This window comes from Daktulosphaira vitifoliae, unplaced genomic scaffold (genome assembly GCF_025091365.1).
Source record: "Daktulosphaira vitifoliae isolate Bord-2020 unplaced genomic scaffold, ASM2509136v1 Scaffold_1, whole genome shotgun sequence".
Taxonomy (NCBI): domain Eukaryota; kingdom Metazoa; phylum Arthropoda; class Insecta; order Hemiptera; family Phylloxeridae; genus Daktulosphaira; species Daktulosphaira vitifoliae.
In genome coordinates this window covers 2693693-2761306 of record NW_026099572.1, presented here as the reverse complement: position 1 = coordinate 2761306, position 67614 = coordinate 2693693, and the positions used below count along the sequence as shown (strand labels likewise).

Sequence of the window (67614 nt, the reverse complement as noted above, 5' to 3'; positions counted from 1 at the left end):
AAAAAAAAAAAAAAAAAAAAAAAAAAAAAAAAAAACACATCATAGTAAAATTAATACCTTCTCATCTTCGCATCGAAAATTGATAAAAAAATTGATAAAATCGTGTGGAAGTTAAATTGAATTTCATTAAGGTATTTTATTAAGAGACGAATTCCTTTTCACCAAACGGGTTTTAGGTTTTTTAAATAAATATTAAAATGGTTCCACTTCTTTTAAGAATTTCTGAAAATTGTTTAAGTTAGATTTTCTGTTAAGAACCAGTTTTAAAGATATTTTGATAAACTACTTACGACCATAACTTTTTGAAAAAATTTGACAATATGTCTTGTAAATATGCTGTTGGAGTAAGATAAAAAAAACTATCCTCGAGTAAAAATTGATTTTGGTTTCTATATTTTAATTATTTTCTATTTCAATTATTTTAGTATAATACATATTTATTATTACACTTATTTGAAGCTTACTCCTTAAATAATTAAAAAAAAATTTTTTTTGTATAATAAAGATATACATTTTTGAGAGTTTTTCATATATTTATTTTATAATCATATGTGTATATTAAGAGAAGACCTTTATCAAAAGGTCTCAAAGTCAGTTTGTGTTGTCTATTAGTAATGATCAATACGGCCCGCTCGCACAAATAGGTAAAAATAGTATTAGTTACTAGTAAAATTGTAAGTGCGAGTGAATAGAAGACAGTTCTATTTTCTCTCTCTATAAAAAAAATGTTTTTAACATTTCATTAATCTGTTTCTATGAATCATTTAAAATACTTATAAGTTGGAAGTTGGATCATGAATAGAAACTGTAATTTTTGTGCACTCACAATAATGTAGTCATAGTGGTAAAACTGAAAATGTCAATGTACTTTTCTAGTGCATTTTGTAGAACCCCATTAGAGAATATTGTATATAGATACCTAAAAGCGGATTTAAGCTGGTTCATATTCGACTGATGTAAAGCTTTTAGCTTATAGTTTGTGCAACACCCATGTACCAATACAAGTTTATCGGACTTTTTGTAAAGCCTCTTAATTCATGCTCGATGAACTCTTCATGTACATACACCAGTCAATTTTTCTTTTATGCGTGTAAATATGTATGTGTTTATATATATATATATATAAACATATACCAACCGATTTCTGGGTTTTGACCCTCCAGGGACTGACGGTGTTCCCCGTATGTATATCGGTAGCAGCTGCCATTGTTCCCGCATTACTCCTGAGGGCACACAACGCTTCCCTTCGTTCCGCGCATGCTGCTTTATTGTTATTATAACGATACTTTATTGTGTTTAAATATTTGGGTTAGGATTCTATTAAAACCATATAGAATGATGGGGCGGGTTGTTCTGCCAAACTCGTTAAAACTTCGATTAATATTTATTATCAAAGCTAACCCATTACAAATAATGTTTACACAATTTTTAACAAATTTGAAGAGGTATAACAACTATATAATTGGATGGATTTGGTAATCGTTAGCAAAACTTACAAACATACAGGGTGATTGTTTTACTATGACTGAAACAATATATTTAAAAGTATAAAATGTGATATATTTCATTTTAGAAGCTAATAGTATTTTACGTATTAAAATTTCCAAAAAAAAAAATTGTCTCAATCCCATTGTCTTACCCTCCATCTTCAAATTTTACCAATTTGAGTTTTTTTAATGAAATATATATTTTTATCTAGATTATAAATAAGAAAATAACTGATCAATAGCAACTTGTGAGTTAGTATTTAAAAAAAAATTAGTTTTTTTTATATCTGGGCAGAAGAAGTAGTGCGGTTCATAAAAACCTAGAGATAAAATTAACAAATCCACACTTAATTTCCAGTCATTATATTAAATTGTTATTAATTTCCAAAAAACTGGTTCAAAAGTTATTGTTGATAGGTCATTTTCTTAAATAGTTAGTACTTTTTTTTAAAGTAAGCTGGTTAAAAATAAATATTTTCGTTTATAAAAGTAAATTTGATACAATTTTAAGGGAGGATGAAGGACCAAGTTTTTTTAGATAACAGAACCTAGGGCACTATTAACTAATAAAAAGAAAAAATACATTATAGTTTATACTTTTAAAGACATTGCATATGTCATAGTTCAATAATAACCTGTAAAGGATGAGTTGATTCACAGAGTGTTTTTTTAAATACAATCCATACAATATTTTAGTGATATCACAAAAATGTAATTTTTAATCTTAGAATATAAAATTAAACTATCTTTTTAGTTTTTAAAATTACACTAAATATAGATTAAAGCCATCCCATAAAATTTATTAGTTGATTTATTTATTGCATTTAATTGCCATTTTGAAACATTTGTAATTGGTATTTTAATATCTATGGAAGATGTTGATTTGTGCATTATAATATTGTGGTATCATAAATATTTCGTCATTATATCTTAAAAAAAAATAAAATATCTTAATTGCTTTCAATGATATTGTATCAAGTATTGGTAGGTAAATTTTCAAATGAGTGCTTGATAAAATACACAATACTTTATAGTGTATAAAATGGTGTATAGAAATATGAAATAAAAATAAATAAATCAAGGTGGTGTCTTTAATTGTAAGTAAAAAGTTTATATTACTATATATTTCTATATTACTAAAAACGCTCAAAGTACTATATAGAACTTTACATATCGATAAAAATAAAATATTTTTATATTTTATTATATTTTAGATACTGATAATTTTCTATTTATAGCTTTAAAAAAGATTTATATTTTGATCTGGAGATCTTTTTATTCAAATCAGTCTTTGGAAACAGTGCACTACTTGAAGCTGCGTTACCGTAATGCGTGGTATTTTTATTGCATATTTACTGGGTGTTCACTTTTTATTAACTTAAAGATACCTTTTTATTTATTGATATCATTAAAAGTTATATTGCAACCCTTTTATTACAACATGTATACTGATTACACCATTTAATGTCAATTTTGCTAAACTTAATATCTTAGAAAAAACTGCAAAACATTATGGAATATAAATAATTTCAGTATTGTTGTTCATGGTAAGAAAATTAAAAAATTTAAAAGATTAAAATCTCCTTATACTTATTGATCGAACAATACTCAAAATAAATAAAATAAAACTACTAAAATAACTCACAGAAACGACGAATTGTATGTGTTCCCTGGCCTCACGCTAAACTTAAAAAAATACTTAAAACTAGTACAACAATAAGATGTATAAATTTACTAATCAACATTACAGCTCGAATCACGAAATTACATTAATTATACGAATAAAAATTAAGAACTCTCGCTAAATATCTGTTCTTAAAGTAGCTAAAAAAATAAACAAAATACAGAAAATTAAGAAAATAAACGATAACTGCTTAAAATTGGTTAATAATAAAATAAAATTTCTAAGTATTTCGTTTCAAAAAAAAAATCATAAGGCAGTTTTATTCTACCCTTCTCTCCATATGCATCTAATGTAAAATTGACATAAAATTACTACTGCTGTTGTAATAACTATAGTGGTACATATAGATTTTTGTTTGGTATACAGAGTGGCCAACCACTCACTGACAACTTAAATAACTTTTGATCCAGTTAATATTTTTAGCTGATTTTTTTTTTTTAATAATAGTTATACGTTAGGTCTATAGCTATACCTCAATAATTAATTTTTTTACATTTTATTAAAAATATTAATTATTTTTAAATTTTAAATAAAATGTAAAAAAAAAATCTAAGATAGCTATTTTTTAAAGTAGAATTTAAGAAAATTTTAGTAAAAAAATATCTTATTAATATTCAGTAGTAAATATTCTGTAGCGTTTTAAAGTTTGTGAAAATTTGAATTTTCATGTATTATTTTACGGTATTAAACAATGAAATACGTATTGAGAAAAGGACAGAAGAAAACGCTATCTTTTCAATATACTTTTGAATGAGAGTGATAAGTAATAATTGTCTTATTTAATTTCTTATCATGGTATTAATGCCAAGTTTGTAATGTATACACATTATCATCATATGTATACACAGTAATCATGAAAAGATGATTTCATGAAAGTTATTTAACTTGTCAGTGAGTGGTGGGCCATTCTGTATATTAAGAAATCATTTTCGTTCTGAGGGAAATTATACTCTTTTTAATAAAATCTGTTATTATTTATTATCTTATGAACACAAAATACTAAATAATGGAATGACTGTTTTTGAGATAAATCGGTAACCGGTTTCAAGCCTTGTAAAAAACATTAGTTACTCTGTCAAACACACATTGAACTTAAAACCAACCATAAAAACTAAGTAAAATTGTTTATATTAATACTGCGTTGCCAGTAATTTCGCGATTAGTTTTGATATATTATTATTTGATATATTTTGCGATATTTTTGTCATGCAAATGATAAGAGGACAACCTCAGCAATATATAAAAAAATTTTAATAAAATTGAAAAAATAATGAAAATAGTGGAATTAATAATTGTAGATCAACTATTATTAATTTAATAGCACAACAAAAGATAATATTAATCAATAAACATCAAGATTACTATGATATAAACGTTACAAGTAGTTATAAATCAAATTTTTTCAAATTTGATTTATTAATATATGGTTTCTTGTCTGCTTCAACTTATTTAATAGTATTCCTCTAATAAACCCCGGTGGCATCGGCTATTAATGTCCAGTCATATATAAATATATGATGTAATGAGCCTTCGTAATAACTAGGGGAGGTAATTTAATATTATGATTATTTAAATATTATATAGTCATAACGTTTTATTTATACACTTATCGGGATACATTTTTGTTTCTTCTCATCCTAAATTTGTGTTATTAAATATCTGTTAACCAGTGGCGGATTGAAGAATACAATTTTGATCACCAAATTGATACGAAGGGACTTGGTCTCGTGGGCTTATTCTTAAAACTTAATCTTTATTGAATCAACTAGGAGGTCTAAGGTCTTAAACCACAAATGAATCATTGAAAAATTGGTAAAATTTTCGCATACTAGTTAAAAATAGACTCTCATAATATAGGTTTTTAAAATTTTTTTAGTCCCCGAATTTTTTATTATATTTACGCCAATGCAAAAAACATATATTTGATAGGTACTAGAATCAACAAAATACAATAATTTTTTTATTAAATTTAGTGCAAAAAGTAGTGCAATAATTTTAAAGGAATGTACGAAAAAGGGTCCCTAAATTTTTAAAAAAGAAATAATTAATGTAGTGAATTTTTTTTTTACATGTATTGGAATCGGTAGCTCAATACTTTGAAAGTAGCAATTTCTAATCACTGATTTTAATAGATCTTTTGGCAGCAAAGCCAGACCTATATACGTCCCGTGACGGTACTTTTAGATGAGCCCTCCCTCCTCGGAAAGTATCACTACCATAAAAAATATATCCAGGAAAAAAAAAAAAAACCCAGAAAAACTGTATGTCACTAATAATTGATAGGTTAGTAAAATTCTCGTGACCCCTGGTGATGTTTGTTTTCCTTGCTTACCCTTAATCTTAGCCCGTTTTGCAGTGCTGTGTAGTTGAATTTTGCTCACTAATTTGCTGTAAAACTTGAAAATAACACATCTTTTTTTTTGGAAGGGGCCATCATTATTTTTGATTGCATGACGCCTATTTTTTTGAATTAGAGAACTTTTTCTTAGTTATTAATTAATCAAATAATGGCTACTTCATAATTTTGGGAGGAGAGCATTGCTTTTATGGTCCTCTTGTATTCATGCCTGTATATAATCAAGCTAACGTGCCTATCTCTCTAACATCTAATAATATGAAAACATAGCTTCATTAACCCTTTTAGTTTATATTTTGAAAAATATTTGTAATGCTGCATAAATTTCCTTTGATCGCTGCTGTATTCACGCAAAATCCAATTTGCTTATTTAATACAATAATGATTTTAAGAGGAAGCTACTTTCGATTATAAGTTATGGTAGCCAGAATGTCTATTAGGAAGCGTTAGATATTGGTATGACGTTTTAACAAAAGGGGTAACATGTGTTTGAAAAATCATAACGATAAAAACGAAAAATCAACAGATTACTATGACGTTGATGATGTCGCGCTCCCTTTTTGGCGGCGCTACATTGTAAAGGGATATTACATCATATACACAGTATATATTGTTTATTGTTATGAACAACAACGACTACGGGCGTTAACAATATTAGAGCACCGCGGAAGCGAATCGGCACAAGAGTGTTGTAGATATGGGGGAGACGGAGGGCTCTCGAGGGAAAACACCATGGACGGTAAAGAGGAGAGTGGGACACCTGTTTGTTGTAGTCCATTTAGTGCATATAGTAAATAGCAAGACCCTTGGTTTTAGATCCCTAATGTACAAATAATCCGAAGGGACCAAAAAATATAATTTTGATTTGATATACCATCTGTATGTATGCAACATGAAGTCGTAGTTATTAACGTGGATAAGAAGCGGGGTAATTGTGAAAACATATCGTCCAGATTAAATGGTTTACAAGAGAGTAGTTTTAAGTTGAAAGTGATCTTAGTTACACAAAAATAGACTTCAATTTCAAAAATGTAAAATTATTTGTCCATAGAGCAGTATTCAATAAAAAAAAATAGTAACTGTATTAAATTTATAAGGCCTAATAGTGAATGTGATTTATTTATTTTTTAATTATAATTCCACATGAAGTACAGTTGGAGATTGAATTTAGTCTTTTTTTTCCTCACCTTTATCCCAACTACTTGGGGTCGGTCATTCAATTAGAGAATAAATATAGTAATGCATTAATATTTCTTTGGAACATTATTTCGTATTATAATACTGTTATTATGTTGGAATGATGTTAGGTTTCAAGCTATTTGTTTGAAATAGCTTATAGATTTATAATAAATAATAATAATATGTTTTGTTTAACACATTGAATATTGAGTTAAACAAAATAAACATTACATTTGAAATATAATAACTAGTTATTTTAAAAATGTTGTTGGTTTTCTTTAATACAATTAAATCTAAGTAAAAAGATATTAAATTACATTTATGACTCTTAAAGCGCGTCGCTGATGATACAGCGGTAGAACGTACACTGCTTTTATTTATTCACAGTAAGGATTTTGCCCAATATATATTTATTTAAATCACGTGCAGAGTGTTCCATCGTAATTTATTAATTTGATTTTATAAACTAATGTTATAATTAGTAAATTGCGGTGGGAAACCCTATATAATCTATTTTTATAAATAAATCTTTTTTTTTAGATATAGAATAGACATAATGCATTTTATAAACAAACAATTTTTTTATATGTAGTTATAAATAAAACTTATAAACATTTTTTTCTTTTACTCTTATCTTGAACTTCGATGGGGAGAGGACATAATACTTGACATGCTCTTTTGAATGTACCATGGTTTGTCTTAACAGTTGTTACCTTAGCAACACTATCCTTTCCTGGAAACCACCCCGTAGTGCGATCCAGTCTTCATTCCAATGGTGTTAAATTAGTTTCTTTTAATAAAACCATTGCGATAACAGCTGATGTGGGACTGATTCAATTATGCCACTTGGTTTTTGATTGCAAAGTTGACAAGATCTGGATGTCTGGATCTGTAATGTCAATTAATGATCGAACGATGAGAAAGTGATCTGGTGTTAGTGCACTATGAATAGTCATTTGACAATGCCATCAAGGGTCGTGAATGTAATCACGCTTCTATGTGAACTGATACGGCGTTTAACTGCTCATAGGTAATTGACACATCATCCAATATTTTCATTAAATGTTCTTTAATTAATTTAACTGCTGACTCCCATAAACCCTCAAAGTTTGATGAACGGGCTGGTATAACATGTCATTTCATATTAAAATAAGCAAGACAATTATTTACAGCTTCTTGATGATTTTTAGATAGAAATAAATTTTTTAATTCTATCAATTTATTGTTACTCCCTACGAAATTTGTAGTGTTATATGATTATAGAAATCTTTTAAAATCACGACGACACGAAATTCAAAATGAATAGTATTTGATGAAAAGTGCACAAAAACACATATTGTAGTAAAGTTTCGGCGTAAACCATTTTTTATGTAAACAGACTTAGAAAAATCGACGACAATTGCATAAAATACTTTGTCAAGACTTGTAACTCGAGTGCTCGGTAAGTTGCCCTCAATGATTGAATTATCACCGTACTAGATTTTAAACAAAGTATGCATAGTATACACAACGTTATACATATTATAACTACGCTAACAAAATTAATGTGGAAATCTAGTAGATGTGTCCAGTTGAAGGTTAAATTTAGTTTCACACTTATTAATGAAATATTGTTACCTATTTTTTAAGAAAAAAAAACTTTTGAAGTGCTTTTAAATTGCACTGCGTAGTTTATATGAGACCTGAAAATGAAAAAAAAAAAAAAAAACAGAAAAAAAAAAAGAATAAAAGACATTTGAAGCGTAAGTTGAAAAAAGCTGCCGTCCAATTCGTAGCTGTTTATCTAAATACATTTCGCTGTATTTCTGGCTACACAACTTTTTTATCTGCTTTCCTTGAAATTTTTATTAGATATCCTCATTACAGGTATTTACTGATGAAATTTTGATGAATCCGAGATTTTCCAGTGCCGTCGCCACAGCCGAACTCGTGCATTATTTAGCGATCGACCGACTAAGAAACTTCTTTTCTTTTTCTAAGGGGGGTGTTTTACTTTTTGGGTTATGTTCTTTACTTGATTTAATTTTCAGTTTTATTGATAAAACTCAAATCAGTAAAAGTATTTAATTTTTGTTTGACTAATAATTTTAGCTTTTAAAATGTTTTGTATTCTGTTTGTCTAAACATTTTTTTATTTACAGTATACTATTTAAAATTCCATATTAAGCCTTTAATTAAATTTTGAACAATGTTTTTTAGATGTATTATGTAAAAATAATTATTTTTTAATAATACAAATCAATAGTATAAATTACAATATATATAGTTTAAAATAGAGATCGAAGCATCAGTAACGCTTTTATCTGTCAACCCAACCAACTTACGATTAATATAAGAGTATTTGACTATTAATAGATGTGAATTATTAAAGATAAAATTACTGTATGTTGGATAATACCATAGCCTCTTATTGGCTATGCTATGGCAGTAGAAACAAAATTTAAAAAAACAGCCATTTTCTCTTAACAATTATTATCAATAGCTATAAAAAAAATAAATTTAACTATATAGTATTATGAAGTTTTTTGAACTAAATAATTTTTTTCTTTATACAAATTTAAAACTAGATGATAATGTTTAATTTTTAGTAGGAATTGTTGAATTATTCTAAAAGCAATATCAATTCCTATTTCCTTAATTAACAAGTTTTATGATTTATAAGTATAAGAAATGAATAAATACTTATCATAGTAATTAAATTTAATACTGTTATGATACATTAACCTCTCATTACGATTCTTGTATGTTGAGCAATAAACTATGATATCATATAAATTATTATTTGTCAAGTAAAAATTAAGTTATATTGTTGCATATGGGTAACATCATTAATTTTATCTGTTAAGCAATAAACTATATTAGTGGCGTCTCGTGGGTGCTGGTGGTGGGATACGACGTTAAATATAATACCGCTAGTCATAAATATAAAAATTGTCAAATTAAATACAATAAAAATTAGAATAGAAAATAGAAAATAGAAGTGAAAATTATAGTAGCGATTATACTATAAGAGCAACCGATAACAACGTGCGCAGTTACTTCTAAAAATAAACTACCCAATATACAAATATTTTACCGTATGGAAGACGCTACCGGTCGTCCAAAACCCTTTTTTTTTAACACGGTCGACATAATGTGTGGACGCCCTGGAACTACCGTGAGGTATTGCTATAGCTGTAACTTGGGCGCGAACGCCCCCTGGGCACTTCCTCAACAGTCCAACGGTATCGATGCAGTCGCTGGATGAAGACCGCGTCGAGCCTGCAACCGCACTCTTCCTAGCCGACCCTGGAGTCTCCGAAACTCCTGGAACGGTAACTGTATTTTTATGATGGTGTCCTTCCATATTTGGTTTTACGGGTGTCCTTCCCTGCGTTTTACCTGCCGCCAGAGGATGTTTTCGGTGTTGTCTTCATCTAGATGGTCGCCTTACCAGGCTATCGGGCCCACCCGCCCGTTATGCAATGCCCTCGAACGCTACCGCTTATTCGTCCACTCTAAAAAAGGCTTATCTCACAGCTACCCTGCATATCTGCAGGGTTAACGAGCGGACGAGGAGCTCGCTGTCTGCGACCGCTTATTCGTCAGTCCAAATGAATGGACCGCTTACTTCGTGGCTAACCTGTATATTTGCAGGCCGTTCCTTCAGCCGCAACCTGAGGACGCGCCCGAATCCCCAAGCTAGGGAAATGTCGTCCAAAACCCAACCCAACCGATCTTTAAATGAGATCGCAGCTGAATCCAACCCGCACGCACACAATTGCAGCGCCTCGCCAATAGTATACGTTACAGAATATTGCTCGGACGACGCTGTCGGTCGTCCAAACACTGCTAGTGTACATTTTATATATACTGAGGGAAACAACTTTAATGTTCGTTGGCGACAAATGAATTATAAATATTTTGTTATTTAAAAATTTGCATTTTTAATAAAAATGTGGAATTAAGAATATACAATTAATTTTAGTAGGGCGTGCGATCGTCTAAGCTACGAGTCGCCACTGAACTATATTATATCTAAACTTTCATATGAATGATAATATTCACATAAATAATAGTATAAGTTGTCACAAATATATCTATATTGTAATGCAATAATGAATTACATTGTCCAGAACGGTGTATTAATTTTACAAAGTAACATGTAATAAATAATAAATCAATTTAAGAGATAATAATAATGTTTCCGACACCTTTTTATATAACTATAAAAATTAACAAAATAGGAATATAAAAGGGACCAAAAAAGGATTAAATATCTGGCATTATACAATAAGTGAACAGTCACAATCAAGTTTAATTCAAATAAATAAGACGACTTATATTCATTTCACTCACTGGAAACAACAAAGTACATACTAATATTAATTAAAATCATAAGGCTGAAAATTAATTATTTGTTTTGAGTACTAGTTTGAGTAGGAACAAAGAAAGATTAAATGATCACTAAAAAAAAATAGTTATCAGTAATGTTTTTACGGAGCTAAGTGGCAGAGTAAGGAGACTCCATCAAACCTATCACTGATAACCGCCTGTACTCGTGGAATTATTGATATTAAAGAATATGACATTTAATCACGATAATTTTTGTATTAATAAATAAAGATCGCTATATTTTTCTATTACTTTCATTATTCTTATGAAATCTCGTACTTATATCCCGAAAGATATTATTATTAAAAACACAAGTAGTTACACTCCCTATTATTATTTTTTTCTTTCTTTTGAGTTACTATAGTATGATATTGATATTTAAAAATTAGTATTGATATTGTTACGGAGAAATCGTAAAAATTTATTAACTTGTTTCTTTTATATTAGCTACTATATTTCTTTTAAAATAATTACATTAAAAACTTTTTTTTAGCATTTTCAAATTTTAAATATTTCTCAATTTTTTAATATTTTTTGAATTCATCCCTTATACTTTATAAGGGTGTCAACTTTTTAAATCGAAACATACATATTTAATTAGTTTTTAAAACAAAAAAAGATTTTATTAAGAAAATGCTGGTTTATAACAACTTTTGACCATTATTTCGGAATTTATAACTATTTTAAAACATAGAAAGGAATTGAGGTACAATGAAAATTGATCATTTGTGGCTAATATTATTCTAAATTAATAAAATATTAAAAATATTAATTTAAAACTAAGAAAATATAAAAAGTATTTACTCAAAGAGCCACAAAAATTACTAAAAAATCGCGGATACGTATTTCGGTAACCATTGTCAAATTTAAATACATATAGACCAGTGAGTTGTTCGTTATGTTATTTTTATCAGTATGTATTACTTTGTCGCAGTTTTTTTTCACTTTATATCTATTAATGTTAATGACTTTTGAAGTACTAATTTAAAAATTGTTATCAATCAGTCATTCTCTATATTAGATATTATTTTTAATTTTATAAGCTAGTTAAATATACAGGTGTTCAGTAAACAGGAAACAGGGCAATTGTTACAAACAATAATAACAATAGCACTCCGTTCCCACACTTATTGAACACTTTATATATATTGCCATTTAAAAAAATTTAATAAAGAAAGAAAAACCTAAGGTTTTTATAAAAAAATTTGTTTTGATTATTGAGAGTAATGGTAGATAACATTTGTGATCTTATAATGTATCGTTTAAAGAAATTGATCTGTTGAGAGCTGAAAAAAAAGCGGCGACAAATATATAAAAATCATCATAGTAAAATCCTCTAAGCTTCGCATAAAAGCTAAAATAATACTTTCGCATCTTCGTATCAGAAAAAACTGTAATACTTCTTTTGTTGTCAACATAAGATGAAAAGGTCATTGAACAATGGTGTAGCCTAAGAAGCGAAAAAGGCATCGGCTAATAAATATTCTTAATAGTATAAGACTTTGGTGATAGTAAGACCATATTATAAGTCAAATAGAAAAAGAAAAGTCTAAACAAAAATCAATGTTCAATAATAAAAAAAAACGTTAATTAACATCATTTTTCAATCATATATGTATTCGTATATTAATAAACTTTGTAAATCTTAACATGAATACAATGGAAATTGATAATGTCCAAAAGAGGATAAAAAGTTTTTTCATTTTAAATGTTTAATTATTAAATGTTCGCACTTAATAAGAAAACGTAAAGTCGAACATCTATTTTTTGACCTTCGCTATTATATTGTATTATTTCCCCGGAGTTTTGTTGTTCCAACAAACAAGAAAGAAGTGTCTTAATACCTAAATAAAAGCAATAATACCATTTGTGAATAAGGTACACAAGAGCTAGTTGATCGTACCCACGACCGATTTAATATTGATGGGTAGAAACGTACCGGACACTGTTGGTTATTACACCCAGTAGCCTCCTTTCCACGCTAGTCACATAAAACTACCGAAGTGGAAGAACTAATAGTATCGCAGGTCGAACCAAATGTCCGGTCTCTTGCGGTTTCTACTTGGCTCCGATTCTATTTGCATCCTTGATGACACACGGGTATACAAGAGACAATTCTATTGCATATTTAATTATGACACCTGCTTCGGGGTTAAAGTCTTAAATATCTAGAGTGGTGCTAATTCATCCCTTATAATGGTTATATCCGAGATCGTGCTGGAATGTCTGCTCTTCTACATAAACTCTGACGTCAACCCTTTGATGCTCTACCAAATTAGTTTCAAAATTAACGTTGAAATGGTTAATGAACAGACTACTAAATAACTCGTCCTCGAACGTGATTCATGGACTTTTATCACGATTTGCACTTAAAACTTGAGACAAAGGATTAGGGTCGTATAAGTTTTAAAATTATTGGAGATATTACCAGTTATTTATTATAATATATCCAATGTATTTCAAATATACAGGTGATTTGTTTATATGCTCTATTAATTAAAAAATGAAAATAATATCCTTAATATACATTTTTTTCCCTTGGTTTTCTTTTAGCTTCGATGCGATGTTGAGAAGGTGTTAATTTTACCATGATGTGTTTAATTTTTATTTGTTTTTTTTTTGTGTCTGTCACTACTTTTTCTCAACTCTCACTGGACCGATTTTTCAGACAAATATCTCAAAATTATACGCTACTAATTATACTTACCATTGTAAATAGTGGCCACTTCAAAAAAACCTTTTTTTAATTAAATATCTCCAAATTTATAGAAATATAAAATTTGTTTTTATACTAAATTACACAGTAAAATCATATCAGTAAAATAAAATATTTTTTAATGATTATATATCAATATATACTTTACTTAACCAAATTGTTATGCTGATTTTAAGTCTGTAATTAAATTTTTTCGATCGCTCTTTTTTGAGATTATTACTAATTAGAAAAACATGAAAAAATTAATTAAAAAAAAAAAAAATTTTATCAAGTTATTAACAATTTTTAATATGTTAAAAATAATCCGTGCAAAATTTCAATTCAAAATGACATTTTTAACTTAAAATGTATTTTAAAAAATACATTATTATTTCATCCTTACTTTTTATTCTAACTCTTAACATAGTTCAGAAAAGAATAGATATGAAATTTATTTTGTATTGTTTCTATAAGTGATTATCTACATTTAATGGCATTTTTTTAAGTTACAAAAAAGTAAGATCATTAAAATTATTTTTTCTATATATAATGTATAACGAAGTACTTGAAAAATGTCATGTTCACGAGACTTTGTTATTGTCTATCACAATTGTTCTACGTTCTTGTTTCACTTTTTAGTACGATGTACAAAATATAGTGTTCATACTAGACAGCTGTTTTTGTGTGCACAACGCTCGACCTCGTCTATTGTTGTCATGTCAGCAAGAGTATAGACGGTTTGTTTAAATATGGACAATGACCAAGAAAGGGTTTATGTCGTCGATTTATGTAAAATAGTTTTTTTAATTCAAGTAGTACACATTTGATAAAAACACTCAAAGGTTATGGATCACTAACACTATAAAAAAACTTATAATAATGAAATATAAATATGTGCCAACTATTCATTATCTTATTTTTAGATAAAATATTATTATATGATTGGTAGGAAAAACGATATTTTAAGCACACTAAATTTGATCATTTTTATAAAACCTTAGGAACTAAAATATAATGATAAACTTAATATTCAATATTATTTATAGACTTTTTTCTTATTTGTCTAATAACTGTAAATTTAAGAGTGAAAATAAATTAAAATAGAATAAATAGTATCACAAAGTATAAATTTTTGACGAAGAATTTTTATAAAATTCATAAAATAATTAATTATTTACTAATAAAAATGAATTCATTAGCCATTCTCATATTTGAAATGAAATGGGTTTACATAAAATAAAATGAATTATTAGACAAAAATATTCTAATTTCCTCTACGATTTTATTTCTCTCAAATAAATTTTAGTTTTGCTATTTCGAATTTTAAAAATTTTAAATATTTTTCTACATTTTGAAATATAATGAACATTAACATGAAATTTCAAGTTATACGATTAATTTAGAAAATTGTCTAAAAAAATGAAAATTGTGTGTTCATGGTGTTATGATTGAAAATCTCAAACTTCGTTAAAAATAAACGTATAATTTGTATTGGTCATGTTACATGATAATATTTACAGTTTATTATCAAAAAATACTATTAAAATATTAAAAAATTGAATTGATTTATGTGTTTAACATTGTTTTTTAGATTAAACCATAGGATTAGATTGTACTTCAATTTTGTATCTAGAATAAGTTAAAAACAGCTTCATTGTAGGTTATTGCATTTTTTGGCCTGTTTGTTTAATTAAAATAGCATTTTGACATTGAAACCATTTCTCGTGTTTTCAAAAATAAGATTTTTTTCTTGAGGATTATTACAATATTTTTTGAAACGTAACTTCTTCATATCCCTGAGGAGTACTGAAGTATCAGAGTACTCGTAAAAAGCTGCTAGATCCCCGTCGTCTCTTTTAATCCCTTCGGAAGAAGGGTTGAACCAGTAGTACGGGCTGTGGATTGGCCTCCGGCTCTACTACTGAATCCCTACTCGCCAATTCCGGACATCCGCTCAATAATTAACAAACTCCTGTCCTTCCTCTTGCCCGCTCATCATCTCTTAACTCGCATCGGGACTGTTTTTACGCACAGTTATGCCAAAGGGTTATATCATTCCATTATCATGGTTTTGCTTTGGTTATTACAGCCGTAATTATTATTATTACTAGTTGTTTTAATTTAAAATGAAAATTTGTGCGTCATTATTTTTCATGTTACCTTTATGTATCATTATAACGTCTGTACACAAACTATATTTTCTCTCACATCATATGCGTCGATTATATACAATATTTAAAAGTTATAATAATTAGGTTTTTGTATATTTTTTGAATTTTTATAGAACGGATAATTTTTGTCGTATGCNAGTTGTTTTAATTTAAAATGAAAATTTGTGCGTCATTATTTTTCATGTTACCTTTATGTATCATTATAACGTCTGTACACAAATTATATTTTCTCTCACACCATATGCGTCGATTATATACAATATTTAAAAGTTATATTAATTAGGTTTTTGTATATTTTTTGAATTTTTATAGAACTGATCATTTTTGTCGTATGCAAAAAAAAAAATATCAATCAATTTCATTAATGAGGTTTGATTTTGTTCTTGAATATTGTCAATATTCATAAAATGTCAATGAAAATTTTCTTTCTTTAAAAGTTACTAAAATTTACGTATCAGCTTTTGCAAAATAACCAAAAAGTATGAGAGTATAAGTGGCAATTAGAGTGAACGTGGTGTAAGTTTTTCAACGCACGTTTAAAAACTCTAATTGAGTAGATCTAAACCAATATTTATTAGTAAGCATATTTATTATAAATAATAAATGTACGAATACTTGGAAGGTATTTTTTTTCGATATCATAGACATATATGTACACTACGGCTGAGACTTGACTGTTGCTTATTATACTTTATACAATATGTGTTCAAAAATTATACTTTTGATTACAATGAATGTAATCCCTCATATATTATACATATGTATTAATTTAAAAATTTGAAACTTTAAAGCTTTATATTTTATGAACAAATAAAGGTATGTTAAGAATTCAAATGCTATTTACTATTAAAATAAAATCTCAAACACAATATTAAATAATCGTATTTAAAAAACCCAGCACAGTGGGGTCGCGGCACAGTGTGGACGTGGCATAGTTGGGTCAAGTATAGATATCTGACAGTAATTATAATCACTATCATAAGAAACGCTTCGATGCAAATCTTTAGATAGTTTTTAAATTTAAAAATTGGTGGATTATTCCAAAAGCTACATGATCTGCTATTTTCTTATTAATATCCTGAATGAAAAAGGGATTATTAAAAAATATTATTTCTAATAAAAAAATTGTGTCGATCCATACACTTTTCAATAAGTTATAGCATTATTAAGTTAAAAATGTAAAAAATAAAATCAAGAATTCTTACACTAAAATAGCATTCAGTAGCCATTTTCACCACGAAGACAAATCCAGAGGTCAAATTTTTTTTTTTCATAATGAAGTACATTACATTATCATTAATTTAAGATATATATAAAAGTGTCAGACCTTCCGGAACACTTTCAAACGTTGAGTTGAAAAAGTTAATTTTTTGTGAAAAAGTTGTCATTTTAAATCCCTTCCTATGGGAAGGTAAAGGGTTAAATTTATAAAAAAAATATACCAAATGATAGGTAAAGACATCAAGCATCTATAAAAAAAAATTATATTGGTATGTTCATTTTTGAAAAAGTTATGGCAGTTTTTAGTAAAAAAAAAATTGAAAAATTTCGAAAATTAGCGATTTTTAAATTTGTAATTTATTTGGAGATTTCCCCCATTTACAGGGAACGAGGGAAAATTAATTTTTGAGGGTAATGTCTTCGACTAGATACAATTTGTGATATTTTGACGTATCGTTGAAAGAAATCGGTTTAGTGAGGGTTGAGAAAAAGTGGTAACACACACAAAAAAAAAAAAAACATCATAGTAAAACCAATACCTTCTCAGCTTCGCATCGAAGCTAAAATGACCAAAAACTATGGTAAAAACTAAACTTAATTTTTAGATGAACACGTGATAAAAGTACTACAATGTGTAATTATTATTATTATTTTTTAAATGACTTAATTATTTTTTGTATATTAAAAATCATTGCATGGTAGTAAGGTAATTTTGTGATAGAGTATTTAATTTCATTATTGTTCAATTTTAAGTTGCAATTACTAAAACTCATTATAAAATATTATAAGAATTCCAATAATATAATTGTAATATGTATTTTGATTATTTATAATAATAGTAAAGAAGTACTATAAATACAAAATTCGCTAATCGTGGTGTATATGTATACATACAATTTTTCAATATTGCACAATAAAATAACACTATTAACAAATTTTTAGCTAATATTATAATATTAAAAAAATATTTCCTTTTATTAGGTGAAATATTAATAAATTATATTTTTGAAATCATTATAACATTATCATTATGTGAATAATAAATTTATGCTTGTAAGATAAACAAATAAAATTTATATGGAATAGTTCAGCTTCATATTTTTTAAATAGTTTAAAATTTAACTTTAGAGATTCATTAGAAAATGATAAACTTGATGATCAGTCTCAATTTTAATATACTTAAAATAAAATATATCATGTGAATGAAAAACCATTTTTTTATTTATTTATTTGTTGTACGTGTATTATTTATTTTTCGGGTTTTTGGAAATCAGCAACTATTTCGAAAAATATATTTGATAGAACAAATCAGTATTTAGATTTGCAATAAATGTCAACATTTTTTTCGGAATCTTTTAAAATATCGCTGGCATCAAAATTTTTCTTATTTTTGTTGACTAGAGTTATTTATAATTCTTTGTATACATAACATTGCATAAAAAAGTAGAATACAAAATTAAAAGTTATGTAATTTTCAAGGGTTTCTAAATATATATATATATATATATATTTGTTTAATTTCCTCTAGAATGACTCTGACGTTAACAGAACGGAAATGTAATGTTGTAGAAAAATGTTTTATTGAAATTCATTTCGCATGTTAAAGCAGATTAATCGAGATAAATTAAAATGCTTCCTGATGTGTAGTTAATTAACTCACAAATTCAGACTTTTTACTGATCTTCAATTATGAAATGAAAAAACGAAAACAAGTAAGTCATTGTTATCGCAGACGTCCGTTTATTAAAAATCGTAAAATACATAACAAACTGATGGTACCTAAGTAATTTTTTCTTTCCAGCCTTGTCTTAATATACTTTTATAACGCCATAAAGAAAAACTCCTAGAATAAAAAACAGAAGTAAAACAATAAAAAGCAAATTATATTGTACTTGCGATCATAAAAATTACTCTAATTCTAAGTAATGTGACTATAATCATTTTTGCTTATAAAATATTAAACAGTTATAAAATGATAAAAATTTCACTTGCAACATTTAAAATTTGATGAACAGATTTAGATGAATTCATTGTATGAAAGAATGGTAGTCACCGTATTTCGTTTTTGTAAAAAAAATGAAAATGACCCTCTTCGTACAAGTTGTGCGAAGAGGGGTTGAAACATACTCGATATAAATTATAATTATATTAACCACTGGGGGATTTGAGCCCATTGTGTGTATAAAATTATGTACTATATATACTATTTTTTCGGTGTGGAGTACTTTTTCCTTCCAATCTGGTGACAGCAGGTGGTTTTGAACAGGTGAGCACCTGCGATCTACAGTTTGCGTGAACAAACATTACGTGTCGGAGTGACCCTCGTGTATTGCCAGTAAGGAGTCGATAGCTTGTATGATTAAATGACTAAAGTTGTCAAGGGCTGAATGAGTGCCAATGAAACTATATATACTCAGATAAGATCATCTAAATATGGCCTATTTAAGGTTAAGTTCAAATATATAAATTTCGATATTTTCTACTATAAATCGTAATGACAGTTTTTGTTTCAAAACATAAACTTTATAGTAGCGAAGACTGTGGCTGGTTGACACATTTTTTAATGATTTTGTTTCAATAATGTTTCAGATAAAGTAATATAGTTTTCTAAAAAATGCTAAAAATTTACTTTTTTTTATCTGAAAATTACATTTTTGTGATAAATATCTTAACTTGTTCCGTTTTTCTTTATATTTCCAAATTAATGCTAATTAACACTTAATAAAATTGGCAATTGTTGTATTGGTTGTAAACATTAAAATTTTCCAATAAGATGAACACCGCTAATAATTTTTACAAAAATATATTATATTGTACAAGATATTCAAGATATACAAGATATTCATAAAAATTATATATCGAAGGATATTTAATAAAACCAAACAATATCTCGGAAATGATTAGTATGGATTCAGAAAACAAAAGGGAACTAGAGAGGCAATATTAGGATCTTAATAGAAAAACAAATATCTCGAAATAAAATAACATGCTCATCATTTATACATATCAAAAAAGCTTTAAAAAACAGGAGAATTATATATAATCTCTACAAAAATCAAAGTGCAGAAATTACAATAAATAATGAGTCAGCTAGTGCAAAAATACGTAGAGGTGTAAGACAAGGATGCCCACTTTTACCATTATTATTCAATTGTTACATAGAAAAAAGCATAACCGAAGTTAAAGATAAACTTAACAGGCTTAGGATTAGAATCAAAGTGGGTGGTAAATTGATTGCAATGATCCGGTTTGCAGACGACATCGTAATATTAGCAGAAACAGAGCACGATCTTCAAAGAGCCCTGGCAGAAATGCAAATAATTATAAAAAAGTATCAAATGCGTAAATTCAGGTAAATTAAAAATTTTAGTTTGTGCTCGTGAACCCACAAATTATGCAAATTTTTATTTATAAAACCAACTTATTTATCAAGTTTCAAGTTTTAAATACTTGGGAAGTTTAATAACACCAGACGGAAGAAGTTCGTAGGAAATGAAACAAAGAATAGGGCAAGCAAAGACAGCCTTTATCTAGAAAAAGAAAATTTTGGTTTCGAAAAAAATTAGCAGAGCAATAAAGAAGACATTTTTAAAAACGTTTGTATGGGGTGTTGCTTTATACGGCTGCGAGACATGGGAAATTAATGAAAAGGAAAAAATATCCCTTGAAGCATTCGAAATGTGGTGTTGGAGATGAATGGAAAAAATAAACTAGACAGAAAGAGTAACAAATGAAGATGTACTGATCCAAGTTGGAGAAACAAGATCCATAATTTAAGCTATAAAGCGATGACGATGGGACACGTTTTACGCCATGACGAAGAATTGCACCATACTATTATAGAATGTGCAAATGAAGGATAAAAACCACCAGAAAGACCAAAAAACTCATACATATCTCAACTGAAAAATGATGCAGGGATTGATACTTGCACCGGATAAAAAGAATTGCTGAAGATCGTGATAAATGGAGAGCGAAGTTAAAAACGTTGTAAACCAACCTAATATAGGTTGAAAAAAAAATAAAATACAAGACACATCCCTGATATCTCTCTAAAAAAGAAAAACGAATCAATCAATAACTTGTGTCCAATAAAAGCTAATGACAGACATAAAAAAATTAATAATAACGCATCATGTTAAAATTAATAATTGCTCAGGTTAGCATCGAAGCAAAACAACTACTTTCTTTTTATAATTTAATTTAATTTTCTGAAAGAATCTAATTCACGAAGGATCTAATTTCTTATACCGTTTTTGTTAAAATGTTAGGGTAGCAATAATATTTATAAAAATGTTTTTATCGTGATGTGTATTATTTATTTATTTACTTAATTCCGTTTTTTGTCAATTATTCTGCTTCTATCAGATCAATATTGCTCAACAAAACGTCACAATACCATAAAACATATATTGTTGAAGTTATAAGCATAAGAACTTGAAAAAATTCCACTCAATCTCCGTAATAAAGAAAAATGTTCTAAAAAATGAAATTTTTAAAAAAATCATAGATGGTTGACATTTTCAATTTTCATTCTAAATACAAAAACTGCGAGGATAAAGTGAAATTTTTAAATGCAATATGTTAAACATTTATCGCGTCCTCGATATACTTTTTTATTATGAAATTCTATTATAAGCTTGAAAATATATAAAGACACTTTAACATCATATCAATTAATTTTTCTATAAATTTTTGATAATGTTTCAAAATATTAAATTTATTTAAACTTCTATTAAATTAAAGCTACTGCAATGTAACTTAAGAGGAAAATATTAATTTCTATGCGAATAATGTCAAAATTAATTCAATTTTCGGTAAAAGGTACCTATTTTGGAATAGTGATGGAATACCTACGTTATTTAAAATATATAAAATAAATGCTATTTTAACGTTTGTTATTATCTCTATTCATAATCCAAGTAATATTTGGTAGAATGATTAATGTTTTTTTTTATATTTGCGACAATTGTCTGAAAAATGCACGAAATTAAACATTTTCAATGATAATACTTCAAAAAATTAAATTTGTTTGTATATAATTTTTTTTTCAACCAATTTCAATTGATCTAAGCTCAAAATTTCGCAAATAACAGTAGACCATATAATTTTTTTTTCTTTTCGTATCTATATAATGTTCTAAAAACTTACGTTTATTAAACCTTTGTCAAATTAATCTCTATGCAATTTAATTAATATTGAAAAAACAAAAATGATTCGACAACTTATATCTATAAGTTTTATTTTCTTGATTTTAACACTAACATGATAAAAAAAAAAAAAAAAAATTTTAAGCAAAGAAAGTCATATTAATTTTATATGTCATTGTTTCTACTTAAGAGTCTAGTATAAAATTTATTTATAATAAAATATAATAGAATTTTATTTTTTATTTTGAGTTTTTCACTTTTCTTGCTCATCACCAATTAATAATAAATATTTTTTAAGAGAATGGGTTTTAATTTTAAATAAAATAAACCATGTTACATGAATTTTAAATTTTTATTTTAATATTTTTTATTCTACAACTAATCAAGGATACAATATAACTCAAGCTTTGATACAACGTCTATTTATACATTTCTAAAACTGTACAAATTTACTAATGTTTTTTAATCTAAATGATAAAAATAAATGATTAGTTATTTAAACAGTGTGCAATCGAATTTTCAGTGATGATTTTTTCGATTGCTACATTATATTACAAGATAACAAAAATAATAAGTATAATTTGTTTATTTTATGATACGATGTAATAATATTGTGTATGTCAAATTTTCGCGAAATAATAACATTTTTTGACAGTTTTAGAGACGTCTAGAGGAAAGAAACTGCCGAGTCATGTGCTTGTTTTGACAAATGATTTCAACAGTTTTCTTTGGAATAGGGTGAAAATAAAGAGTTTATTAATATATAGTTCAATATAATTGGACACATATTTTACGATTCAGTAAGTTTATGTAGTCTTTATTTTTCTAGTCTTTACTTGCGAACTGTATATGCCTTTTAATTATTAAAACATTAGGTATTCTAATTTTAGTACATAAACAAATGAATTTAGTCTACATAAAAAAATTATAGTTATATTGCACATTTCCATTTTTGCATTATACTGGTATTGAAGATCACAGTTTTGATGTCGAAAACGCAAAAAAATCATATATATTTTTCTATGGTTATTTATATACAAAAAGGTAAATTACTAAAAATGTCTTTGTACAATTACTAATTATTTACAATACTTAATTTTTCTAAAATTAAACCGGATAGGAGTTGTTTTAAGTGTTTCCCAGATTAAAATATATATATGCTTCAATCTACCTGTTCTTGTTCTTACATATTATTTGTAGTGCATTTTATGTTAGATTCTTACTGGGTGTTAAAAAAATTTTTTTCGAGAAATATAAAAAGTAGTAGTATGTCATAAGTAGTTTTTGGTATATATATATATATATGTTACGTCCAGTTGACAAAGAAAAGGTAAAAAATTAAATCAACTTGGCGTCAAAATAAATTTACTGGCAGATATTCGTATATTTCTGTTTACTAACTTAAAAATACTCTATTTATTTGTTATTATTCGTAAATATTTGTATTTAAATTGAACAAAAAGAGCGAATTATTATTTAAATTACTCTTGAATAAAAATTAATTGAAAAATTGAAAATATTATTCGAATGTTATGAATTTTTTCTAAAACTATATTTTGACGTCTAAAATATTCAATTTTTTCATTAATTGTTTGCAATGTTTTTTCTAGGAATACGATAAAATTATCATTTTATATAATTTTCATTTGAATGTATTTTTGTATTAAAAAATTGAATCAACCATAAAGTCTAAATAAAATGGACATTTCTTAGTGTAAAGAAGTTAATAAATAGTAACTATAAATTACATAAATCCTATACAATGATAATATTAATTTAAATCATTACTCTAAAATTTGTTCAACCAAATTAAATGAGCACATAATTAGGAAAGGGAATACGAATTTTAACTCAGTCAATGCTGAGCAGCAAACTTCATACGTTTCTGTTTTTGTCTTTGGTTACAAAACCATACCCTTACAACATTTTTTTTCAAGTCTAACTTTTCAGCAATGGCTGCGATTTTTTCCCCTGACGGCCTTGGCTGAACAGCAAAATAAGCCTCCAAAGACCGTTTTTCGGGCGCTGCTATCGACGTTCGTTTTCGTTTTTTCTCGCCTGCTGGTAATACGCTTGGAGCATCTGGGTCCCGACGCTTGTTTTTCGCCTGTGCCTCTGCTTCTTCTAGCCAAGCTTGAAGAATGGGCTTTAAGGCGATCATGTTATTGTGAGACAAAGTGAGAGATTCGAACCGACATATTGTGCTTTGAGAGAGGGCTCCAACACCTGGTAGTTTTAGGTTGGCGAGCGCCTTACCGACATCGGCTTGTGTCACACCAAGTTTGATGCGTCTTTGTTTAAAACGTTCAGCGAACGCCTCTAGTTCTCGTGGGTCCGTGTCGGTGTCAGGATGCTGTAGTCCAGCGCCTCCGCTGGCGCTTATCATCCCGACTGCAGCAGCTGCTGCTGCAGCTGCTGCGTGGTGATGGTGATGATGGTGGTGATGATGAGGATGGCCGTTTGGACCGCCACCTGAGTGAGGATGATGATGATGATGGCCGCCCATCATACCTGCGCCATAGACGCTAGGGTGTAGCGGACCGTGAGTAGAACCGTCGGACATAGGTGTGAGTGTAGTCATTGTCGATGACGAAATGGGTTCCAGCAGGTCGAGGCCATCCATACCAGGATGCATCTGAAAAAAATAACAAACATTTTTTATGAAAATTAAACTTGGCGTATTTTACAAAAAATCATTTATTCACTTTAGATTTTTATAAATTTGTTTGTCCTGTAAAAGTTAAATGTGACTCGGATAGGATAATTTAAAAATAGCGATTTCCCAAGAAATGTTCACACGCTGATTTAAATGCTCTAGAAATCACTACATTAAGAAGACATTTTGCTAGTAAATTATTTATTATAATCTAATCTATAAAATGGTTATCTCGAATTATATTTTTATCTGTTAATTGTTAAAAAATGTTTCGTTTATTATAATAAAAAAAAAGTATTTATTTTCTTATGATATTAATGCAGTCCGTCCTAAGGTTTAACAATTTTTTTTTAAAGAAAGTAACTAGAAATATTCGGTGAATCAAAATTTATAGTATTTGCCAGTACTTAGTGTGGGACACTTTATATATGAATTAATCATTGGCATGGTCGTGTTTATTTCGGCAAAAGGAATATGAATTAAAAAAATATTTACTATCCACTTCAACGAATATAGAAATTTATCTTTAACGCAACTTTATTTTTGATCATGAAATAATCTTTGAACTCTATCATCTTTCTGGACAAGCTTTTCATATCAAAGATAGAGGTCGATTTATGTACTGTTTTAAAGATAATTGTATTTGTTTTGAAATACAACGGAATACAAATATTTAAGCAAAGGTAAAAAAAAAATACTTCAGTATATACGTGATCAGATTTCAAAAACGTATTCGAACAGTAAACAAAATATAGGATATCAGGTGACATCATACCGAGTGAAAATTTTCATTTAAAAATTCATGTTTGTTTTATGTAAAATAAAAACGTGAAAAGGGAGTGTGACAGTGGCAAGAATCCCAGAGAGACAAACAGAGTTTTACATATGTGCGAGCGTGTGACAGCCGAACCGTGAAGCTGGCTACCGTTCACAGGGGAAAATTGTCACTTTCCAGGGCAGCAGTCGAGTAGGTTAGTAAATGCACATACTTCTACGGCTCTGTGGGGTCGCACTACAGTTGTTTAGAAGCCTCGAGGTTGAGAATTGAGCGCCAAGAGTGGCTGGGAGGCGTCAGTGGAGAGGTTGTTGGTTCTAACGGTATGAATGGATACGGAAGGGTGTATGTTGTCGTCGAAGGGATGAAACGGCAAACGCAATCGAATGAATAATTGATTTGGATTGTTATTATACACACACACACATACGTAGACACGCGCGTATGGATACACTTGGCGGGCAGCCCTTGTCATCGTCGTCGTTTACCCCTTTCGATTGGTTACATCGAAGTACACACAAACACTCGCGCTTACGGATACATGTTGTACAATATGTATATGCTCTCTATAATACACTCATGTCCCGGCGCGTTTCGGTAATGAGGTAATCGGGTACGCACGCCACACAGTTCGACCGGTTAGTCACAGTCCCCGCGCGTCATATATTTCATCATTAACTCTCATCTGCTGCCACTTTCCTCCGGCAGCATATCTCACTGTAGTACCGAGTACAGTCGAAAATACGGCTGTTGCAGCGGTGTACATTGGCGACCGTGTAATGTAGTGGACAATTCCGCTGGGAGAGCAAGCGTGTGTTTCTAAGTTGGGGTGGAAAGAAAAAAGTGTATAGTCAAAGTTAATGGATTGACAATATTGACGAAAGGACTACGTTCGACTTGAATCGAATTTTCGTACGGCCGAAACAAATGGTGTTTTTATGTGATATCAATATAACGTAATACCATAACGCTTATGACTCTTGTTATCTATTACACGTATTACCGAGCGAGGAATTTCTCGGGTACAAGTTTTATTGAGATGCTCAGTTATCTGTCAGTGAACATCATTAGGTTTGTCCGTTGTTTTATCGTAGGCAAATTATTTTATTTTCAATTGTAGAACAAAATGTGATATGCATTTTTAACCGACCATATAAATATTAATTGTATTTGAGGTAAAAAGTGTAGTTGCTCTCAGTATCATCTTTGAAATGACCATATTTCATATTATTCCAGTAATAATGATTTTTCTAACAATAACTGGTTAAAAAATAACTTTTAATTTATCTTTAGCATCACGTGATCGTTTCTACAGCACACCAACAAATACCATTTGCAGAAATTGTTAATTAATAATTATTACAACAGTTTTACAACTCAATATTTACTATTGTTTCCGTTCTCGAAACATGCAAGTTTTTGTTGAATTAAATTTAACTTTTATTAAGTATTTCAATTACATTATGCATTACTGTTCAAACTTGAAATTTTATAAGATATTTTTTTTCAAGTTCAGTTATTTGAAAGACTGCCCCAATCTAAAAATCATTGTTACACCGTGGTGTGTAGCAACCATTTAACAGCAGTGGAATAAAAAATGTTATTAGATGGAAATTATTTATAATCAGAGATTAAAAACTTTATAATGACTTTATGATTTTAAAGTTAATAGCAAAAAATTAAAATTATATAAAAACGGACAATTTAGTTAAACATAAAAGATACATTACAATATTAAATATTAAATAACGCGAAACATTAAACAAATTTAATATAATTATTTTTATCCTTAAACGTAGTATTGCGTTTTAATAAAATTGTAAACATTTATAAAACAAATTACCTAAAATTAAATGTTATTACAACATGAGAATATAGAGTGATTTGTTTTATTAAATATTTGTTTTTCAAAAGCAGCAATACATTATACAATTTAAAACAACTCATAAAATTATGTTTAAAATCAATTTAAGTAAAAATATGTAAAATAAAATAATAGCTAAAAGTTGATGAACAATAAAAAATATAAATCAATAGTAAAAATGAAATGAGAACATTATTTTATAAAAAAGTTAAACGTAAAGAATAAATAATGTTTCAATGTCACAAAATATTTTATGCAAAAGTAGGTAAATTTTGTAAAATTGTTAAATTTAAAAGCTTAATTATCATTATTATATGGCAAAACAAAAAATAAATCAATATTGTAAAACTTAAGCCCTGTTTATAATATTCAAAAAAATTTTCATGAATATGAGTAACTAAAATCTATAATGATGATTTTTTTATATTTTAAACATATTTTGCTGATATCCACGCAGTCCGAATGGTAACCGGTAAAAGTATCCTGTGAAAAAATAACCGAAAAAATGTTTATAGGAAAGAGAAATGTTCATATCCGAGTTTTAAAATATCTTATGAATAAGTATCAAGATGTTATAAATGTTTATCACAACCAAACTATTATAATAATAATGGCGTGTCCTTTTAAAAGTTGTTTTTAAAAATCTTTCTACATTTCTCGTTTTATTATTATATCCTTTGCATAACCTTTACAGTTTTATTTAAAATTTTTCAACGTTAATTTTTTTTTTTATGTAACATTGCTCATTATGGTTGAACCTATTAACCGCATACTATTTACCACCACTTCTTAACTAATTTTTTCCACCAACAACTAAGACATTCGATGGTATGGAACTTAGAAACCCTATGATGCCATCCTTAAGTACCGTTGTACAGTGTATGTATATTACACAACATTTTTATTTTTGTTGGACAAAATTATCTTCATTTTTACAAAATACTTATAAAATATGTGAAAAAATTCATATTAATAATGGAAAGTTGGACTTTGGACCAATTATTTTTATTATTATACATTTATTTTCAGTATTATTACAATTTAATTGCAATTGGTCGTATTTTAATATTTTGCCATTTTTTTTTTTATAGAGAAATAATACCCGGATTTTTTTCCGAGTTTCACGATGCAAATTCAAATTGTCCAGCAGTGAAATTTAAGTAGAATATTCTGAATTCTTAGGTGTTTTACTTTTTCTGTTGATTTTTAATAACGTTTTAAATAAAAATATTTTGTGTGTTGTGCCATTTTTTATAATAAATCACACGTTTTTAGTAAAAGTAATTCGTAAGAAATATTAAGAATTGGACGATTAAAAAATCAAAATAGCAAAAATTATTCATATCTAAAACATAAATATGTTCTACGATTATTGGAGAACTTGTGCGTAATACATGGAATAATTATGATCACATGAACAATCAAATATTTTTACATTTTTTTTAAATTATGTTTTTTTAATATTCTTGTATTTATTACTATTATTAATCCTTTTTATTTAATAGTTTATTTAAATAATCAATTACCTGATGACCTCGATGGTTTTGGCTGCCTGAGTGTCCACCCATTCCATGATGATGGTGATACGATGACATAACATCATGTTTGATTTGTGTCAGGGGTCCAGGTGAACCAGTCGAACCAGGTCCTATTGAACCATTACCCTGATTTCCATTGTTACCATTACCCGGCCCAGGAGATTGATGATTATGGTGGTGATGATGTTTTCCCATATCTACTGCTGCCAAGACCTCTGCTCTACTGAGTAGACCATCGTTGAGACCACCAAATAGATCACCCTATAAACACAGTTTTATCATAAATTATTCATGACTAAAATATAAAAATAATGGCTTGCTTAAACTTTAATAGAATATGTGTTTTAACTATATTTTCGTATTCATGGCATTTTATCATTATAAAAATTCACTACTGAAAATAAATAAAAAAAGCAATATCATAAAAATAAAATTCGAAAAATTTAATGTATTGACTTGGTACTCGATAAAATTATTTTATTATACATCAAAATAATGAATATCAAATAAGAAAATTATTAATATCAATATTACACAATCTTTCAAATAATTTATTTTAGCGTAGGAGGCGTTAAAAAAATTGATAAATGAAAAAGTAAGAAATTATAACAGACACAACTATTCACATTCAAATACTGTTTTCTGCCATTTAAACATACACTAGCCACAAAAGACCTTTTCTATAAAATTTTTCAATGATTTATATACTTTAAAAAATATCTCAACATTTATAGTACCTAAATATGCACAAAAAATATTATTTTTATTAAATTGTATGATTATTATTTTTTAATAAACTATTAATTATTTATAAGGCAATCTTTTAATAAACAAACAACTTTTATGTATATGTGTACTACTAATTATCGATTTATAGAAACTTAGTGTTTACCATGTTACAATAGTTAGAAAAAGGGTAAGTTTTCATGAAATATTTATGATTTACTGACTCGACTTCTTTTATACATCACTATTCTGTTTTTTATAAATTTATATTTTCTAAAAAGTTAAAAAATTTAAATATTTAATTTAACAGAACCGAATTGTAATGACAAAATTGAGAACTACAATTTCATGTCAATTTTAGTGTGCAATTTTTATTAGAATAATTGATGTGCTAGAAATAATCTATGCAAAACACATTCATTAATTAAATATATAACACATATATTTATTGTATGAGCAAATATAAAGATTAACGAAAGTAACCTGGTAAACAAGGAAAATTATAATGGATTTTTTAAAATAAATTTAACTTTTAAAAATATATGGATGCATTAAAAATCCTATTGAAACAAAATTGTTAATATATGACATTAGCTTAACTTGAAGATCAATGAGAGTGCTGCAAAATTTCCAAATTCTAAATCAAAATCCCAAAAATTAAAAAAATTATTTTTACTTATACATAAAAATATTTTTTGGACGAGGAAAAATAAATGTTTAAGCCTAAAAATGTAATTATAGTTGTGTCTACTAATATTGATTAAAATAAACAATAATTTTAATTTGAAAGTTAAGCATGCTAGTAAGGAAAATAAAACTTAATAGTAATTACTGTCAAATTTAATATTATGAATTATTCACAAATTCATACAATTTTTTTTTATGATTTCATTTGATCTTATTATGAACACTATTAATACTGTATAAAAGGAAATAAAATAACCATGGACGCTTAATCGCATATATATATTTTTTTCAATTATTTTACTATATACATTCAAGTTGATACTTTGGTAATGTGCATTTGATTTAGGTTATTACCAAAATATTTTGTAGTGGATCTTCAAGTATATGTGCGAAACTTGAGTTCCACTAAATATTTTCTCTCAGCTTTATAATTTAAGTAATATTCCACTTTGCGAGTTCCTATGCTCATATAAAGTCTATAGGTGAGACTAGGGGAGAGGTAGACAACCAGAAGGGCACAGATATAACCGGAGCTCATTTATTATTAACTATAGACGCGAATGGGACGGTTTTAAGGCTGCTTGTGTGTTCTTTACCCTCACCGTTCAGCCTACCGAATAAAGTCCTTTTAATTCCTATTCCCGAGGCCACTTTGCGACGACAAAAACCGAAAACCCCCTGCATTTTGTTGATGATTTTTAGTTTATAGTCACCGAGTTCTTTTCACTTGCTTCGTCTTTACTCCCGAGAGTCTTGTTCCCACTCTAGAAGGTTTTTTTTAATGTTTCGCCTAATTGTCTTGTCCTCTCAACAAAGATGAAAGAAATAAAATAATAAAATAATTCGAATTCTCGCCATAGTAACGATTTTTTAATTTATGTTGATGCTTGAATATACAATATGCTGGAAAACAAATATGCGTGTTGTTTTAATAGAAAAAATGCCCCTTTACTTAACTTTAAAGTTCTACGAAAAATATCACGAATACGGCAATCCGCCTAATCATAATTCTATCTTATTTCATCTTTATTTAGAAATAAATTTTCAAGAGCACATATAAATGTCCTAAAACCTAATTGGATTTATTTTTAAATCAAAATTTTATTTTTAGTTGAATATTTCTATATTAAGTTTTGGTTTTTATTTATTTTAATATTTTTAATTGAGTCACCCTATTGAATAAAATTAATTAATAAACAAAAATTATAGAAAAACGTACATTATGTCGTGGAGACCAGGTGTTGCACATGAATGAGGACGCATCCTCTAGAATCCGGCTCTGAAAATATTAAAATTTGGTTAAATTCGAAATTTTATTTTTAAAGAATTCTAATGGTTAACTAATGGATGATAATTTAAAAAATGCCATAAAATTAACAATTAAAAAAATGACTTTGGAAATACTATTCATTTATACGTAACAGAACTCTGACGGGCGTTCGATATTTTTATCTTTGATGCGTTTAAGAATTAAAACGCAAAAATTGTTCATCAATTATTCAGGTATAGTTTTACGCTGATTTATTTTCCCATTAAATATTAAAATTTCGCTATCCTCAGACTCTACTCTCTGTGGTATAATATTAAACAGGTAAATATTGCACATTTTTGCAACTATCAAACTACGAATTTGTTGTTCGATTAAACATCAGGAAATTATAAAAAAAACAACTCATGATTATAACTGTATGGTACAAGTAATTGAATTAAGCTAATTGTTTGAAAATGAAGTTGCATAACTTTATCAGATAGAGCAGCAGGTCTAATTGTGCTTAAATCAAGATATGGGAAGGGTATATTTGCGTCACATGTCATTTTTCCATTTGTCCGAGTTCGGTGATAATCACCCGCACGTGCGTCGCACACGTAGATGACAGCCCTCGAAACAGAATTCAGTTAGCGCTTGACAGACGGCCGTGTGTGCAATTATTACCACAACTAACAGACATTTATTTTGACATGATAATGTTTTTTTTTTTTTTGCTGGAGTGTAAAATCATTTGTTGTACTTGAAAAACGCCACACGAAAAACTGTATATTTAAATCGCCTGTGATCAGATAGTATTTTTGAAAATTTTGTCGGTGGCCAAGTGCAAAAAACAGCCAAGTATTTTTTTTGTTGAAATTATAACACTATGTTAACCTAAGAGTAAAATATAAGTTTAAAATGTAAAAAACACAGTATTTGGGTTACTATATTGCATTAAAAGAGTAATTATATAAAAGATGATTTAAGTAAAGTTTTCAATTTGTTTTCCAATAAGAAGGCAAAAATTCACTCGTATAAATAATTCAAAATTGATTATTTCTTACAATAAAATTCGAATAACAAACAAACGAAAAGTAAAAGAAAAACAGTCCAGGAGGCAATGCAATTCGTAGGCTTTTTATACGAAAATATTTCGCCCGACTTTTTTTGATGTATTGTATTTTTTTGATCAACATTTTTCTCATCAATAAATCACTAAAATTTATGTGTTCCGAACAATATTTAATGGATAAAAAAAAGGTTATTCATGTTTAAAATTTAAAAATAGCTTAATTTCAAATAAAAACTATTATGAGCAATATAAGACTTGTAACACAAATTTCTAATTCCAGGACACACTTAGATTCTAAGAAGACACACTATTTTAGGTCCTTAAAGAATATACAAGAGTTTCAATTAAATATTAAACACAGATAATACATAATATCAAATGCTAACAATGAACATTTTTTCAAGCTTTGTGTAATAATAACAATTCCGAAAAGTCCTGTACAACTAATATTAAAAATCTAAAAGAACCCATTTACTTTGTAATCATGTTTTTTTTATAGTTCTGATCCTTTTTATACTTATGTTTTTACTATATTTTTAAAAGTAGAAATGTATTTATACATCTAAATACATGTACCGGTAAAATTATAGGTATATTTTGTCAATATTAATTCAAGAACTTTTTTGCTCCACACGCACCGGTAGGTCGGAATCCGATCAATAATATATGAATGGAGGAGTGAACAAAACATTAGTATATAAAAGTTAAAAAATATCATATCTTGTAGAGGCAAACGTTTAAACTATATTTTCCATAAAAATACCTGCAAACATATATTAGGATTTATCCTGACTTGGGTTTTAAATATCATGAATTATTTAAATAAAATAATTTTAATATAATATGCGTGCTTTTTTATTAGTATTTACTATTAGTAGTATAAAATTTCAAATCATAAAATAATTACCTCGAGTAGCGATTTTGTATAAATATTGAAGCAATAAGACGGTACATAAAAACTTTTTACACTATTACCATGCGTACTATAGTTTTTTTTTACCATTGTTAGCGTTATTATATTTATATTTTTATCAGTATTATACAACTTGAACAATAATAATTTTTTTTTTTCTATAACTACATAATAGTCAAAAAATGATAAAAACTACATATATAATGGTTCTTAATTTTTGAACCAAAAATACTTGATTCTTAAGAGTAAATATAATTTTTCAACTATCCATTGTTAGTGTTGTTGATGTTGACAAAAGTGCTAGCACGTTACATTATTAATGTTAATTTAATAATTGGAAGTATTTAAGTTAATTGGTTTGTATGCATTTTTTGAATAAATACTTGTTTGGGAAATTATAATTTGTTATTAGTTATACTTTATAGGTTGAAAAAAAAATAGGAGAGTATATTTATTGTGTTAATTGACGAATAAGTTCTTATTGAATACTCCAAGATGATTATTTTGCAAGTACATAAAAAAAGTGAAGACTTTTTTTTTTGTGTTATTAACGCTTAAAAGTAATGATAAAATACTCTTAAAACGGCTTTAAGGCTTTACTCAGTCGTGTAATTTATAACACTATTTAAGAGTTAATATTTAAGCCCTCACTAATAAGAAGAACTTTTTGCACAATTATAGAAAAAGTTTTTTATTGTACAGATGTTTACCCTCAAATTAAAAATGATGAAAATTTAGACAGAGGATTTTTATGACTTGAGATTATGTTAGTAAATAGAATGGGGAGCGACATGAAATAAAGATCTAAATGGGTGCTAAATCTTGAAAATGCAAAGCAAAAAAATTTAACGGCATGATTAATAAATTATTTAAAATGCTTCCACTAGCGACATCAATCACCCTTAAAAAAAGGAAAAGCTCCCTTCTGTTGTAGATAATTTGACGTTATTGGCCTTACCGAAAACCGTTTTTTAAGCTTGTATTATTTTAACATTTTCTCCGCCTTGTTCCTCCGACGTACTTCCGTGACGGCTTCTGACACTTAAGTTAAACGTCGCCCTTGTCACGTTTTGGATTCATTTGTCTTAAATAAAATGAACGAAAGAAAGGAAATAAAGGTTGACATATTTTCTCATACCAAATTTGATTATGAATTCAGTTCTTCGACAAATAAAAATCTTCGACTCTAATTAAATTACGAATAAAATCAAAATTTGTATACATCCACATTATTTTTTTGGTTTTCCTACAGAAAAGTATAATGTCAATATGTTTACATAAACAATTTAAGTTTATTTAACTATTTGTTTGAATTTTAGTTCTATTTTAGAATAAAATTACGGTTAGCAAGAGAACTTGTTTACAAGAACTTTTAATAGTAAAAAAAATTATGAGCGTACAAATTTGGATAGTATTCGTATTTCATGATACACAATAATTTCACGTATCATAGAAAACACAATATATTTACAAAGATAACGATTTCTCATTTTTCTCACTCGTACATTTTGTATAACTTCCAATTATCGCTTTTATGGTTTCATTGTTTTTTAGGTATTTGTACAAAGGGTAGATATTTATATGAAGGTTTGCATAGCGACTTAACTTGTTTGATGCACTCAGCCACTTAGTACGATTGACTCGTGTAGTCGAGTTCGCGCCTGCCAAAGTCATACGTGCGCCGACTTAAGCAAAGGAGAATTACATGTTGTCCGTATGATCTTTGCTACATATGAATTCATACGCATATAGACACGTGCGAAAAAAGTAAATTTTACATGAGAGAGCTGTTTTGGGCAAGCAAAAATACCCCGTAGACGTAACCTCGCGGTGTTTCTCTCACGACGGTATATGCCGTCGTTTAATAAATTGGAAAACTCAATGGCATGCCGGGAATATCAAAAACGTTTATATGCGGTGGGTCCGCATAAATTCGTATTGGGATAACGAAGCTGTACGCTGTCGTTGTATTAAAAGGTTCGTCCCGAGTATTCCGGTCACGAAAACCAATTCGGGACCATCCCCTCTCTGCAACGGCGTCTTCACCCTTCCACACAGCTGGGGGTCGTGGCGGGGAGGGGTGGAGCGTCGATGGACCAATTGACGGGCCGCGCGGTGTGCCAGGGTCTCGCCGTCATCGATCTCGGCGCCATTTGCCGAGCCCGTCCGTGCCGCCGAGACCCGTGACGTTTTTATCGGCACGCCGCAAATTGATCGTTGCGTACGAACCGGCGGTTTAACGTTAAGTGTCCCGTGCCGCCTCTCCTGCACCCCCAACCGTATCCTCCCGAGGGGTGTAAGGGGTTGACCAAGCCCGTTAATTCACACGTCACTTGCGCCATACGGACCGTCATGTTTTTTAAATCGTGAACAAATAAAATTTAAGCGCAATGAAGGGGTGTTTGTTGTTGGTGGTTAATATTGCACTTATGTTGGTTTCTGACCTAAAATACATCTGATATTTAAATTAGTTATAATAATTCAGTTATTGTTGGAATTATTTAGTGTCGAATCAAGGTGAGCGAGGGAATCAAGATAAAATGTATAAAAAAGACCAAATGGAAAATTGTGTAATTCATTTAAACCATTTTCACACAATAATTTGTAGATTTATATTTATAATGTGCAGAAAGTGTTGAAATACTACAGAGATATTGATAACGATTCCTCTATGAGAGTATCATCGTTATCAATTAATATTTTGCTAATTAGTACGTAATTTTGAGGTATTCATTGACTGTGAAAAACCTCCGTGAAGACACCTTTGATTCATTTGGAGGTCTTTAAAGTTGAAATAGTCAAAGTTTCATGAATAAATTATTATGTACGCTTTTATTTTGACAAATTACATTATTTTTACCTGATCNTTTATTTAGAAATAAATTTTCAAGAGCACATATAAATGTCCTAAAACCTAATTGGATTTATTTTTAAATCAAAATTTTATTTTTAGTTGAATATTTCTATATTAAGTTTTGGTTTTTATTTATTTTAATATTTTTAATTGAGTCACCCTATTGAATAAAATTAATTAATAAACAAAAATTATAGAAAAACGTACATTATGTCGTGGAGACCAGGTGTTGCACATGAATGAGGACGCATCCTCTAGAATCCGGCTCTGAAAATATTAAAATTTGGTTAAATTCGAAATTTTATTTTTAAAGAATTCTAATGGTTAACTAATGGATGATAATTTAAAAAATGCCATAAAATTAACAATTAAAAAAATGACTTTGGAAATACTATTCATTTATACGTAACAGAACTCTGACGGGCGTTCGATATTTTTATCTTTGATGCGTTTAAGAATTAAAACGCAAAAATTGTTCATCAATTATTCAGGTATAGTTTTACGCTGATTTATTTTCCCATTAAATATTAAAATTTCGCTATCCTCAGACTCTACTCTCTGTGGTATAATATTAAACAGGTAAATATTGCACATTTTTGCTACTATGAAACTACGAATTTGTTGTTCGATTAAACATCAGGAAATTATAAAAAAAACAACTCATGATTATAACTGTATGGTACAAGTAATTGAATTAAGCTAATTGTTTGAAAATGAAGTTGCATAACTTTATCAGATAGAGCAGCAGGTCTAATTGTGCTTAAATCAAGATATGGGAAGGGTATATTTGCGTCACATGTCATTTTTCCATTTGTCCGAGTTCGGTGATAATCACCCGCACGTGCGTCGCACACGTAGATGACAGCCCTCGAAACAGAATTCAGTTAGCGCTTGACAGACGGCCGTGTGTGCAATTATTACCACAACTAACAGACATTTATTTTGACATGATAATGTTTTTTTTTTTTTTGCTGGAGTGTAAAATCATTTGTTGTACTTGAAAAACGCCACACGAAAAACTGTATATTTAAATCGCCTGTGATCAGATAGTATTTTTGAAAATTTTGTCGGTGGCCAAGTGCAAAAAACAGCCAAGTATTTTTTTTGTTGAAATTATAACACTATGTTAACCTAAGAGTAAAATATAAGTTTAAAATGTAAAAAACACAGTATTTGGGTTACTATATTGCATTAAAAGAGTAATTATATAAAAGATGATTTAAGTAAAGTTTTCAATTTGTTTTCCAATAAGAAGGCAAAAATTCACTCGTATAAATAATTCAAAATTGATTATTTCTTACAATAAAATTCGAATAACAAACAAACGAAAAGTAAAAGAAAAACAGTCCAGGAGGCAATGCAATTCGTAGGCTTTTTATACGAAAATATTTCGCCCGACTTTTTTTGATGTATTGTATTTTTTTGATCAACATTTTTCTCATCAATAAATCACTAAAATTTATGTGTTCCGAACAATATTTAATGGATAAAAAAAAGGTTATTCATGTTTAAAATTTAAAAATAGCTTAATTTCAAATAAAAACTATTATGAGCAATATAAGACTTGTAACACAAATTTCTAATTCCAGGACACACTTAGATTCTAAGAAGACACACTATTTTAGGTCCTTAAAGAATATACAAGAGTTTCAATTAAATATTAAACACAGATAATACATAATATCAAATGCTAACAATGAACATTTTTTCAAGCTTTGTGTAATAATAACAATTCCGAAAAGTCCTGTACAACTAATATTAAAAATCTAAAAGAACCCATTTACTTTGTAATCATGTTTTTTTTATAGTTCTGATCCTTTTTATACTTATGTTTTTACTATATTTTTAAAAGTAGAAATGTATTTATACATCTAAATACATGTACCGGTAAAATTATAGGTATATTTTGTCAATATTAATTCAAGAACTTTTTTGCTCCACACGCACCGGTAGGTCGGAATCCGATCAATAATATATGAATGGAGGAGTGAACAAAACATTAGTATATAAAAGTTAAAAAATATCATATCTTGTAGAGGCAAACGTTTAAACTATATTTTCCATAAAAATACCTGCAAACATATATTAGGATTTATCCTGACTTGGGTTTTAAATATCATGAATTATTTAAATAAAATAATTTTAATATAATATGCGTGCTTTTTTATTAGTATTTACTATTAGTAGTATAAAATTTCAAATCATAAAATAATTACCTCGAGTAGCGATTTTGTATAAATATTGAAGCAATAAGACGGTACATAAAAACTTTTTACACTATTACCATGCGTACTATAGTTTTTTTTTACCATTGTTAGCGTTATTATATTTATATTTTTATCAGTATTATACAACTTGAACAATAATAATTTTTTTTTTTCTATAACTACATAATAGTCAAAAAATGATAAAAACTACATATATAATGGTTCTTAATTTTTGAACCAAAAATACTTGATTCTTAAGAGTAAATATAATTTTTCAACTATCCATTGTTAGTGTTGTTGATGTTGACAAAAGTGCTAGCACGTTACATTATTAATGTTAATTTAATAATTGGAAGTATTTAAGTTAATTGGTTTGTATGCATTTTTTGAATAAATACTTGTTTGGGAAATTATAATTTGTTATTAGTTATACTTTATAGGTTGAAAAAAAAATAGGAGAGTATATTTATTGTGTTAATTGACGAATAAGTTCTTATTGAATACTCCAAGATGATTATTTTGCAAGTACATAAAAAAAGTGAAGACTTTTTTTTTTGTGTTATTAACGCTTAAAAGTAATGATAAAATACTCTTAAAACGGCTTTAAGGCTTTACTCAGTCGTGTAATTTATAACACTATTTAAGAGTTAATATTTAAGCCCTCACTAATAAGAAGAACTTTTTGCACAATTATAGAAAAAGTTTTTTATTGTACAGATGTTTACCCTCAAATTAAAAATGATGAAAATTTAGACAGAGGATTTTTATGACTTGAGATTATGTTAGTAAATAGAATGGGGAGCGACATGAAATAAAGATCTAAATGGGTGCTAAATCTTGAAAATGCAAAGCAAAAAAATTTAACGGCATGATTAATAAATTATTTAAAATGCTTCCACTAGCGACATCAATCACCCTTAAAAAAAGGAAAAGCTCCCTTCTGTTGTAGATAATTTGACGTTATTGGCCTTACCGAAAACCGTTTTTTAAGCTTGTATTATTTTAACATTTTCTCCGCCTTGTTCCTCCGACGTACTTCCGTGACGGCTTCTGACACTTAAGTTAAACGTCGCCCTTGTCACGTTTTGGATTCATTTGTCTTAAATAAAATGAACGAAAGAAAGGAAATAAAGGTTGACATATTTTCTCATACCAAATTTGATTATGAATTCAGTTCTTCGACAAATAAAAATCTTCGACTCTAATTAAATTACGAATAAAATCAAAATTTGTATACATCCACATTATTTTTTTGGTTTTCCTACAGAAAAGTATAATGTCAATATGTTTACATAAACAATTTAAGTTTATTTAACTATTTGTTTGAATTTTAGTTCTATTTTAGAATAAAATTACGGTTAGCAAGAGAACTTGTTTACAAGAACTTTTAATAGTAAAAAAAATTATGAGCGTACAAATTTGGATAGTATTCGTATTTCATGATACACAATAATTTCACGTATCATAGAAAACACAATATATTCACAAAGATAACGATTTCTCATTTTTCTCACTTGTACATTTTGTATAACTTCCAATTATCGCTTTATGGTTTCATTGTTTTTTAGGTATTTGTACAAAGGGTAGATATTTATATGAAGGTTTGCATAGCGACTTAACTTGTTTGATGCACTCAGCCACTTAGTACGATTGACTCGTGTAGTCGAGTTCGCGCCTGCCAAAGTCATACGTGCGCCGACTTAAGCAAAGGAGAATTACATGTTGTCCGTATGATCTTTGCTACATATGAATTCATACGCATATAGACACGTGCGAAAAAAGTAAATTTTACATGAGAGAGCTGTTTTGGGCAAGCAAAAATACCCCGTAGACGTAACCTCGCGGTGTTTCTCTCACGACGGTATATGCCGTCGTTTAATAAATTGGAAAACTCAATGGCATGCCGGGAATATCAAAAACGTTTATATGCGGTGGGTCCGCATAAATTCGTATTGGGATAACGAAGCTGTACGCTGTCGTTGTATTAAAAGGTTCGTCCCGAGTATTCCGGTCACGAAAACCAATTCGGGACCATCCCCTCTCTGCAACGGCGTCTTCACCCTTCCACACAGCTGGGGGTCGTGGCGGGGAGGGGTGGAGCGTCGATGGACCAATTGACGGGCCGCGCGGTGTGCCAGGGTCTCGCCGTCATCGATCTCGGCGCCATTTGCCGAGCCCGTCCGTGCCGCCGAGACCCGTGACGTTTTTATCGGCACGCCGCAAATTGATCGTTGCGTACGAACCGGCGGTTTAACGTTAAGTGTCCCGTGCCGCCTCTCCTGCACCCCCAACCGTCTCCTCCCGAGGGGTGTAAGGGGTTGACCAAGCCCGTTAATTCACACGTCACTTGCGCCATACGGACCGTCATGTTTTTTAAATCGTGAACAAATAAAATTTAAGCGCAATGAAGGGGTGTTTGTTGTTGGTGGTTAATATTGCACTTATGTTGGTTTCTGACCTAAAATACATCTGATATTTAAATTAGTTATAATAATTCAGTTATTGTTGGAATTATTTAGTGTCGAATCAAGGTGAGCGAGGGAATCAAGATAAAATGTATAAAAAAGACCAAATGGAAAATTGTGTAATTCATTTAAACCATTTTCACACAATAATTTGTAGATTTATATTTATAATGTGCAGAAAGTGTTGAAATACTACAGAGATATTGATAACGATTCCTCTATGAGAGTATCATCGTTATCAATTAATATTTTGCTAATTAGTACGTAATTTTGAGGTATTCATTGACTGTGAAAAACCTCCGTGAAGACACCTTTGATTCATTTGGAGGTCTTTAAAGTTGAAATAGTCAAAGTTTCATGAATAAATTATTATGTACGCTTTTATTTTGACAAATTACATTATTTTTACCTGATCGAAAAAAATATGTCTGAAATATTCGAAAAATTTTCTACAACTTATTAATAATTATACATTTTACGAAGAGTTAACCTACAAACTTTATTGGATTAGCGTGTTGTAATTTCATTTGAAATTTCCACGTTAATCTTTTACAGTTAAATATTTTTTAACAGAAACTGTTTGTTATGATATAAGAACCGAATTCTATTAAATTAGTTTAAATGAAATTGTGTATGTATAAATTGTTTAAATGTGTTAAGCATAAACTTACCAAATATTTAGGAATAAGTTGCAAAATTTGTTCATTAAATATTTTCATGATATGCAAGTAAGGACATTCTTAGAAAGTATTACTTATTTAAATTATTGTTGAAAAATAATTAAAAATTACATCAGCAAGTTTAAAGTTATTTACGGATAAATTAAATATATTAATCTATAAATTACCGGTAAATTTGCAATACAAATTTACAAAATTTTCCATTTTAACGCCCCTATTGTGTATAAAACAAATTATAATGAATTATTGTTATACTACTATAAGTAATATAAAATAATTATTATGTATAGATAAGATTATTGTATAATTAAATAATAATTTTAGATGATAGTATATTTTTTATACATATTAATAATAAAACACTACAGTGAACATAGAAGATTCTAGAAAATTTCACGAGTAAAAACTTTTTTTTGAATAAAAAAAAAACAAATAAATTTCCTATTGATTTTTGGAAAACATTAAATACATAGAGTTAAAAAAATTTATATGGCATATAAGCTTATATTTTAATGGCCTCAAAATGAAAAGGTTCTAAATATTTTTTGATAATACATTAAAACATTATTGATAGCAGACTACTCAAAAATATTTATATGTAATGGGGTTCTTTTTATGCTTTTATAGTATTCATAAAATTTATAACTGAACCAAATTTTAAATATTTGCGGAACATTTTATTGTTTATGATAAAGTTAAATAAAAATTCTTTTCATTTACAAATAAAAACTTTCCCTGCAAAAAGTATTGCATTAACACGAGTATTACACATAATAGTGAATATGTTATACACTTTTTCCATGTGTTTATATTTAGTGCTACGTTTTTATACTCGAGTATGGGGTCAAAAATCGATAAAAAGAGTTTCAAGAAAAGTTCACAAATAAATACAAACTTTTCAAATAATACACTATAATATTACACCCTCTTAGAGCCACAAAGATGAAACACTCGTTTAACTTTCCTTTATTAAAAGCCGTTATGTATCATCTACTGCATTTTTATTTGATTTATTTTGCAGTTTTATTTTGTGATATAGTGTACACAAATATTACATTACTAAACATAATTTACAATAGATTATTTTTTACAAAGTAAAAAAAGTTTGGATACGATATAATGGGAGTCTTAAGCTCATAAATAAAGGGCTTCTACTAATGAGTAAATAATAATTATTATTTATTTAAAATTATATGGGAAAAAAATGAAACTATCTGCTTATTAGTAGAAGTTTATTTGTTAAATTTAATTTAATAAAATAGTCATAAAATAAAGAGCGAGTGGAAAACGATTGTTTTGAAGCTATTTTTCCGACTATGATACGGACATAGGTTTCCCATATGTCTAAATCTAGGCCTGAATTAAACGTGGAGATAACTTGAACATTTATTTTAAAATTCCAATTTGTTAAAATACTACTATCCCTAAGTACAATTGAGATTTATTAAAAATTAATTTATATCATTATTATTTTTCATCACACTATTGTCATAATATACCTGTACTGAGAAAAAAAAATTGTAATTATCACTACTGGTGTTACCAATGGGTTAGAAAGGACTGTTTCATAAAAAGGATTTATAAAAAGCATATGTATTGCCATAACTATGTTTTTAGAGAAAAGGAAAAATAAATTTAGCACTCTTACAAATTTTGCTCTACAATTGTGTTAACCAAGTATTCTCTATAAATTATTAATTAGTTTATCGATCCTTCACCAGCAAAAGTTTAGAAAAATAAAATAATTTTTTTAAATTATACTCGATTTTTATTTTCAAAATGCTGGTAGCCTTAGATGGTTTATCATTAGACAATTTAAACAACAACTATGCCATGCTCCTCGAATATGAGGGAAATCTAAAATTCTCTCTGAAATTACTGAACTGGGTCATTATTTAAATTGTTTAAATTTATATTTTAATGGTGTTGTAGAACCCTGTATTTTACCTCCTTGAACATTTTTGCCTAAAATATTCATTTTGTTTAATTGTAAAGCGTTTTAATAATTATTACTGTAACTATATATCATAATGAAAATAATATATTATTTTCATTATCAGTACAATATTATTTTTTATTTATTATTTAAAGTGCTAGTATCAGTAATAAGTAGAATATGTTTTTTATGATAAAATTATAAATTAAATTATACCACTCGAATATAAATAATTGGTTGCTTTTAATATTTAGATCGAGCGGAGAAAAGCATTTGGCCAAAAAAACAATGATCAAGATTGTTCTACGCTTAGTAGTATTCGTCTGATTTCATGCTCCGCCAAGTATTAATTGTGAAATTATAATTATAGTTACAGTTAAGTAGTTTAAAATTATATTACTGGTTAAGTATTGCTTGTGTGTTCTATACTATTTTAAGTTTTTCTCGAAACTGACCTTAAAAAGTCCAGGGAATCATTAAATATGTATTTAAAATGCCATCACTTTTGTTAACTTGGGCGGGATAAGTTTTTTATTTATAATTTTCTTGCCGAAAAGTGGTTTAACATTTACTATTTCCAAATAAATATATACCTTTCGCTTAATATTTCCTCAACTTATAAGCTTCCTTATAAATGGTAAGGTTATGTATGGATAATTATACGTTAGAGTTTAATTCCAATTTTTAAACTAACATATCTTTATATTTTCTTCGCCAGCAAAACAATTAAAAAAATACTTAGATATATACTTAGACATACTTAGATCGTGATATTTTAAGGTTTAAACCATATATTCAAAAGTGCGATTTAAGAGGCATCTTGAAGGGGCTTAGCTCTTAAAGATTAGAAAGTTATGATTTCAACAAAAGGTACTTAAAATTAACTTCATGGACAAGAAAGAACATTCGCAAATGACTATAATTCAAGAATCACTCTCATTTCAGCGGAAATTTCCTAGTCACTCTCTTTTTATCAAATAAGAATAATTCTATTATTACATTAACAGATTCAATTCATACGCTGATATCTAACTAGTCTTCAGTCGATAATTTAATACACCATAAAAACACATATTTATTGGTATTAATATATGAAATACATTGACTGTAAATATTATACATTGTTTAATATTTGCAGTCAGTACAAAATATCTTTACAGTTCTTCTCTTTCAAAAATAAAAACGAGTTTTTAAAAATATTATGTGTGCAATTACATCGAGATGTAGATTAGAGTAACAATCTAAAATAGCCGATACATTCAATAATATTTGAATACATGTGTTTGATACTGAACTTTCTAAAGCGTTGTGACAAAATGTGCAGAAATTTAAGTCGAATTGATGTTTTAAATAATTTGAAATAGGAAAAAAATAGCCACTAATCGGAGCTAACTTAGAATTATTTGTTTTTTTCTGGCGCTTAAGAAGTCTGCTATTGAAACTATTAACGTTGAACTTACCGACGGATTTCCCATACATCTTCTCATTGGATCCGCAGTATTCCGATAAGTCGGAGAATATCTTCCGGGAAAACAAGGTCCCGTGGCCGAAATGGGCAACGGCGGTTTGCCGGCCATCATTTTTTCGGATCCGTACATCATGGTCATCATACCATTCGCTTTTCCAGTTAGCTTTCCCGAGCTAACAAAAGTGTAACTAAATCGGCGGTCTTAATACTAATCTCACAGAACTATTGTTAGATTTTATCATCCGTATGCCATAATTGTTCCAGGGGAATAACGTCCGTAAAGTACGTCGATACCAACCGTATAGTTCAGTGGACGATTGTCTCGTATGAAAAACTCGCGAATATTTATGAACCACGTGACTGGACGCAAAAGCAACGACGACGACTACCGCGGCGAGAAAATACACTGTGCCGGAGGGCGGAACACAGTCGGTTTGGATATTATCCACGGCACTGTGTTCGCTCGATCCCGTGGGTTGGATCCTTTTGTGTGGTCGTCGAAAGTACGGGACGCGCGTGCGTTTAGGACGCCATCGCGATTCGCTTACCCTTAGTCGTTGGAACTATACGGTTAGCCGCTCTACAGCGCATGCGCTTATCGGGGGGTTAAACCGTGTATACAAATTTCGGTGTACTCGCGAATAATACACACTGATGGGTGTTTTAAACTTAACTACCCCCTCCCTCCACTGCCTCTACCGTCGCAAACGCGGTCCGTCTCATGACTGCGGCTGCTGCTGAGATCTCCCACCGCGCTCTAATTAACTGCGGGTATTTTACGTGCGTCTGAACTTTTACCAGAACTTTCCACCGCATCCTCACGTATAAAAGCCCGTACGCATCACATTTTAACTACACAACGGTTTTGTCTTAATGAGAATTTATCGGTTTTTCATGAGTTTCTCCCCTACTCTTATGGTAAATTAGAAGGTAATACAACTGTTTCTTTACTCCCTTATAATATAACTATAACTCGTACTATATGATTATTATGATAAGGTTTATTAATGATTTCACGATTATCTTGTCATTATTGTGGCCGTAAAGTATAAAAACTAATCTTTCAGACCTCTTAACATAAGTGAAATACTCTAAACAAATAATTGTGGCGCTTTTGAAAATTAAGTTAATAAATATTTGTCCATAGAATAAATATTTATTACTTTGACCGGTGTAATAAGCGTTAATAATAATAATCTAATGATAAAAAAAATGATGCTCAAAAGTAAAATTAATGGAATTTTAATTTCTGTTAGTTGTGTTTCTCATCGCGAAACAATTATGTTTTTAAAAATAAAACTGTAATACACTAACAATTATCAATCAACGAAATTAATACTGTATTTTTTACTAATTAGATTAATCAAAAATCATGATTTAATATTTAAAACTGAAATTGACATATTCTAATAATAATTCTATTTTTATCGCGTTTCAACAATATATATATATATATTTTTTTTTTAATAGAGAAGAATACTACCTTTAATGAATGGATTTATTGTTGGATCATACTTTTTAAATTTAAATATACTACAATATATCACTTAAATATCTCCAAAAGACTACGACACAAGGAAAAAAAGTTTATCAAAAAATTATTTTGATATTAGTTTGTTAATTGAAAAATCCTGAGTATGGACGTGCATTTTTTTCATAAAATATTTATGTAGTGTGATACCAGATTCAAATTAATTTTACAGTCGTTCATGAGTTTTACTTTTGTTAGGAAGACTTTTTTATGATCGTCAATTAGTTTGCTAATACGAGGATACAGTTTGTAATTAATTTAATGCGTAAGTATTTGTGATTAGTTTTAAATTAAGGAAAATATTTGTATTCTATGACGGATTTAATACAACAAAATTAAGGCTTTGCAAAAAGGGAATAAGAATAAACGATGGCCAAGGATTAGCAACTAATTAAAAAACGACGTTTCCATGGATTCGTTTTTTTCATTATAACTAATAAATATAAGTAATAATAATTAAATTTGTAGAGAACTAATAATTGGAACGCATTAAATATATATTGAATCATGATTTCTGTCGAATATTAGTCGATGTTGTTAGTTTTCATGTTTTCGAACTATTGTTTTGACCGTTATATTAATAAATTCTATATTTCAGAGAAAATTACCATAAACGTGTGTTATGTATCCTTAATTATACGGTATCTTTTTTGAAATAATTACTTTATTAACGAAAATTACAATTAAAGAAAGAAAAAGGGTATTAATTACAACAATTATACATCGCCTTTATATTTTTTAAAAAAACCTTTCCACATAATTTAATAATATTAGAATATAAAATATTCAATTGAATAGCAAAAAATGTCTTATTTATGTCACAAAAAAAATATCTTATTAATTTTTAATTATCAAAATATATGATTGAAAATGTTAGGATTCAGTTTAAAAATATCTACAAAATAAACTTTATAAGTCGCTTAAAACAAAGCGTATCGTTTCATTTATTTAATTTAGACCTTATAATTGATATTTTCATTTGTTTGAAAAATGTTTTAATGTCAAATTTGTTTTTTCAATATTGTCGAATTTAAATACAAATTAGAAGGACTAACAAGAAGAATATGCATTAAAGGTACTTGTCCATTCCGAAAACAGTTAACGGTAGAAATATAAATATCCCCAATACTTTCATTGTTCTTAATGATTATTTTAGCCTCAAATGCGACCTTTAAAGTCTATATGCCGTATAATGTTTATTATTAGTTGTATCGAATGTGATCCGTGTAATTTAACAAACAGCAAACACGGCTCTTATAGGACAGCCATCGCCCTTTACGATTCCCAGGACAATCTACTCGGCATAGACCCTTTTAGATTTACGACATATGCGTGGTATTATAATTTTGGTCTATAAAAAACACCAGAAAGAATAAATTGGAAGCAATCGGGTATAAGGCATTTGCAGCGCAAGCTGGAAAATAAGAAAAAATATATACTGCATTGTAATGCTCGCCAACCGAACTGACTCAATTATTAATATTCTATTAGACCCAGAGTATTGTGTACCTGCCGTGCCCGAGAGCATAAAGTGACTTTAATATCCACACGAAATGGGTGGAAAAAGGAAGAATGAGCAAAAAAAAAAACAGTGTAGATTTTTATATTCTTTTTTTCGTGTTTTACTTCCTTGCCTCACAGTGCCGCTTTTTCCTACGCAAGTGAATAAAAATGGACCGAGGGCATTCGTCTCGCTTGTTGTGGCCCCACGGGGAGATATTTCTCTTTGCTGCAAAAACCGGATACGATGTAGGAAAAACATGTCGAATTGCTCTAGAATACACCGAACGAGTATCTTTTATGTTTTTCCCTTTTAAATTACCAAATTTGTTCATAAGATGCATTGCTACATTATGTACTTAAAAATACGCAAATAACTGTAAAAATATCATAAACTTCAATAAATAAAGTGATTACTTATGAAATAAAATTTTTTTTTATAAAAATGTATTATTTTTCTTTGCAAAATATATCACAAAATATAAAATCAAACTCTTATATCTTAAAATCATATTTGATTCATTATTTGAGTTTTTAAATGGTGGCATACATGATTTAAGTAGCTTATATTAAGGATTATTGTTTGATTATAATTTATGCATTATTTTTAAAACTATAAAAAAAATCACATTTTTCCCCAAAAGTATCCTACGTATTATGATTTTCAAAAAAAAAAAGAAGTAGTCTTATCCTCCTCTTCCTTAAAATTATGCCAACTTTCGTTTTTTATATGAAAAAAAATGTGATATGAACACGATTAACTAAATAAAAATGAAATGATCCAACTAAGAAACTAACCAGTGTTTTAAAAGTTATTAACACTTTAATATAACAAATGGTGGAGAAGTGCGGATCTACTTATTTTTATCTCTAGACATTTATGAACTACAGAACTTCTTCTATTCTGGTATAAAAATGTTTATATTTAGTGTAGAGCTGATAAAAAAGTAGTTATCGATCGGTAATTTTCTTAATTAGATCATTATTTCATTTATATACTGGTTAAATATACACGCTTCTATATAAAAAGCAATAGTTAACACAACATTAAAGGGAATAACCAATTTTTTTTTTTTAAATCGTAGAAAATAGTATATTATTTATCTTTGAGAAGGGGTTTGACAGAAACCATGCATAGTGCTTTTGTTAAGGTTGTAAACTCACAGCTAACTAATTTTTCTAACAACATCGCTAAAATTTCAATAAATAGCCTCATAAAGTAGTATTTTTTAATATCAACACCTTTAAACAGTATTTACTGTCCTAACGCTAAACTTTAAGAGTTTCTCAGCGTGTAAAGGTGAGGTACTTACGACCTTCTACGCAAAAAGCAAATATGATATTTTCTGTTTGTGTGAGACACACCTGGTCTAAGAATACCAGAAATGAACTTAATTATTGAGGTACTTAACGTATTTTACCACGTAAAACCACCTAATTTTGAATATAGCTGTGTTAAAATAGTAGCTGGAGATTTCAACAGGTCTAACTGGAGAAATTGATTATCTAATAGAAACGGTAAAAAGGTTCGAGATTAGACTGATTTAGAACTAATCGATTTAATTCACAATTCTAAACTTCAAAATTCATTTAATTGTGGACGATAGAATAGAAGATGCAATCCAAATCTAATCTTTGTAAGTAATAATATAAGCCAATAATGTTATAAAGATGAATGCTCTACCATACTAATAAACCAGCACAGAGTACTAAAATTACAAGTACACGAAGTTATTAAGTATGAAACAGTACCATTCAAGAAGAGTTTTAATTACAAAAAACTAACTGGTAAAAATACAACGAGGCCATACTATCGATGGCCTCACTGTCTTTAAATCACCAGTCTGAAAAAAATGAAGAAGCTTACACCAAGAGATATAAAGATGACTTAGCAAACACAGTCCAAGATATACCATTCAATAATATAAAAAACAAACTAACAAATGCACTAAAAATCATGAACTTGTAAATTGAACTTATTCAACTGAACTTTTAAGAACGTTCCAGAAATCCTGATACCTTCAAATATATTTTAAATTATGTAATATACTTTATTTCGAAAAAAAATTATCCTCAAGTCTTGTTTTCACTTCTAATAAAAAAATTAGCAAATGATACTTTTTATTAAAGTTATACAAATAATGTGACGGTTTTTATCTACAGTTTGATTTATTCAGAATAATAATCATTATTTTTTCGTAAATAATTTTTTTTTCATAAAAATGTATAAATTTACATACGAATTATTTTTACAAGTCATAGATAATATCCAGTTTATTCTAAGAAAAAAATGTTTCTAAAATTAAATTTTAAGGGTAACGTTTCAGTTATTATTATGAATAATAACAACGAAAAAAGAAAAACAACAACAAAAATGATAAGGCAAAAAAGTACTTTTTTCTTGAAAATAGCTTCCAAAAATGAAAAAAATTATTTTTCCATATTCAATGAAAAACAGTAACAACGGCAAAAACCAAAACAGCGATAACGATAAAAATAAAACAACAACAACGACAGAAATAAAAAATAACAACAAAAATGATAAGAATAAGAAGAAAATAAGCAAAGCTGTCAGTATAGCTCCAACTTCAGAGTAGTTACTGTTGNCAATACGTATTTCAATGTTTAATACCGTAAAATAACACATGAAAATTCAAATTTTCACAAACTTCAAAACGTTACAGAATATTTACTACTCAATATTAATAAGATATTTTTTTTACTAAAATTTTTCTTAAATTATACTCTACAAAATAGCTATCTTAGATTTTTTTTTTACATTTTATTTAAAACTTAAAAATAATTAATATTTTTAATAAAATGTAAAAAAATTAATTATTGAGATATAGCTATAGACCTAACGTATAACTATTATTTACAAAAAAGCAGCTAAAAATATTAACTGGATCAAAAGTTATTTAAGTTGTCAGTGAGTGGTGGGCCACCCTGTATATATATACATAGGTTGAGTGCACAGTTATTGACATGGATATAGTTATTGGTACAATTTTAACTATTTTATTAATCCAATTATGTTGGTGTTTGAAATTAATATTTTAAATAATTTAGTAGACTATTCCTTGAGTCGTTTATGAAAGATACTATAATCAGTTTAAAAAGGGTGCCAATAACTCTTTGATCTGAATAACAGTAGTTCTTATGAAAAAAATGGTGCTAATGACTGTTTTAATAAAAATCTATTATTTTTAAAAAAAAGTATTGATATTACAAGAATTCTAAAGCCATAATTCAAATTACAATAAAGTTTTTGATTCATAAATTCTAGTAAAAAAACTTCAACTTGTTTGAATAACTGTAAATAAATATACTAATTAAATCTTAAGTAATTATTTTCATGTTCCAATAACTTTACTCTTTACCTTATACAAAAGATATATCTGAAAGTATTTTTAATAACTCAAACATCGTTTAAAATAAACTAAAATATTATTTTTGGATAGGACTTAATTTTTTTTTTTAACCATGCAGTTTATCATTATTAGTATGTGTCAGACTTATATGATGGACTTTATTCTGATTATATTTGTAATTTATAAATGCTTTTCAATTATTTTTATAATTGCAGCAAATAATTACGTAAAGTTAAATTTTTTTTTACATTTAATTTTTATATTCTTCTTTGTTTTTCTTGCTCGATCAAGAAGTGATTTATATGAGTAATTTTGACTTTTAAGTACTTTGGAGATTGTATGTAACTCCGGAAAAACTATTAAACAATATGTCACAAACCCGATGTATCATCAAGTTATATTTTTAAATGCTCTATAAGCCCATTAAGGACTGTAGCGGCCACTCCAAAGGAGGAGGTTTCTTAAACATTGATACTCTGGAACGGGTGGTTAGTCCTTCCCCGGAGAGAGGGATGGCGACTCCAATTACCGAACTGATCTCTCGCTCAAATGAAAGCATCCGTGACCGAGTTTCGAACCTGAGGCAGTGCGCGTCAAGCACTGTCACACTATCCCTCTATATCATACAAGTAAATATCTAAATTAATTTTTTATAAGCGCAGAGCTTTTGTCGGTGTTTAAAGTTTCCCATTTGGGATAATCAATAGCGATATATTTTATAGTTAGCATATTTTACAAATTGATATGGATTTTTTGAAATAAGATATCTAATCCTCAATCAAGTTGTCATGCTTCTTTTCATCTGGTATAGTATTGATGAGCAAATACCAATTCGAAATAAATTTTTATTTCTATGTTTTTTAATTTTTCAGATTAAGTGATTTGTCCAAAGTATTTGAATGTTCTGACATAATTTTTTTTATTTTATCTTTTTAAGTAATGATTTTTATGAATATTTCAGTTGGAAAGTAATGGCTTCCTTTTTGAAAGGGAGGTAGGCCACATAATTAAGGTTTGACTATGAATTGTCTTTATTGTTTTGAATGAATTCATTAAAAGGCTTGATATATATAACTTTATTAAATGTACATATGGATTAAATTCACACATATACTCATTAGATATAGTTATACCAGAAAATATGGTAATTTAAAATAGGGTCTACTTGTTAAATAGTAACTTATTACTGAATTATAATAAATAGAGAACTATAAGTTAATTTCAAAATTAAAGTCATATCATTTATGATACACTACATGATATTTGCTATACGTTACTTTTATTCCTACTAAAGAAAATTAAATTTTAAAATTGTTATATTTAAAGAGAGGAAAAAAAAATGAACTTCATATTACTGTAGTTTTTGATCAATTTTTTCCTTTATACAATTTTAACTGAGAAATCTGACATCAGAGTATCAGCCGTAATTATGCCGATATTTTAATGCATTTTTGTCAACATTGATAGTGTAAACTCTCATTGTTTTAAAAAAATTTAGTAAACATAACGTTTAGTGACTTGATGCCACTTGATGTCGTTGCATCTGTGACTTATTTAAAAAATGTTAGAGTTATGCTGTTATATTTTTATTATGAATCGGTTTACATAAAAAAAATTAGTGAAACAAATATTTATACAGGAAATATCTGCAGACTCGTTGTTTCATTAGACTTTTTTTGTTTAATAAGTTCTCCAATACTTTGGCTTCAACGCTGAGAAGGTATTAATTTTACCACGGTGTTTTTATTTTGTATGTCTATTTCCCATTTTTTTTCAGTTTTATCGATTTTTTTAAACGACACATCATAAGATTTTATAAATCGTATTTAATTTAAGAAATCAACTTTAAATTTTGAAAAAATAATTATTTTATCAATTGTTTTTAATGTTCAATGAAAAACAAAAAAAAAAAAAACAGTAACAACAGCGGAAAAAACAAAAAAAGCGATATCACAAAAACAACGACAGAAATATAAATAACAAAAATGATAAGAATAGGAAGAAAATCAGCCTAACTGTCAGTGTAACTCCAAATTCAGACAAGTTACTGTTTCTCCAAAGGTGAATATTACAACAAATCATTTTTATATATATACATATGGTTGAGTGCACAGTTATTGGAACAATTTAAACTAATTTGTTAACAAAATAAACAGCGATACCGATAAAAACAAAACAACAACAACAATGACAGAAATAAAAATAACAACAGAGATTAAAAAAGCAAATAGGAATCTAGCTAAGTCGGCAGTATAGCTTCTACCTCGGACGTGTAACTATTGTTCTGGAGATGAATTCTACGACGAGTTAAATATTCATTTATATAATAAAGGTATTACTGATAATATCCGAAATAGTTAAAACATTAAATTACTATGAATTGACACTTTATTTATTATTCAATATAACATATAAAATGATAACCAACCAGAATAGATTTTTCAAAATCATAATCGACTGAATTATGAAACTTCATCTACACGCATTAACTTTTCGCACTAGTTATGGACTTAGCTATTCACACGTTTTAGCTTTACGCAATTAAGTTCACACTATGAAACTAATGAGTAAAGTCTCGACTAGTATCACACATTAAAATGTTTGATGTACACACTGTGACACTGGTAAACCATGTAACATTGTTTATCAGCATTAGTGTCATCGTATGAACTACAGTTATGTACTATTGCAATAGTATACTGTTACATTCTATTGCTATATTATATTACTATAGATTACCGCTTTTGCTATTGTTATAGACTATCGCTATAAATAATTCAGTTAGTAATAGTAATTTTTCTCTATTTCTCCATATTTATAGGTTTAGGAAAAATTTATTCAAATCATTCGACTTATATATCAACCAATTTTCTTTTTATGAATCAAAAAATAAAAATAAATTTTTATAACAAATTGCTCATAAATTTCTATTTTTTATTTCAATTGCATAGGATGATATTTTTATCATGAACCGTTTAATTAATTTAAAATAATATTAACAATTTGTTTTCAGTAGCTAAATATTTTTAATATTTTAAATGTGTTAAATATTTTTCTCAAATTAACAGCCAGAAAATAGTTCTATGTTCAACTTTTATATTTCATAATGTTATTATATAACTCTGCCCATAAGAATTGAATTTAATGCTCAAAAATTTTAAATAATCACATTTTGCATTTAAAAATCTATTTTTTTTCTATGTAAATAACTAAAACTACGAATACTCCAATACGCAAAACCAATTTTTACAATAAAAGCCTCGAGAATTGAAGACTATAAATAATTTTGGTTAATTAATTTTTTTTTTAAAGGTTAGATAAGGAAATAAAAATGTATTCTTATGGTATTTAAGAAAGTATTCTGCCTAAGTATACGAATTATACAACTACTTTATTATCTTTTATAATTTTTCTGTTAATACCAAGTAAATAATACTTACTGCTGTAAATACTAAAATATTTAACAACGATTTCACACTAAATTTAATTACTATAATAAGTATTGATTCCTATATTATACTAATAAATCATAAAACTTTTAATCGGTATATAATTAAGTAAATTGAAATTTATTTTGCTTATGGAACAATGCTACAATTCCTTCTAAAAATTAAACACTAAATACTATCATTTTAAGTGCTGTCAAATATTATCAATGTTTTTCTCAACTATGTAACATACCCATTATGCTATAAATTTAGCTTCGATGCGAAACTGAAAAGGTATTAATTTTACTATGATGTATTTTTTTTTTGTCTGTTACTACTTTTACTCACCGAACCGATTTCTTTCAATGATACGTTAAAAGATCACAAATTGTATCTAGTCGAAGACATTACTTTCAAAAATTGAAAAAATTTCCTTTATTCCCGTAAATGATGAAAATCTCCAAAAAGAAATAACAAATTTAAAAATCGCGTATTATCGAAATATTTTTTACTTAAAACTGCCATAATTTTTCACAAATGACCAAATCAATATAAATTTTTTTTTTATAGATGCATGATGTCATTAACTATAATTTTGTGGATTTTTTTGATAAATCTGACCCTTTACCAGCCCGCCGGAGGGATTCAAAATAATAACTGTTTCACAAAAACTTAACTTTTGAAAATGTTTCGGAAACTCTGACATTTATATATATATATATTAAATTAAAGCTTATGTAATATACTTTAATATGAAAATGAAAAACTTCAGACTTTAGTTTGTTTTCGTGATGTAAACTAACATCAAAATTGATAAAAAAATAAGATTTTTGTAAAAAAAAATTTTTTTTATATTTTTAATTTTATTATGCTATAACTTTTTGAAAATTATGGATCAATATAATTTTTTTATGATAAATACTATCTATTTATCTCTTTCATTCGACATACTTACATTACACTTATAAATCATAAAACTTGTATTCAGGATATAAATAAGGAAATAGGAGATCATGCAGTTTTTGGAATAATCCATTAATTTTTAAAATTAAACATTATCTACAGATTGGATTGAAGCGTTTTTTATGATATAGTGATTTTAATCACTGTCAGATATCATTATACTTGACCCAACTATGACACATTTCCACTGTGCTTGGTTTTTTTAAAAATAATTTTATATGTAGTTTTTCTGAAATTTTGAAGGAACTAATTTTGAAGTTGGAATAGATAAGGCCTTCCACCTACACCCAATTAGTGTTTATGTTCATAAATCGTTCCTGTATTTTTTTTAAACAAATACAGTAACAATATATTTTGAAATTTACTTGAAAACTTAAGCTGTAAATTTTGGAGTGCTAATTTCTCAATATTTAGTAAATGTAGTTCAATGATCTGTATTTCAAAGAACATTAAAATTTTAATGTTGGGTCAACAGAAAATTAAATGATTTAGAACAAAATTTATAGAAATGAGAACATAATTAATTTAAATTCAATATAATTATTTTTGATCTTACTGGTATTTTTATTTTTCCTATTATCATGCTATGGTCACTTTTGTTTAAATAGAACACGCATAGCCAGTTTGTTTGGTTTTCGTGAAATTTGAAGGGTTGAAGGTCTGAATTGAATACAATCTGAACGCAGACGAATAAGTACGCTATCTCGACCCTTCCGACTAATGACCGGAAGCAATGGTTACCGACCGGAAGTCGTGATATTCATTATTATTATGTTTGTTGTCCCTTATTCGGTTTTCCCCAAATAGCAGTGCACTAATTACTAGTTTATAGTTTATAAATGTTGTTACGGTGTATATCAAGTAGAAAATTCACCTAACTCGTTCTACAATCATCAATTATAATTTACATTCACAATTTATATACACGTTTGACTATGCTGTTTGTAAAAATAGTTCTCTATATTATTATTAATTTCATTAAGTCTCCAAAATAATTATAGACTACTCAAATTTTACTCTATTTAAAAAAAAAAAATAAAATATATACACAATATATGTAATATATATTATGTATAATATCTAAATAAATTTATGAATAATCTTTATTAAACACGACTAATGAGATCATTATTTTATAGTGTCTACTAAGTGATGATATTATACATACTATGTATATTACAATAATAATATTATAATAAAATAATGTACTATAATATTTTTATACATAATATATATATACCACAATATGTAATTTATTGTGTTAATTGAGCTATTTGATTTAATAACATTTATCTTGATTTGTTTCCTGATGTTGCACTGCCGAATTATAATTGTTCCTAATTTTTCAAAATAAACAATTAAAAATATAGTAGTTGATTTTTTTAAGAAAAAATTTGCTAAAGTAGCAAAATTATATTTCGAATTATAATAATTTTTTGATTCGTCCTTTTGTATAATATTAGTTTGTAAATAGTGTGTTATTCACTATTAAATTCATAGGTAAAATTTAAATAAGAAGTTTGAAAAGTCTAATATAATTATTTCCTTTTTAAAATATTTTTTCATACAAAACACATGTTATTTTGACAATTTTTGAGGACGCTGTAATAGAATTTGGGCTAAGTCCCTTCAAGTCTTCTCCCCACAATGTGTTTATTTATTAAATTTTTAATCGATGAAACTTGTATTACAAAAATTATTGTTAATACGCCTACTTAGTTTATTTCCAATATATATTTTTTGTAATCCTTTAGATATATTTTTATTGAAAAATTAATGATTTCCTGCATTAGTTAATAAAAACTTTACTTTTTTGGTTTTCAATACTATGAAACTTTATAAATAACACCCACAAAAATAAACAGAAGGATACTGAATAATAGATTTTTTTTTAATAATAATTTTTAATGAACTTAATTATGTTCGGAGCTGCTATTTTATATAAAGTCACCGATAAATAGTTATATGTCATTCTAACGTATTTTTAGAATAATTATATTCTATTAAAAACGTCTAGATATAATATTATTATCAGTTCATAAATGGTTTTTTAATCTTAAACCAGTATTTAAGAAAAGTAATAACTTGATTATTTCGCATGTGATGACTACGGTTCTTTAAGTTAAGTATTCAATTTTTTTTTTACGAAAATACCTATAAGTTTTTATAATAATATTATTAAAAAGAGAAGTTTTACATTAATAATAATCACAGCTAAGANTGCCACGTCATCACTGTGCCGCGACCACCATGTGCTAGGTTTTTTAATTAAGTCAATGTTATTTTTAACTGCAAAGCTATCGAATTTTCAAATAGATGATAACAGACTTACTATGAGTTAAGCCAAATTGTAAGTTCGAGACATTAATATTTGTTAATTTCAAACCCTCAAATTCCTAAATTATATGCTTTGACAAAAATATATAAGCCAAGAAGTAATATGAGATCTAATGTGTGGAATATATATATATATATATATACAGAGTAATGGGTTAAAGTTAACACTCATTTTTTTGAAAACAATTGAAAATTTACGATTTTTGTAAAGGAAATAATCGTTTGATTCATAGATCTGTATTATTGTAGAGTTTTTAGAATCAAACAATATTTTCCTTTAAAAAATTGAAAATATTTAGTAGTTTCTGAGAAATTGAGTGTCTAATACTCTGTATTAGTAACAAGCTCTAAATAATTTTTATGTTTCATTATAACTTATATTAATAACTTTAATTTTTCTAATTCTGTTTTTATAGATTATAATTACAAAATTATTGAAAATTTAGTGTCTGTTTTTAATTATTTTAAATTCAAAAGCAGTTATTTTTTGCATATAATATTGCGAACGCAAATATAAACCTGCGAACGTAATGTAATATTTTAATCAGAAGTTCATGTATTATCATAATAGTGGTTAGTAAATTATAATCAATAAATGTCCGAAACAATTTTAAAAATCCCGAGCGAATACTAATGTATTTCTTAGATTTTTGTACAACAACAAAAACGGCGCGGTGATTTATCTCTGTGTACTGGAGGCGATGCTGTTTTTTGATTGACTCTTGTGTTTTTTTCGCTTCCCAACGGTCAAGAATTTGAACAAAATCGAACCCTCTACAATAAGAACTCTCCCTATTTACTGGTAAGATGCCCAATAAATCCAAATTTACTTGGACGTCTACTGCTGGAAATCGATCGGTAGGTTCGTATTTCACTGTCGTTCGGTGAGATGTGTTACCAGTAAACGAGGACCAGGGCAAATCGATTTTTAAAGCTTTTAGTCGAGCAGGCAGCGATAAAGTGAAACCTCTCTTCTGATACACTCGACGTGACTTGTTGGCCTTGCTGTCATCCAAAATCATGACAGTAACATTTTAATTTTTAACGACTTGCTAGAAAATAACCTTTTGCTTACTTTCTTCCATTCATACCGTGGCGGTGTATAACGAATCTGTTCTGCTGTCATTTTGTTATCAAAACCCACATTTAATTTGACACTAATATAAATGTTATTATTACTTTTATTCTAGTGAGATTCAAAATGAATATTTAAGTTTCAAGAATTTTGAAATTTAAAAGCTTCGGTGTCACAGTAACAAGTCTATTCGTAAACAACAATTTTGTGAATGTAATTTTAAATTCATTTTTTTTTTAATTAAATAAATCTCGATAAATACGTTAAAAGTATTAAATTAACATAAGTTGAATTTTACTGTAATTCACGCCATTAAAACAATTTAATTTTTGTAAAACATAAAGCGTCACTTAATATTACAAAGTTATTGACGAATTTTTGAACCGTGTAGCGTAATTTCATTTAAAAAGTCATTCCTAAGGATTATACGCAAAATGCCATATTTTTTAAAATAATTATACTGGATAATTTATACCCTATTAAAAATTATTTTCTAGGCATGCAGAGAGTATAATGTTATTAACCATTTTACAATCAAGAAATGTTTAAAAATTGTTATTAAATTTTTTATGTTGAACAATGCATATTAAATTTTCTTTAATTTAATATATGATATATTTTGAAAAATATTGTATGAATTATGTAAAGTCGTTTAAATTATGATTCAAAATATACATTGTGTTAGAAATGTGTAATAAGTAAATATCAAAGCACAATGCTTGATAATTGCGAATTTATCAATCTTAATCTATGCAACCACATTGATTCATTTTTTATTCACCTATTATTCTACAATTAGATGTGACGGTAAAAATAATTTAATTATGACGTACAATTTAATAAATTAAAGTTCAAACATTATAATCTTTTATTAACTAATATTCATTAAAAAAATTTAATAAGAAATTTGTTGTTGGAGCAGTGATATAATCAGGAGAAGGGGTTAGAAGATGTATTAGAAATTTTTTATTGATAGGTATAAAATAGTTTAATAATAAGATGTCCCTAATACTTATGTAAATTTTTGATGTTTTAAACACAACTTTTTAAACGGTTACAAAAAAAAAAAGAATCCTTACAGTTAAAAATTATTAATCGTGTATTTGGTATATAAATTGTAAAATTGTACATATTTACAGTTTTAAGCTTGTGAAACATAACATGAGATGATTTTATTCAACTATTCTAAATAATCAATTTATAACATTAAATTGGTTAGTAGTATAATTATTATATTGCACAGATTTTCACTTTATTCAAATTTGTTTGTGAAATCAACAACGCAACTGATATAATTGAATTAGTATTTAACTAAGGGGAGAGCTAAAGTGAAACAAATCACCGGGTGACTGTAAACTCACGGATAGAGGGTTGAAAATCGCCCGGGGTCTGTTTAGATGGTGGTTATCGATACATGTAGTACAATAAAAGCTGGTTCAATTGTATAAACCAAATTATATTTCCAGACAATGATTAACTGCCTGAACTATTACAAGAAAAGTTTTGAAAAATGAAAATATAAACATTTTTAAAATACACATAGAAATATTTAAACCTGATGATTTCAAACGCTATAACATATTTTTAGGCTTGACCAATCCTTTCCTTTAAACCAGGCGTGGATCTAAATGGACGATGGGCGTATATTAGTGTATATAAATAATTTTATTATTATATGTGTATTAAATTAATTTAATGCATAAAAAATTGCAATATTTTTAGGTTAATTACACACATTCAAAACATAAATAAATCAACCAAACTAATAGATTTTACGCTTAAAGTCTATAGTTAAGTTAATAATAAAGAAGTGCAGCTTAAAATATTTAGATAAATCCTAAAAGCCATAAAGTTATAAAAAAAGATTATGGATAACATAAATCGTATCACAAATAACATGTAACGTATTTCATCGTTATTCTTTGATAAATTGTCCTATTTTATAAAATGAAACCCTAACTTAACAATTAATACAAGTTTAATAAATATATTATTTATTTGTAGAGAATTATTTAGAACTAAATTGTCGAGTAATTTAACAAGGAATGATTAACAATTCGAGAAGGGGTCATCAAAACTAATCACCGACCACAACGAGCAGAGATAATAGCTCCCGTAAGGGAACCACAACAACTACAGTTTTGCCTTGAAGATTGATTCATCTAATTATAAAGGAACGTTACATATACTGCTCTTTGTGAAGACACTAGACCAATAGGTAGTTTAGGGATGAAATTTCCCACAGGACATTTCCCCTTACAAACGGTATGCTTTAAAGTTGAGAGTAGATTATAACTCAACACGTTTAGTTAAGTTTACAAAGATAAGCACTAACAATAAGTATTAAGCAGTAATCACTTATCATTATATTGACATTTACTAAGTGGTAGATAGTATCAGCACAATTTACAAGTAAAGGAGTTTCAAGAAACATATATTTAAACGTTGAGGTTTCCTAAAAATAATTTTATTAAAAAATAATTGAAGCCGTTAACTTTTCATTAAGCCTATGATTAAAATCTATTTGATAAAATATACATTTTAAAAACTGCATGAAGCCACTAGTAATACGAATGATTAAAAAAAAAATGCTTCCTTCACTTATACATATATTTCATTATTATATTAAACCAATCAATGTCCCTAGAATTCGTATAATATTATCATTTTTTAAATTAAAACAATTAAACCCAAAAGCTAGGGACAGTGATAGGTCTAAGCATAATGTGATTAAATGCGAGTAAGTTGTATTATTTTGGCAAAATTTGAAATAAGGTTTGTACTTCTCCTAATCTTGGTAAGACGGTAAAATTATTAACAGTTCAAAGTAGAATTCGCACTTAATTAGGTTAAACGGACTTATAGAACATGTGTAATATAATATTGATTTAATTTTTCGTTGTAAAAATGCACAATTCGTAAGACTACTATGAAATTAAATTTTGCAGATTTAGAACTATGAAAACATAATCATTTTAGTCCTCAAGATAGTATAAAGTTTATACTATAAACTACAATAATGTGATGTACTCGTGTGAAACGGAAATGGTCGCGTGTCATACGCCCTTGCGGTACACAAAAGTTGGGCACATCTAAACACGTGTCATTACCGCAGGGTGTGCCAATCATAATTTCCGAATTATTATTCTAATCGATAACGACATTATGATGATAGTTTTCTATTGTACATATAGAAATTGAGGAAGATTCTTGATGCTTAGCAAAAAAAAACACAATGTGAAGGTAAACCTTTGCATGTAGTTACTTAGCAAAATACATACACACGATAATAATAATAATAAAGGTACGAAAAATATAATACGAAAAGAGAAAATAATTTCTGTTGCTACGTACAGCGATAGCACCGCCACTAGTCTTGCGAAATTTCACATAAACAGAATAAAATATGGCGCGAGCGTTACACACTGTACTAGTAGATGAGTATAAATATAAGGGGAATAAATGATAACAATAAAAATATACACGTCGCATAAAAGTGAACGCGGGAACAAGTTACTGTGTATTAGAGAGAATAGGGAGTTTCGGCCAAGGTCCCCAGGGATTATCTAAGGGATGATGTTCTTAGGCTTTGTGCGTGTGTGTATTTGTGTTATTGCCAATGCCTAACGCGAAAAATGATAGCGATATTGCCCCCACGTGAGACATATGCGTGGGAGGAGAAACGAGGAATACTTACTCTAGAACGGCAAGTTATCCCTCCCTCCAGTTACCACTAACCACGTTGTGTATTATTCGTACCCGTTACAAAGCCATCGCTAGTCAAAACGATAGAAAGAGTATGTAAAAATCACTTTGACTGTCTCAACGCTTGTGCGCCTGTTATACGGAAAAATATGTATGTATTGGCTGTCCATTACACTGGTTTTAATATATATATTTTGAAATAAAATTAATAAATTTGAAACATTATTCGTTTTTTTTAATTCCACATCAATATCTTTAAATTCAATTTAAAAGTACCGCCAATGGCGATATTTGGGCTCGTTGAAATCGAACAAACCAGGACCGCCTGACATTGAAAATAAGGGGCCAACGAACAAATTATTTTTACTGAGCATTTTTTTTTTTTACGGCAACATCGCTTACTGAAAAAGTATTGATTAAAATAGTTAAGTGTTTTTAATCAAAATTTCCATATGATTTAACCTCATTAAAACATTATTTCTGTTTGATTATTCATTATTATTTACTACTAATTTTATCAAACCATTTTATATCCGTTTTAAACATCATGGGTTTATCTAAACATTATATACACAGGTGTAAGTGATGTTTGAAAAACTCCAGATGCAAACCGATTTCTAAGACTTCATAGTATACATTTTGTGTGATAAGGAGAAATATACATTATTTATGAGTAACGTTTCGTGATGCGTGTACATAAGTGTATGATGATTCCGAACTCTGTTCTCCTTAACTGATGTTTCTCCATTTAAGGAATATTTCGAATTTACAAAACCACGTAAAGTAAATATTGACTCTATTCTCTCTTACTCGGTTACTCTCTTAGTCGTTATTATCTAAAAATGGTAGTTTGCATACTTAATTGAAGTCTCTTCGCGGTGTAAATTCAATGGAAAACATTACGTTGTAATGTCGAAAATGTTTATTCTTAGAATAATTTAACGTAAATTCAGCTTTAGAACTAGTAGATTATGTTGAGTTCAAAAATTATAAAAATGGGTCGAAAAATAACGAAAATTTTTTTTTTTTTTTTTAAAGCGTTGCTTCTCTGCTACCATATTATAATCTAAAGCTTTGAAATAAAATTTCAGATTAACAAAAATTAAAAATTAATAACATCCTAAACCGATTGAAATTAATATTTAAATATTAAATGAATTCAACTTGGCAATAAACATAACCACATCATTTTTTTAGTATATGTTTACATAAATAGTTATAAGTGGATTTAGGAGAGACTTAGGACTATGAAATAAAAATAAAAAGGTGCCAATTAGGTGCACAGTCATAATTTATTTGCTAGTTTGACACTTGTATAGCCTTATTATATTAATTATGAACCTTTTTTTTTAAGGTGTGTTTTTCCCAAATTTTGAAAAAAAATCGCATTTTGTCGTCAAATTTAGCAATTTGATCCCTTCAAACATTTTTTTCTGCGTATATAATTAATTAAATATATTAAGTTATCATAAATTATAGTACAGGTATGTTTTATGATTTTCAAAAACTTCTTGTAAAAGAAGCTGTAATTGACATATAAGTATTATATATTTGCTATAAATATCTAAAAAGCCAAAAAATAATCATTTGAGACGCTTAAAAAAAAATTATATTTAAGTTATTAAAGATTCTTTTAAGAGCACAACTTAAAGTGGTAGAAGACAAAAAATTGATACCATTGAATTTTTTGAACCATCCTAATACTTATCAATTATTAACACATTTCAACTAGTTTATAACTTTATTTTGACAATCAAAAGACATTTTTATTATTAGGAATATTTAAACTATTGAATAAAAAAATTTTCTAAGGAATGTATTTGGTTTGAATAGTTATCAAATTTTACATGGTAAAGATTGTTTTTGTTTTCATAATGATGGCTCTTGAAGTAAATAAATTTTGTCTATGTTAGGCTAGCCAGCAATTATTCTAAATAATAATAATTTAACATCGAATCTTCATGATTTTGACCACGTTAATTTAAAAAAACACCTATGATATTAACATTAGACAATTATACTATTTTTACGCATTTATAGATTAAATATATAATATTTGGTACTAAAAAATAGTACCAAATATTAATAGATTAAAATTAATGTATGTATAATTAATCTAAAGTGTCCTATGTGCATTTAAGAAATATTTAAATATATATTCACTTTAAAATAGAATTCTTAACTTTTTTAATATCTACAAAGAAGTGATCAATACCCAATAAAAAAAATATTTTATTGTAAAAAAAAATTTATTCCAACATAAATATATGTAAATGTACATAATATACTGAATTTAATCTAAACATTATGGTTACAGCTATTTGACATCTGTTTACCAAACTCGCCTCTGGCTACACAAATTTAATCAGCTCTTTGGTGTACGTAAGTAAACACTGGTATCGGCCAAGGCTGGTAGCCACTTTAGCAAACATTTATACCCTTTGTACTTGGTTTCATTGATCATTTAACAGAAGTAAATGCTAGTCCCCTTTGATATTGTTCACACAATAAATAAAAAATCGATAAAAACATCAATCTTTATGTTTTTACTATAGGACAATTATGAATTAAATAAAATTAATTTTAAAGAATAATTTTCTACTTATGGTTCGATTTTATTCGCGTACTTTTAATAAGTAATATAATTATCTTCGTGAATATCTTATGATATCACTATAAAGATAAAGAAATAATATTTAGAGTATTTTATATTACATAAGTAACATGGGTATCATAGGTATTTAAACCCCTAACAAATATATTTTATTTTTATAAGGTAAAGAGGGAAAAAGTAAATATATTATAAAATCGAAGTTTCTAATCAGAAATGCGGAATTTATTACGACAATAGCATTCACTTATTTTTTTTAAGCTAGGCTTATGTTTATTAAAATACCATCAAAATTAAAATAACATACTTTTAATGAGCTATACTAGATTTTAATGTCATCTTTTGATATCTTTCATCTCTATTATTTCTTATAAATTTGCAAATCATTTTTGTATATTTTAATTATTTAACCTTCCCCGAAAACAAATATTAAGTAATAATAATATTTATGTATTTTGTTTGTGTATGCATTTCAACATATTCAGCATAATTCATATAAATATTTTCACACCAAATCTCATTAACTGGCAGTATCTACCTCTCTTGTTAGACAACATTAAAGTTTACTCTATCCCCAATGATTTCCCAAGAGCTTCTAGAATAGCGTCTTCGTTGGTGCAATAGTCGATTTTATTTCACCGCTGTTTTGTCTAACGAGTGCAAACATCTTTATCAACTGAACCGACTTTTTGCTCAAGTTTTTGATCTCCTACTGGGTTGGGCATTTTGAGTACAACGGCATAATACAGAGTTATATAAGAGTACAAAAAAATACACAAGCAAAATTGTTCATAAACAAATTAATTGATTTTGAAGTTAGCCGTTCGTGTTAGGATGTATTCGGCCTTCTGGAATAGTATAATCTGCCTAAACCACTAAATAAAAAGTATTTCTTAAAGGAAAACAATAATGAAATATTTGATAGTTTAAATTTTTAATTATCCTAAAAAAAAATATTTTGTTTAATCGACAAATTTTTTTTTTACTAAAATAAAGGCCGCAGCAACAAAGGCCCCTGATTATATGCATATCAAATGTTTATCACTATATAATAGCTATTTAAATAATTAGATTAGGTTAACGATGAGAGTGAATAAAAATTGGTCTCTAGCACATAAGTTATACAGATCTTAAGTTAAATAGATTAGCTTTGAGGAATTTTGTCATCTTTCATACAGAGTTAAAGCCTTTTTAAAAAGATTGGGAGAGATAGTGAGGTATCCCATGTGCCACTCTTTGATTGGTTAGTTTGGGTTGATGTTTATACTTTTCGACAAAATTGTTTTTCAGTGTATCCTAAAAAACCTAAATACCAAAAAAATTCTATAAAGTAATACATCCATTTGCGCTTTTCATTATGCCCTTTGACTAATAAAATATATTTATTTTCTGATAAATATTTTTAAACATAAAGTTAATAATAAACAAAGACTAAATGTCAAATAAATAATGACGTGACAAACATAGAAAGAGTTAGAGGGGTGCGACCGTGGCAGCTTTCTCAGTACTCGTAACGGTTATTGGTTATATGAGTGTTATAATAATATATTAATAAAACTTTATATAAAATCATATAATAACTATATAAAATAACAGGCCTTAAAGGGAATGTAATAACACATAATATAATAAATTATTACAATCAGCTTATAAAGAAATTATGATAGCGGTGGTGATCTCATCTTG

General features: G+C 27.8%; 1 protein-coding gene across 3 annotated transcripts; it reads right to left on the bottom strand.

The window, feature by feature from the left end:
* Positions 1 to 22693: 22693 nt before the first annotated feature.
* On the bottom strand, positions 22694 to 45880 carry LOC126893773 (inhibitory POU protein-like). 3 transcript variants are annotated; one of them, XM_050664257.1, is made up of 4 exons: positions 45400 to 45879; positions 36859 to 36918; positions 29139 to 29411; positions 22694 to 24952 (listed from the first exon to the last, which is right to left on the bottom strand). In XM_050664257.1, the coding sequence occupies exons 1-4, from the start codon at positions 45547 to 45549 to the stop codon at positions 24173 to 24175; spliced, it is 1263 nt and encodes a 420-aa protein (XP_050520214.1). In that variant the 5' UTR covers positions 45550 to 45879; the 3' UTR covers positions 22694 to 24172. The 3 variants fall into 3 exon arrangements, with proteins under 3 accessions (XP_050520214.1, XP_050520215.1, XP_050520216.1); XM_050664258.1 differs by lacking the exon at positions 36859 to 36918 and adding an exon at positions 31783 to 31842; XM_050664259.1 differs by lacking the exon at positions 36859 to 36918 and having other exon boundaries at positions 45400 to 45880.
* Between the last annotated feature and the right edge of the window lie 21734 nt (positions 45881 to 67614).

Bases quoted from the DNA above. Each gene is read 5' to 3' on its own strand.
- LOC126893773 (XM_050664257.1), bottom strand. From the start codon at position 45,549: ATGATGACCATGATGTACGGATCCGAAAAAATGATGGCCGGCAAACCG. The intron at 36,919-45,399 runs GTAAGTTCAACG...TAATATTTTCAG, and splicing joins GATGTATGGGAAATCCGTCG to AGCCGGATTCTAGAGGATGC. The intron at 29,412-36,858 runs GTACGTTTTTCT...CTGTGTTTATAG, and splicing joins CCTGGTCTCCACGACATAAT to GGTGATCTATTTGGTGGTCT.